At 52.1% G+C, this 65,884-nt stretch overlaps 24 protein-coding genes across 24 annotated transcripts; 9 read left to right on the forward strand and 15 right to left on the reverse strand.

Annotated features, from left to right (window-relative positions):
* Nucleotides 1-4,312: 4,312 nt before the first annotated feature.
* Nucleotides 4,313-5,334, reverse strand: AYO21_08294 (hypothetical protein; the record flags this gene model as incomplete). The annotated part of the gene is made up of 3 exons (XM_022658239.1): nucleotides 4,313-4,376; nucleotides 4,438-4,931; nucleotides 4,981-5,334. The coding sequence occupies 3 exons, from the start codon at nucleotides 5,332-5,334 to the stop codon at nucleotides 4,313-4,315; spliced, it is 912 nt and encodes a 303-aa protein (XP_022509392.1).
* Nucleotides 5,335-5,778: 444 nt separating this feature from the next.
* Nucleotides 5,779-6,779, forward strand: AYO21_08295 (hypothetical protein; the record flags this gene model as incomplete). Its single annotated transcript, XM_022658240.1, has 2 exons — nucleotides 5,779-6,517; nucleotides 6,580-6,779. The coding sequence occupies 2 exons, from the start codon at nucleotides 5,779-5,781 to the stop codon at nucleotides 6,777-6,779; spliced, it is 939 nt and encodes a 312-aa protein (XP_022509393.1).
* An 870-nt stretch (nucleotides 6,780-7,649) lies between these two features.
* AYO21_08296 (hypothetical protein) lies at nucleotides 7,650-8,556 on the forward strand (the record flags this gene model as incomplete). Its single annotated transcript, XM_022658241.1, has 2 exons — nucleotides 7,650-7,863; nucleotides 7,943-8,556. The coding sequence occupies 2 exons, from the start codon at nucleotides 7,650-7,652 to the stop codon at nucleotides 8,554-8,556; spliced, it is 828 nt and encodes a 275-aa protein (XP_022509394.1).
* Nucleotides 8,557-11,046: 2,490 nt separating this feature from the next.
* AYO21_08297 (hypothetical protein) lies at nucleotides 11,047-12,420 on the reverse strand (the record flags this gene model as incomplete). Its single annotated transcript, XM_022658242.1, has 1 exon — nucleotides 11,047-12,420. The coding sequence occupies one exon, from the start codon at nucleotides 12,418-12,420 to the stop codon at nucleotides 11,047-11,049; it is 1,374 nt and encodes a 457-aa protein (XP_022509395.1).
* An 870-nt stretch (nucleotides 12,421-13,290) lies between these two features.
* AYO21_08298 (hypothetical protein) lies at nucleotides 13,291-15,307 on the reverse strand (the record flags this gene model as incomplete). Its single annotated transcript, XM_022658243.1, has 2 exons — nucleotides 13,291-15,189; nucleotides 15,239-15,307. The coding sequence occupies 2 exons, from the start codon at nucleotides 15,305-15,307 to the stop codon at nucleotides 13,291-13,293; spliced, it is 1,968 nt and encodes a 655-aa protein (XP_022509396.1).
* Nucleotides 15,308-16,463: 1,156 nt separating this feature from the next.
* AYO21_08299 (hypothetical protein) lies at nucleotides 16,464-17,726 on the reverse strand (the record flags this gene model as incomplete). The annotated part of the gene is made up of 1 exon (XM_022658244.1): nucleotides 16,464-17,726. One exon carries the CDS (start codon nucleotides 17,724-17,726, stop codon nucleotides 16,464-16,466), a length of 1,263 nt encoding a protein of 420 aa, XP_022509397.1.
* A 1,689-nt stretch (nucleotides 17,727-19,415) lies between these two features.
* AYO21_08300 (hypothetical protein) lies at nucleotides 19,416-20,366 on the forward strand (the record flags this gene model as incomplete). The annotated part of the gene is made up of 1 exon (XM_022658245.1): nucleotides 19,416-20,366. The coding sequence occupies one exon, from the start codon at nucleotides 19,416-19,418 to the stop codon at nucleotides 20,364-20,366; it is 951 nt and encodes a 316-aa protein (XP_022509398.1).
* Nucleotides 20,367-21,015: 649 nt separating this feature from the next.
* On the reverse strand, nucleotides 21,016-23,919 carry AYO21_08301 (hypothetical protein; the record flags this gene model as incomplete). Its single annotated transcript, XM_022658246.1, has 1 exon — nucleotides 21,016-23,919. The coding sequence occupies one exon, from the start codon at nucleotides 23,917-23,919 to the stop codon at nucleotides 21,016-21,018; it is 2,904 nt and encodes a 967-aa protein (XP_022509399.1).
* A 713-nt stretch (nucleotides 23,920-24,632) lies between these two features.
* On the forward strand, nucleotides 24,633-27,557 carry AYO21_08302 (hypothetical protein; the record flags this gene model as incomplete). Its single annotated transcript, XM_022658247.1, has 1 exon — nucleotides 24,633-27,557. One exon carries the CDS (start codon nucleotides 24,633-24,635, stop codon nucleotides 27,555-27,557), a length of 2,925 nt encoding a protein of 974 aa, XP_022509400.1.
* Nucleotides 27,558-28,237: 680 nt separating this feature from the next.
* Nucleotides 28,238-30,040, reverse strand: AYO21_08303 (hypothetical protein; the record flags this gene model as incomplete). The annotated part of the gene is made up of 1 exon (XM_022658248.1): nucleotides 28,238-30,040. The coding sequence occupies one exon, from the start codon at nucleotides 30,038-30,040 to the stop codon at nucleotides 28,238-28,240; it is 1,803 nt and encodes a 600-aa protein (XP_022509401.1).
* Nucleotides 30,041-30,587: 547 nt separating this feature from the next.
* On the reverse strand, nucleotides 30,588-31,117 carry AYO21_08304 (hypothetical protein; the record flags this gene model as incomplete). Its single annotated transcript, XM_022658249.1, has 2 exons — nucleotides 30,588-31,002; nucleotides 31,083-31,117. The coding sequence occupies 2 exons, from the start codon at nucleotides 31,115-31,117 to the stop codon at nucleotides 30,588-30,590; spliced, it is 450 nt and encodes a 149-aa protein (XP_022509402.1).
* Nucleotides 31,118-31,994: 877 nt separating this feature from the next.
* On the reverse strand, nucleotides 31,995-33,425 carry AYO21_08305 (hypothetical protein; the record flags this gene model as incomplete). Its single annotated transcript, XM_022658250.1, has 3 exons — nucleotides 31,995-33,194; nucleotides 33,250-33,306; nucleotides 33,360-33,425. 3 exons carry the CDS (start codon nucleotides 33,423-33,425, stop codon nucleotides 31,995-31,997), a joined length of 1,323 nt encoding a protein of 440 aa, XP_022509403.1.
* A 589-nt stretch (nucleotides 33,426-34,014) lies between these two features.
* AYO21_08306 (hypothetical protein) lies at nucleotides 34,015-34,626 on the reverse strand (the record flags this gene model as incomplete). Its single annotated transcript, XM_022658251.1, has 1 exon — nucleotides 34,015-34,626. One exon carries the CDS (start codon nucleotides 34,624-34,626, stop codon nucleotides 34,015-34,017), a length of 612 nt encoding a protein of 203 aa, XP_022509404.1.
* Nucleotides 34,627-35,428: 802 nt separating this feature from the next.
* Nucleotides 35,429-37,143, reverse strand: AYO21_08307 (hypothetical protein; the record flags this gene model as incomplete). Its single annotated transcript, XM_022658252.1, has 3 exons — nucleotides 35,429-36,531; nucleotides 36,631-36,913; nucleotides 36,970-37,143. The coding sequence occupies 3 exons, from the start codon at nucleotides 37,141-37,143 to the stop codon at nucleotides 35,429-35,431; spliced, it is 1,560 nt and encodes a 519-aa protein (XP_022509405.1).
* A 2,166-nt stretch (nucleotides 37,144-39,309) lies between these two features.
* Nucleotides 39,310-40,235, reverse strand: AYO21_08308 (hypothetical protein; the record flags this gene model as incomplete). Its single annotated transcript, XM_022658253.1, has 2 exons — nucleotides 39,310-39,983; nucleotides 40,103-40,235. 2 exons carry the CDS (start codon nucleotides 40,233-40,235, stop codon nucleotides 39,310-39,312), a joined length of 807 nt encoding a protein of 268 aa, XP_022509406.1.
* A 2,275-nt stretch (nucleotides 40,236-42,510) lies between these two features.
* Nucleotides 42,511-42,879, reverse strand: AYO21_08309 (hypothetical protein; the record flags this gene model as incomplete). The annotated part of the gene is made up of 1 exon (XM_022658254.1): nucleotides 42,511-42,879. One exon carries the CDS (start codon nucleotides 42,877-42,879, stop codon nucleotides 42,511-42,513), a length of 369 nt encoding a protein of 122 aa, XP_022509407.1.
* Nucleotides 42,880-46,267: 3,388 nt separating this feature from the next.
* On the forward strand, nucleotides 46,268-50,560 carry AYO21_08310 (hypothetical protein; the record flags this gene model as incomplete). Its single annotated transcript, XM_022658255.1, has 1 exon — nucleotides 46,268-50,560. The coding sequence occupies one exon, from the start codon at nucleotides 46,268-46,270 to the stop codon at nucleotides 50,558-50,560; it is 4,293 nt and encodes a 1,430-aa protein (XP_022509408.1).
* A 1,241-nt stretch (nucleotides 50,561-51,801) lies between these two features.
* Nucleotides 51,802-52,879, forward strand: AYO21_08311 (serine/threonine-protein kinase pef1; the record flags this gene model as incomplete). Its single annotated transcript, XM_022658256.1, has 2 exons — nucleotides 51,802-51,843; nucleotides 51,905-52,879. The coding sequence occupies 2 exons, from the start codon at nucleotides 51,802-51,804 to the stop codon at nucleotides 52,877-52,879; spliced, it is 1,017 nt and encodes a 338-aa protein (XP_022509409.1).
* A 684-nt stretch (nucleotides 52,880-53,563) lies between these two features.
* Nucleotides 53,564-54,791, forward strand: AYO21_08312 (hypothetical protein; the record flags this gene model as incomplete). Its single annotated transcript, XM_022658257.1, has 2 exons — nucleotides 53,564-53,775; nucleotides 53,831-54,791. 2 exons carry the CDS (start codon nucleotides 53,564-53,566, stop codon nucleotides 54,789-54,791), a joined length of 1,173 nt encoding a protein of 390 aa, XP_022509410.1.
* Nucleotides 54,792-55,352: 561 nt separating this feature from the next.
* On the forward strand, nucleotides 55,353-57,170 carry AYO21_08313 (hypothetical protein; the record flags this gene model as incomplete). Its single annotated transcript, XM_022658258.1, has 4 exons — nucleotides 55,353-56,862; nucleotides 56,924-56,986; nucleotides 57,034-57,067; nucleotides 57,128-57,170. 4 exons carry the CDS (start codon nucleotides 55,353-55,355, stop codon nucleotides 57,168-57,170), a joined length of 1,650 nt encoding a protein of 549 aa, XP_022509411.1.
* Nucleotides 57,171-61,872: 4,702 nt separating this feature from the next.
* On the reverse strand, nucleotides 61,873-62,556 carry AYO21_08314 (hypothetical protein; the record flags this gene model as incomplete). The annotated part of the gene is made up of 1 exon (XM_022658259.1): nucleotides 61,873-62,556. The coding sequence occupies one exon, from the start codon at nucleotides 62,554-62,556 to the stop codon at nucleotides 61,873-61,875; it is 684 nt and encodes a 227-aa protein (XP_022509412.1).
* A 63-nt stretch (nucleotides 62,557-62,619) lies between these two features.
* Nucleotides 62,620-63,006, reverse strand: AYO21_08315 (hypothetical protein; the record flags this gene model as incomplete). The annotated part of the gene is made up of 1 exon (XM_022658260.1): nucleotides 62,620-63,006. One exon carries the CDS (start codon nucleotides 63,004-63,006, stop codon nucleotides 62,620-62,622), a length of 387 nt encoding a protein of 128 aa, XP_022509413.1.
* A 395-nt stretch (nucleotides 63,007-63,401) lies between these two features.
* AYO21_08316 (ribosomal protein L7/L12) lies at nucleotides 63,402-64,117 on the forward strand (the record flags this gene model as incomplete). Its single annotated transcript, XM_022658261.1, has 2 exons — nucleotides 63,402-63,677; nucleotides 63,782-64,117. The coding sequence occupies 2 exons, from the start codon at nucleotides 63,402-63,404 to the stop codon at nucleotides 64,115-64,117; spliced, it is 612 nt and encodes a 203-aa protein (XP_022509414.1).
* Nucleotides 64,118-64,709: 592 nt separating this feature from the next.
* Nucleotides 64,710-65,817, reverse strand: AYO21_08317 (pyrroline-5-carboxylate reductase; the record flags this gene model as incomplete). The annotated part of the gene is made up of 2 exons (XM_022658262.1): nucleotides 64,710-65,656; nucleotides 65,739-65,817. The coding sequence occupies 2 exons, from the start codon at nucleotides 65,815-65,817 to the stop codon at nucleotides 64,710-64,712; spliced, it is 1,026 nt and encodes a 341-aa protein (XP_022509415.1).
* Between the last annotated feature and the right edge of the window lie 67 nt (nucleotides 65,818-65,884).

A 65,884-nucleotide genomic window follows, 5' to 3' on the forward strand; every position in this document is an offset into this window, starting at 1 on the left:
CAGAATGGGGGGTTGATTCTAATCAATGGACGGATGGATGATCTGCTCAATTGGCTGCCGACTTACCGTAAACTGCCCGGTCTGGTTGTCGTAGCCAACGTGTATCATGTGCAAGGGATTTTCTGGCGCGGAGATTTTGATTGTCCTTGGGGATCCCAGCATATTGTTGACGAAACTAGAAAAGCCACTCTTCTTGCGAAAAGGCCCAGCTGGTTTGGTGTGCCCGTCACCTGAGAAGCGCTTGGGACTGAGCGTGCCATTTTCCGATTTAGGAGGTGTTACTTCCATCATAGCCACCATTCCAGGCCCAAATGTCTGCGAATTCCGTAGCGGGTGAGATCGAAGGTCGGGGCTTGTGTGGGTTTGGGTTAACGGTGGGGGATATGGTGATTGAGCGCCAGCATTCTGATTGTCGTTCATACCGGCGACTTGAAAAGAAGACAAAAGACCCGAGGCGTCAAATGGCGCTCCGATCAAGTCCTTGTGACGGTCATCTGAAGGTTGGGGTGTGAGCGGGAGGTGTTGTGGTGGCTTGTAGCCGCTGACTGACGACGCGAAGAAGTTTGTGGGAGGAACGATGGGAGACGGTGTGCCGCTGCTGTGTTCAAGCGAGGATGTGGAAGAAGCAAACGCGCTGGATTGGGTTCTCTGATGAGAATCGCGGGAAGACAGTGAGGCGTCGTGACTGCGAGGGTATGGGGATGGAGCTGACGGCGCCCGTTGAAGTGCAGCAGACGACTGTTGTTTGCGTAGCGAGCCCTTGGAGGGGAACGCGGAAGGGGGATGATTCTTGGTCAGAGTATTTCGACGTCGCTTGGAAGAGGTGAAAGTGGTCAAGTTGGAGGAGGTCGTGTTATGGACGTTGTCCATGGCTCTCAAGTCAACGTGAAGGTTGGCAGGTGCAAGTTGCAAGTGCAGGTTGCGGATTCGGTGCAGGTGCCACCACCACCACCACTACAATGTGGACTGGACTGTGGACTGCGGACGCAGACTGCAGGACTGCGCACTGGGCAGTTGGAGGAAACCAAGAAAAGCGGGCAGCAGAGTGCCAGGTGGGTGCCAGATGGGCGCCAGATGGCTAGCCCCGAGCCACTAAGGGTGCTAAAGGTTTAACTGAAAGCCAGCGGGAGCGGCAGATGCCAGCCAGATGGGGAATTGAACTGCTGTAGAGCGCTCAGCTTAGCTTTCGAGCCCGACCTTCTGACGCCAGGCTTTCTGGCCTTCAGGCTTCAAAAGTTCTCAGTCGCAGGGCTTTTTGGTGCAGGGCGCGAGGTTCCAGGCTTCATCCAAGGCTTCGAGGGGCCTCTAGTTCTGTTAGTTCCTGTGAATCAGGGCGAAGAAGCAGGCAAAGCACCAATGAGTGACGCAGGCGTGTGATATTTCTCGCCTTTCTCTTTCTCTTTTTCCGAACAGGGACAAGCGACAGGCGCGCAGCAGCCAGTCACCAAATACCAGTCACAGGAGACCAAGATTGTCACAGCAGCAGCAGCCCCTTTGGAGGCAAGGAGGGCCGTTGGCTTGCAGGGTTGGGGCCAAGGCGTGAATGGGCATAGCACAGAGGACGGTGCACAGGAAGAAAGATCTGAAGAAGGAACAAACACACGGGGGTTGACGCAGCTTTGAGTCTGTAGGGAATCTTGCTGTGTGTTCCCTGCTCGATGATATCCACCCACACGCACCGCAGCCCAGCGCAGGAAGTCATCGATAGCGGTAAGAAGCGCGCACCACTCACCACCACGTCAAATCATTCAAAGTCAAATCCCACCCAACAGGAACACGCCGCAGAGGTTGTATATTTAGTTACTAGTCCACGCTCTTTGGTTGCTTCATCGCCAACGGTTTGCCCACAGGGACCTTAAATAGATGCTCTCAGCAGCAACGTCCACACGCGTACCTAGTCCCTACCGACGTCCTTTGTTCTCCTGTCGCCTCTATTCGGACTGGCTTGAATGGTCGAGAAGCTAATATGAATATCAACAGCGGTCAGATTTCGGGTCAAACCAGTTTGGTCTTCGTTCTGTCCGGGTTCAAGCCACGCTGCTTCAGCCAGCAAACCTTGGTCACTGTCACAAAAGCATGCATCACAGAATGTCACCTTCGAGTACCCCATCGTGGCCGTCTCGCCCTCCGTGTTCATCCTGGTCAATCTCCATCCCCCACTTTAAGCCCTGCTAGCAATCGATAGAGGTCCTGCACCATATCGATACCACCACTGCGATACCGAGTAGCAATTTCCCGGGCCATTCTTACGCGCAACGCCCGCCCAAACCACACGGGATCTTCCACTGTTCAGATCTCCAGAAGCCTAACCGTGCACTGCCACCTCCACGTGGTCCGCAGGCTACGAAATATTCCCGCCCTCGAGAAACCCAGCGAGTGAACAGTGTCTGATCGACGAAAAAGATTGGCCATTATTGACACAAACGAGGCAACGCGTTAGTCCGGTTAGCCATGCCTCTCGCTCTTTTCGTTTCCCCTCCGAGTGAGCCCTACGAGGATTGGGTGCCAGGAATCCCAGGATACAGCCAGCCCACCAGGGCGGATTGATAAACCCTCCCTTGTGGGGATTACGTTTGCCTCGATTCTTGCTATCCTGAAACAGACCAGACCTGGATTGTCGCAGAATAGCCAGGCCCTGCTTGCTAGGCGTAAGCCACAAAAACATACAAAGGTAGGTAGGTTGGCACTGGGGCAAACCTAACTCGCATGATCATTATGTCAGGGATGCATTGTCCGGAGCTGTTTTACCAGGTGCATCCGCTGCAAGGTTCTACTCAACTGCAAGGGTTTCGCATTTCAAGAAGGGGTCCAATCCAGCCAGTGGGAAATACATACTCGTAGTGAGATAGGTTAGGAGCACCACCCCTGCTCAGTCCTGTACATATCTCAATGACGAGCTGATTTTTGTTGACCCCTAGAGAATTCTTGTCTCGTCGCGCTCCGCGTCAGTTTGTTGTTTGTATCGGGTGCCAGATGAATTCACCCTCGATCGCGTGTTCCATTGGCTTTTTCTGCGGCCGGCCCGCGCCTTAGACGAAAGTCTTTTGTCCTTGTGGCGCGGCGTGCTTGGGCACCGAGCACAAGCACTCTTACTACTACTACTGACTCTGGCACCTGGGCACTGCCTCGTACCTCCCCTCGTACCTAACACTGGTTGGCCAACTTTGCCTACCTAGTAACCACCAAGCAAGGCCAATAATACGTATGTAGAATCGTGACTACGAGTAATATGTACATATTTACATACTCGGTACCTTGGTGGAGAACGAAACCGCAGGGCCACGAAAGAGCTCTACGAATAGGCAATTCGACGTCGGAATCTCGACACGAGCACTTTCCATCCCCATCTTTGAACCTGGTGATGGCCCTGAACTGAGGAACAGGTGCCAGAAGAGGGACTCGAGTACCATGTCACGTGACCAGCCAAATCCGGAATGGGACGTGGCTAAACCATTGTACCGTCGACCCATTCAAAAAGACTATGGGAAGGGACGACTCTTTCGACTCACTCCCTAGGCACCGGGCTTGTTAGGAAGTCCTTCGTAGTCAATAACCAAGTGTTACGAAGCCTTCAAAACTACCGTTCAGTACCTGCCGAGCCCGACCTCGAATCAGAAGCACCGCGTTGTCTTGAGGCCCGGTGTCAGGAACAGGCCCACGATTCCCTGGCAAGTGCCAAAAAGACCGGAATATCACTGATTATTAGTGAAGATGTGGGCGCTGTCATGGATAAGAGGAATAGCCTTGTCATTCATGACACACTCGTGCTGGAAGAGTGATCAGGCACCAAGCGTCGTTACGAAAATCTCGGGCTGGAAATTTTTCGGCATCAACCCCGTAAATCTTGGGACCAGAACTCCAGAAGAAATGTCCTAGGTGTGCGAATATAGTGACAGCATATAGGTAGAAAGCCTGGTGTAGTGGAAATACTGGTCCAAGGGGACGAGAGAGATGTGGTTAAGAAGGAAGTCGGAAGAAGAGGCGTGGACAGGAGGTGGATCACTGTTTATGATAAGACGAAAAAGGAAGAAGAAATGACAAAGATAATTAGAGAGTGTACAAGTATGCTGAGAAAATACTCTACGAGTTCCAGTCAAATATCCGGGGAAAACACAGCGAGGTTACCCACATACTTCAAATGCCTTGTCACTCAGTCCTCCCAATGTTCTGTGCCCCTCTCGTGACTTTCTCTCTCTATTCCGGCCGAGCCAATAGTTCTCCCTCTATCATTTCATGTCGCTCCTTTTGGACAGCCTATCCTGGATTTAAATAGTATCGCGTATATTTCTCCGCATGGTGTGCCCCTGAGCGATCAACCATAACCTCCTGGGTTCGCAGAATTTGTCCCGATGAACACGACTTGAACGGCTGCAAAACTAGCCACATGTTACTTCGATACCGTCTGAGAGGGCACGTACCCAAAAGGGTCGAACTTACGCTGTCGTGGCCGCAAAGATCTCCACGCGCTTTGCGTTCGTCAAGAGTGCCAGGCAGAAGGCGAAAACGGCGGTGAAGGCGGCCAAGGCTCCCAAACGCGCGCCCATGCTCTGCACAAAGTACAAAACGACGGTGGCTCCAACGGGGAAAAGGCAGGAGATAATGGTCGCGACGACATCGACGGCCGCTTGGATTCCAGACGAGGAATACCACGACATCTCCGATGCGGGGTCCCAGTCGACGGTGGCTTTGTGGTGTTTACCGATGGTTCGATGGTAAAGGGGCACACAGTGGCCTGAGATCCAGTCGCTCAGAGCGTCTGCGAATCCTGCGGGCTCGAGAACGACGAGGTCATGCTCTTTCTCCACGTCCCAGACATGTCTGTCGCTGCTGATGATCGGGCGGTTGCCCATGTGTCGCCGCTCAAACCAGCTTCGGAGGAAGGTGAGGTTGTGCTTTGCTGGTCTACCCAGTTCGCCGAGTGCCTTTTGGTCCTGAAGGCACTGGTCTTGTTAAACATCGATGATCAGTGACTTGGACTACCACTCCTGGGAAGTGGATGCTCTTTGGAGCATGAAGAGGCAGGGTGACGTTAGGCTCACTGTACTTTTCCAGCTTACTCCGGATTTCGAGCATTGTGGTCCATTGCACGTCGTGGCCGGCTCCCAGAGAGGCGCTCAGAAGGGGAAAGTGGTTGCCATAATGTTGACGGAGAGGATCCCGGGATTGGGCGTCTGCCGTCGTTGCGCTTTGCAGCTCTGCCTCAAGCTGCACTAACTCGGCTTGGAGATAGAGGATATTTCTGTAGTTCAGCTCGCGGAATCGGCGGACGATGCCGTATTCTGGATAGTGGCTCATCAGATGCGCGAGCTTATCATAGCCTCGCATGCCAGCCATGTTCTGCCGTCGGTTTCCAAATTTGAAAGTCGAAAACCATGCAAAAGCTACCAGGTCCAAGAGGCACTTGTATAAATGCTCGCTCACCAGAGGTGGGTAACACCAAGCATAGGGATAATTGGTAGCATCACTGCATGGGTGACCAGAGATAGGTGCACTGATGCTCGCGCAATGTTCACCGGTTTTGCTACCGCTCTAGCCGGGCAAAATCGCAGTGGTTATGCTGCACCGACAGGCTCGGAAGCCTGCTGTGTAACGTGTTTGGGCAGCCAACAGTCGCCTCATCAGTCGGATCGCTACGACAACGCAGACACAGTCCAGATGCGGGGCAGTCGGGGCTCTGTCGCGTGATATAGATAAAGGCGATGCGGCGCAAGTCCTTTACTGATCTGCCTACGAGCAGGCAAACCTTCGTTCCAGCCTTATTTTGTAGGCACCGTGAGCATGACTCGGCAAGACAACTCTTATGACGCTCTGGAGCTTGACCGCGACCGCTGGCTCAAGCTAGGATATGTCGCTACTGGCGTTCCCACCAGTGTGTTACACAAGGAGAACCTGGATGCTAAGAAGCATGGAGCACAACGCAGAGGGGCAAACAGCACACCGAGTCTTACCACAGACGATGAGGATGACGAGAGGGTCGACGACAGCTATCCACCTGAAGGAAATGCTCGTGGCCAAAGCAAGCAACAGAGACCGCGCACTAATAAATCGGCCTCCGACAGTCGAGCGCTACCAAGCAGAACAATGACCAACCAGCAACCTCAAAGGCGCATGCTCCTGACCGATGAACCAAAGCTCAAAATGAACCAGATCGAAGCGGAGCTGATTTTTCCAGGAGGGAAAGAATGGAAAGGCGTGTTCCTGCTTGATACCGGAGTCATCGATAACTGGATCAACGAGAAGATCGTATCGGCCAATAACCTCCCCGCGAAATGGGAGAAAAGCAAACCTCGCTGGTACAGCTTCGACAACAGTCCAGTGGCTTCGTTAGGTCTTCTGAAGGGATCAACTGTCTTTGAGAACCACACACAACCATGTGAATTCCAGATTGCACGACAGAACAGTCAATTTGATGTCATCCTCGGCTGCAGGTCGCTGATGGAGCGCGGCTTGGTGATCTGGAAAGGAAAGGATCTCGATGTGCTTGCTCCACTGACGTCGAGGAGCAAGGACAGCAAAGGTTAGTCCCGTTGGAACTCACCGCCGGTCCCAGACCGCATGACTAACAACTGGCCGCAACAGAGGAGAAGGAGGCGCACCGGAAAGACGACCGCGATGTTGAACGACGAGGCAAGCAACTTGATGAACTGGTCAAATGGAGGAATGAAAGGAAGAAGGAAGGGTTGCAGTGGGACAAAGTCAAGAATGAGTGGTATAAGGACGACGGGGGCAACAAAGTCCCTTATGATGGACCCGCATATGTTCTCGACTTGGGATACTAAGGGTTTGTCAAGGGGAGAGGGTTGTTTCTGTCTTTCTTCTGTCGTCTGCATGTTGTATCGAGCTAAGGCGTTTTATGCCTAGGTACGCTTATATTGGTACCTATCACCTATGATGAAGTCAAAAGATTTTCCGGGGTCCGCTAATCTGGGTCTTCGGGTTTGGCCTCTGCGCCTGTGCACGATCGTCAGGTCCGGTTAAATATCGCCCCTAAGAGATTTCACGTGTTTTCTCAACCCTGCTGGTCACCGCGTCCTAATTCACCACTCCATCTTGATATCAGTTCAGACCTTGGTCAAAGGCTCTCGTTCATTCTGTGATCCTGCCATACCACTCGTTCATACTCTGCTTTTGAAGCCGTGTGGATATTCCTGGAACAAACCTTGCGGACCTGGGTACCTGCTTCGAACTTTTGCCACGCTGCTCGCTGCCCAATTTCCGATCCTGCCTAGTTATCAGCACACCCATCGTCACCGCCTTTCATTCACATCGAAATTCACTGCTGGACGACCCAGCCAACATTAGTGTTGCCAGACGAACCGAAACTCTCTGCTGCCCTTCAAAACCCGATCGCCTTCACCGCCGATTGAACCACAAGTCGTTGGTCTCGAGACTATGCCTCCCTTGCGAACCCGACTCACGCTAGAGTTTTGTGGGCATTGACGATGCCGCACTCAACCTCGCAACCGATGCGGGATCAAAGTCAAAAGATGGCGCAGCCTGGAAGGATGCAATCTCGCCCGATGAGCGTTCCGCAGAACAGGGCAAGATTTCAACTTTTGCTTCCGGACAATACCTGGTCGGGTCACGGTCGGCTGGAAGATCATCGTATACCCTATACTTGGATTCGGTTGTCCTTTGTCCGCTCGATCATGAAAACGACTCCAGTTTTGCCCTTGCTCGAGAAGGTCACGGAAACAGTAACACTGTACGCCGGGAACGTCGAACTCAAGGCGATAGGCGAAATGTTAGTGCAAATCAAGCTGGAAAGGACTAAACAGAAGATCAATCAGCGGGTGTATGTCACAGATAATACTCGGTGCCCGGATATGATCGCTGGGGAAGATCTCATGAGCGCCATGAATGGTCAATCCGACTTCCAAGGCGAGTCTGCCCCAGTACTTCCCTCCACTGCCATTGAACTGACCTTTGTCGGCGCTCGCAGGCATCGAACCTCAGGCCAACGGCAGTGCCATAGCCAAGCCTCCGGACGTGCGCAGTTTACTTCCGCCCCGACCTGCTGCAACTGTCGACCTTAGTGGCGAAGACGAGGACTCGAACAACGATGCGGGGTCGCAAACCCAGATATCAGAGGATCGAGGGACAACATCAGACCAAGGAAAGATACCTTTTAGCAACTTTTCTGACGCGTCAGGGGTCCAGACAAAACCCACGGACGCCACATTTCCCAATCAGTTCGGACACTTGACAGCCAAGGCTGCGGAGGAAGGCAGATCGTCTGAGAAACCTGCAACAAACCGGATGTTGCTCGTTGGGAAGGATATACTGCCGTTTCTGTGTTCATTTATTATTTGTGCAGAGATCGTCGCCACTGTTTTTGTTATGTGGCGACGAGAGGGAGAAGGTGCACCCCGCCCGATGATCTTATTTTCATGGCTCCTTTCGCAGTTACTCCAATCACCAAATGACACGGTCCGATTCTTGATCTCGGCGCTCAAGATTGTTGGATTACTGGTTTTATTGGTAGGAGTATGGGCGCGCTTTGAGAATCCACGGTGTGCACAGCCGAGGAGAGACTATATCGATCGGACGCATTGAAAATTGTATATTATACTTATGAATCTTCTGTGGTGCATCGTCGGGCACCCATCTGGCGGAGGTTTTGGCGGTCTTCTGAGCGGGCGTACCGAGTGGGTTAAGAAAGTGTTGGGCATAATGCCTATCGGGCAGAGCACCAGCTTGCCAGAATGGCGAGCAGAAAAGATCGGTCCTTAGTGACCGTCTTCAAAATATGGTGCTTGGTCGTGTTTTGAAGTTTCAGCGGCATTCACGTTGTTTTGTCGTGAAGCAACGCGCCCTACCGTGGGTCTCCCATCGCCTCTGCATGGAAAGTGAGACAGACCCGGTGGTTAGAGTAACCATCTTTGCACATGCCAAACTGGACCGGCCTTGTTATAAGGGTAGATGGGCTGAAGGTTATAACAGGTCTCCGCAGGAAATTGGAAGCAACACCAGAAAGGATAGAATCAAGCCCTTGCTGCAAATCCTTTTGCTTCTGAGAAGAAAAGTAGTTGGGGAAAAGGTGACAGCCATGGGATTTCAGGGCAGCCTGCATGAGTGCCTCACATCGAACACCCTACTGACGCGGCCTATGTGTATCGTGATATTGGAAGACAAAGGCAGAAGTGAAATGCCGGGATCGGACATGTCACTCCATCACGAGTACGGGTCTATTTTTGCAACCTATCCTCGAGAGTTGACTACTAATGTCGCTGGACTCTAACTATCTACATATGCATCCATGACAGAGGCCATCACGGTCATAAAGCCCGACTCGCTCTCGCACGGTCAAGGAGGGAATATGTCGTGGTGCCTTTGGGCCCTCGTGAAACCTGATGGTCTAGTGGAGGGACGACCTTTGGGCCACTGCCCAATGTCGTCAGCATGAGCTGGCCCAAACAGCCCTGAGCCGACGTTGAGCCGGGCGCGGGCTAGCCTGCCACGCCTGAGCAAAAGCGGCGCTAGGTCACGTGATATAGGAGACCCTTAGGCGTCGAGATTCCGGTGGTGAAACAGGAATTTACTTGTTCTTCTTCTCCACACATATATGTCACCCGCTCGTGCCTCGTGCTTGAATATACTCGCACGAACTGCGAGGAGGTATTACCACCAAGTACCGAGTACCTATGTAGTAATAGTGGACTGGCACGGTCATCCCGGTCAGTCAGTTCTCCATTTCCCGGAAATCCCGGAGGACCAGCGTCCTGCTGGGTATGTTATCTACCTACCTACCTACCTAAGGAGGAAAGTACCTAGGTAGGCAGGTAGCCATGTATGTATGAATGCCTCGAATCCCTCGTACGTACATATTTACTCCGTATTCCTACCGACGACGAGAGTAGGGGAGGGAGTAAGTATTTGGTGGCCTTATCCAAGAGGGCCCTTCTGTTTTGGCCCGTGCTTTACTCGGTACTGTAAAAATGATCTGCTTGACCTACATAGGTCCGGACTGATCTTGTTTCATTTACTATTTGCTATGTACATGTATGTACACGAACTATGCCTCATGCCCTATGCCTTATGATTTGCGTGCCGAGTATTGTTTGCTTGCCTCTCGTCCTCCACCTTCCCGCCCCAGCCCTGCGTCAAAAAGCCATGTGTAGGTACTGATCAGGGCCCAACCAACCCCCTAACCCAGCTACGGGCTTGGTACTGGTCATCAGTCAATCAAACCCGGCGGAACTCCGTTTTTTTTTCGAGTTGCTGCAAGGGAAGAGGGATGCCGCGCCAACACCGCGCACCTCCACAATAACACCTCGTACATGCCTTTGGCAACCACGGATCGAAGGATTCATCAAAGGTCAACCCGGTCACGTCGCTGACGGTTGATGACCTTAGAAGAGCCCATCACGATCGAGCGTCGGAAAGATAATGCTTGCGTAACCGAGACATGTCCAAGACATTTCGGGGGTCGTTTTGGCAGTCGAAGAGCTGTGTGGACGACATGATTTTCTTCTCGCAAGAGATGGTTGTTGCTGTTATCCCTCGCGGCAAGCGAAAGTCGTGCCCCGAGTGGCTAGTGACAGATGTTTAAGCCTCTACGGTAGCCGTCGATACCGCGGTATTTGACAACCCAACTCTGATGGCCATAGTACTTGATACAGGCAAGTTGATAAGAAGACGAGAAGACGACACCGTGGCTCCCACGTGGTTGGTGCGTGTACACCTCTGAAGGTAGTATGCGGTACCCAAGACTGTCTGCCAACGGCAGGTCTCGAAATGCACCGCGTGATTGGGTGTTGTTGGTACATTGTATAGACAATTCGCAATGTTGACAGCTTGGTGGTCACGGATTAGTGGAGCTGGCAGCTTGTAAAGCTTGCTGCGTTGGACCTGCCTGGCAACGGAGGACCACCAGAACCCTCTTGAAGCTCATCTGACATGGTCAAACGTGGTCAAACGTGATATTTTGTGCCGAGATCGGGACAAGTGGTTGAAACATGCGGAATGATCATTCACCATCTAATGTAGTAATACAACAAAGGTAGTCAAGAGTGAAGATTGTGAGGTTCGCACCAGTGATTTTCGCTATGAGGCCTTCGGCACCGACGAAGACCGCATTTGTTCAACCCCTGAGACTGCCCGATGCCCAGTCATATGAGCGGAAAGCTGCCTCGCAACATCAGCCTCCGACTTCGAAGAAAGTCCAAGACCTATGGCTGTGACAATGGGCATGCAACCAATTGCAGCCAGAGCAGCAGGGCTACCAGGCATCACAGACTTTGCCTTCGCTGCCGACGACATCATAGCCGCCCTGTGCGCCACTTCAGCACCGCTACCAGCAAGATTAACCTGGGTTCGCTGAGCCAAAATGCGCGCGGCTTGGGTGGGGAACCAGACTCGACTTCCCAACACAATCGTCCAGGTCAACAATGCCAGACTCCCTGCCTGATGTGCGCTTGCTAGCCCAGTGGGTACTAGGTATAATAGCGTGGAAATGCCCAGGATGACCTGCAAGCACGCAAAGCCAACAACACCATGAACACCTTTCTGTGCTGCTCTCGGTAGGATTTTCTGCATTGCTCCTGAACGAGAGAACGCCCATAGCGCCATGACTGCAGTGAAGGTGGTCGTCGCGAGAATCCGGTGGTCAAGCTGAACCAAGCTAGGGTTTTCGAGCAGGTTGCGCCACCAAAGATCACTGTGGTCGGGTGCCCGACAGTAGAACTTGTCCCACAGCTCGCTCTTCGGGGGCGTTAGGCCCAGCCCCATGTAGGGAAATTCGTTGTAGATCAAGCCTGCGTCAAGACCTGCGACCAGGCCTCCGGACATTGCTGTAATGAAGATCAAACCTGCGAGGAGGGACACATAGCGCTTGAAGGGTTTCAACGCCGGGTTTCCCAAGCTTTTGAGCGTCGCACTCGCACCATCGGAGGACATGCGTAAGGTTTTGTTCGTTCGGAGGATGTCAAGACCATTCCAAAGCATTGCCAGGTAGCAGACAAAAGCCGCGCCCAAATGTGCGGTCAATCTGTACTGCGAGACACGTGGATGCGAGCCGGGTGCGAATAGGTCATCTTTCAATCCCGACTTCACCATCCACCAGCCGAGGAAGCCCTGGAACCCAATTAAACCTGCTATGCCGAGTAATCTCGTTGCCATGGAACGGGAGACTTTCTTCCGCGCGACGAAATACGCTGCCGGCAAAACGAAGGAGAGCCCGATGAATCGACCCCAGAGCCGATGGATCCATTCCATCCAGTAAATTGATTTGAATTCTTCAAGCGTCATTCGTGAATTCAGCATGTGAAACTCGGGACTCGAACGATATTTGGCAAATTCCGACTCCCAATCTGCCTCAGACATGGGAGGAAGGGAGCCAGTGACGGGTTTCCATTCTGTGATACTTAGACTGGTTTGAAAACTCGAGTCAGCAGGTTCCTCGCACAAGAACGACTCCATTGCTCGAAAGCCTCAAGAGTTGTAGGAGTTGGTATCACATACCCGGACTCTGTGAGTCTTGTCAATCCTCCAAACACCACGATCCCAAACACACTGGCAGCGCTGCCGAGAAGCCAATAGGCCACAGTGTTTGAGGAAGTATCTGGGAAGAAATTCCTGCTCTTGCTCTCATTTCCGGTCTTTTCCTCATCCTTTCTTCTTTCATTTGGGTCTGTGGCGTTATCGGCAGTGCTCGTGGATCTCGCGTGCGCAGATTCAGAGAATCCTCGAACAATCGCAGGTGCAAAAGATGCGCTCTTGAGGTTGCAGGAAGGGGACTTGGCTTGCGGGAGACTGCAGTTTCGTATTGATGCACCACAGCGCGCGCTCAAGTTCCGGGTCTGGCTGATCCTCGCCGACGATGGTTGTACTGTCGAGGTACACGCGGATTTGGGTTGAAGCTTGCTAAGCTGGGCAGCATGATTACGACCGCTGCATTCGAAGAACCTCTTCGACAAGCCCGGTGCGACTTCACGAAGAGTCTTTGAGAAAGCAGACCCAGGCAGCATGGCGATGCTTTGGGACTGTCTGGCACTCTGTATGGTACAATAGGAAAGTCTGAATTAATATTTGACGTACACCAAAATCAGCATTGAGCATTGACCAATCGGAGACTTCGAAAGACACATTACCTGGGCAAGCAAAGTTGGCAATGTCACTTGATGAGGAGTCTATCATCAGACCACTTCCCCTGCCCCATTGCGAGGCCTGGAAGAAACTAGTTAAGCAAAAATGTGCCATTTTGTGTTACAGGATCTAGCTATTAATCATCGTTACTGTTTCGTCACCGCGAGCAAAGAAGCCGCCTCCATTCTCAGAAGGGTCAACCCCTCAATAATGGTCCAATATGTCATCTACTCCCTGGCTTCCCTGTCTCTGTGGAATTGGCCTCTCCCGTGCACCACTGGGAAAGCCCGGCTGTGATGTAAAAGGGGTGTATGTCCTGGTTGGCTCGGTGACACTACGAATGGTGGCACTGGGAGGAATTGAAGACATTGGGGTCATGGATCGCTCCGCGGAGTAGGGAATATAACCGGCAGAGCTTGAGGGCTGTAATCGAGGCAATGTTGGGCCTCCGGTTGGTGTCACAGTTCTGATCGGACCTCCACCGTTTGGTGCGAAGAATGTTTCTGGGGGTCCTTGATTGGGAGTGTGTGATCGGAATTGAGGTCCTGGCAAGGGTGATTGTCGCCCCCTCTCCTCTGGAATAACAGGGAATGATGGTCCAATGGCACCTCCAGGCGTACGGCGACCCGAGGCGTCAATTTGGTGGTCGAAGGTTGGTCCTGACCATGATGGTGGCTTGCTCGATGGCGTTGAGCTTCTATCGTCTGGGTAGGGGAGAGCGCTGCTATTTTCCAACGGATATCTGGGACGTCCATTGTTGGACATGCTGGTTCCTGGTCGTGGGAGAGAATCCATTTGGTACGCGCCAGGACCATTCCTATCACTCTGTGCTGTACCCGGTCGTGGAAGTGCAGGACTGATAGACCGTTGTGGAGGCTGCGAAAGGTTCGATATGCTACGGTTTGGTGCTGGTCTACCGTACCATGGACTGTTCGTATCGGACGCTGGAGTCTGAACTCGATCAGCCGCAAACCCCATGTCCGCCGCCGAGCTCATCAATGGAGCGTTCGAGGTGTAGCTTGACCACGACGCTGCCGATCCATGAGTAACGGTACGAGTAGGCATCGGAGGACGAGGAGCAATATCGGGTAGGGTTGGAACGGCGTCGTCACTGCCCCTGCTTGTGGCCGGGCGCGAGGAGTATTCTGGGAGGGTTGTCATTGTGGTTTGCCGTGACAGTGGAGGAAGTGAGTCCGAATCGGCGCCTAGGATATTTGGCAAGGTTGGTTGTTTCTTTATATCCGTTCCTTCGCGCGCCGCCCTGGCTTCTGCTCGAGCCCGCAGTGCATTCTCTTTCTTGAGTGCTTTGTCAACCTTGATCTTGACAACCCTCTCCATCCGTCGATTAATCTTGTTACGGCAGTAGCCTGTTAGACCCCCATCCTCAGTTGGAATGTGGTGCCAAAGAAAAACGAGATAGAGAATGACTGAAATGATCAGACCAATGACGGAAATGACCCAGATCACCAAGGTCCACAGCATGCCGAATAGAATAACGGCCTGCAAGTGATTGGAATCGGCCAGAATTCCAACATTGACAAAGAATTGGACAACCGGAGAGTGACCATCGGATGGAGCATGCTCGCCCTCTGGGACCAACTTGAGCCTCAACACTGAATACAGTGTGATGGCGTTGACCACTTGCCGTGGTCCTTCTGCAAAGACAATACGAAGCCAAGCTTCGAAAGAGAAATATGCAAACAGGGCAACGTAGTCGGCTCCTTTTCGACTCTTTGTCAACTCGGCAAAGACCAAGAAACGCTTCCAACCTCTTGCTTTTCCCCATCGCATCGACTGAATTCGGACTGCCAATGGGTCCAAGTAGCTTTTTGCAATTCCGCCTTGTCGCATGACTCTGACTGCACGTATCCATCGGTAGATGAGTAGAACAAACGATAGAATGATACATCCAGCAAATATCCATCGAGAGATGTTGAGTGGAATCTCGGGTTTAATCTGACCAGCCCATCTGTCAAAGGCGAGGAGGTTGATAGCGGTGAATGTATCGACGGCGTAGACAGATATCGAGACAATAAGCATCAAAATAAGGTAGCCGTAGGCAAAAGGAGTCCAGCATGAGGAAGATTTGAAGTCATCAAGGTTCTGTGATGTGTTAGTCCATGCAGGCTTCTCCCACATCGGATATGCGTACAATGTAATCCCATTTCTGCTCAGCGCTCAGATTCCCGAACTTTTCTCGTTCGCCTCCGCAACACCCCATGGTGAATGTGGTATGTGTATTGTGTAAAGATCGTCCAAAGCGCTGCGACCTGGCAGCGGCTTATCAATAGTTCGTGAAAGGGGGCAGCCGAACACGAGTGATTGTATGCCTGTTTCTGAGGCTGTTGTACGTTGCTGTCTCCGACGCGGTGCAGCCGAAGGCCAGGTGTAACAAGAGCCCAGCTCAATTGCCTCAGAGATTGAACCCTTTGTTTTGTAGTGTGTTTATTGCATCGCTGTCGAGTGCGCCCGTTCATCAAAGCAGTGACGGAAACCACCTCGTCTCAATATTCACGGACTGACTTCCGCCGTAGAGGAGGGAGCCGTGTCACGATTGAGCAAAAGAGATGAGAGGCGTCAGGGAGAATTGACCGCCTGCTGATTTTGCTTGTCGTCCGTCAAGGTGGACAAAGCGTACAGCAAGGACGAGACAAGGGGGAAGGCTCGGAATAGCACAAAGAACGAACGTGGGTCGAGCGCGGAACAGGAGAACAATGACACAAAAAGAGCCGAGAAATAAGGACGTGAATTCTGAACGAGAGACTTGATACGACAATGCTAAGGAATGGCTTGAATCAGGAAATCTGAAGTGAAGGGCGGGTCGGTGAATAGGACGAAGAGTTGTTGTAGATGGGGAGAGGGTGCGGCAGACCTACTACCGGAATGCTTAATGGAACAGGAGCTGTTGCAACTTGCAAGCCTCGGTGCCAATGTGAGCCTGGGGCCTTGCTTACCCGCCCTGCTTGGCCTCCAAAACATCAAACTGCGCTAGGCATCTAGGGGCCCTCGATGTGGCTAGCCTCCTGCCAATCCTACGCCCCTGTCCAGCAACCCCAAACACACTCTCCTGACCTGTGAACTCAGCTGATTCGCCCTCCGATTCCCCTGGGCGATCGTTTTCATGCAGGAACCCGTGTGCCCGTTCATTTAGGTGCAGTAGTTCGAGCGTTGGGGTTGCATCATTTTCTAGCTCTGGTTGGCAAACAATCTCCGCAGTTCCTGCTGGAGTTCGTAATGGTACATGTAGGAATGGACTTGGATTCTATATTTAAAACGAAAGATATCCGTCTTACTGACAGATTTCTCCCTTCTACTTCCCCGAGAACAACTGTAGACACAACCTAGGTACTTTCGCTTCAAGGAACCGCCATTCTGCTTTACCGAGTTGCTTTGGTCTCGTGCTTGCCTTTTCCACCCGCCCTGCCGTGGAAGCCCCATGAGATCTGGTTTGCAACGTGGATCTCAACACCAAGATCCTCTGCGAAAGTCCAAACCAGGCCGGGGTTCTTCTGGAAATACCGTCCAACAAAAGCGGCGTCCAGGCCTTGGTCTAGAAGTTCCTGTGCCAGAGTACCCGTTGTGATGGATCCAACAGTTCCAACAAGCAGAGAATCCCCCACTGCTTTCTTCACTGTCAGTGCAAACGGAGCTTGGTATCCCGGTCCGCCGACAATTTTTTGAGCAGGGTGGATGCCGCCTGAGCTGGTATCGAGAAAATCCACGCCCAATTCGGCCAAAATTGGAGCCAGCTTGGCTGTGTCCTCAACTGTCCAGCTCTCTGGGAATTCGTCTTGACCCTTAAGCCAGTCGTCGGCGCTGATCCGGAAGAAGAGAGGCATGTCCTTGGGAATGACGGCCCTTGTTGCCTCAACGAGTTCTCGAGCCAGACGTGTCCGGTTTTCGAAGGATCCGCCATACTGATCGGTTCGCTTGTTGCTGACTGGGCTCAGGAACGAGTGAATGAGATAGCCGTGGGCACCGTGGATCTCAATGACATCAAATCCAACTTGGAGGGATCTCTTGACAGCGTCCACAAATGCGTTCTTGATTCTTTCGATTCCCTCAAGCGTAAGAGCATTGGGATTGGGATAGGTGTCCTGGAAAGCAATGGCGCTCGGGGCAAGCGTATCTGTAGGCCAGCCGCCAGCTTCCTTCTGGGCAGTGTCACCTCGACTCAGCCAAGGAGCAACGGTGCTGGCCTTACGACCTGCGTGGCCCAGCTGGATCCCGATCTTCTGACTCTGACTGTGCGCAAACTCGACGATTCTCTTCAAAGGGCCCATTTGACCATCTTCCCAAAGCCCACTGTCTTCTGGAGTGATTCGACCTTCAGGAGTGACCGATGTTGCTTCGATGAATGTGAGGCCAGGTCCTCGCTGGATCATGCCACCAAGGTGAGTCAAGTGCCAGTCAGTCAGGTAGCCATTCTGAGCGGAATACTGGCACATCGGCGAGAGGAAAATGCGGTTCTGGAAAGTAACTCCACGAATGGTCAGGGGTTGGAAGAGCTTTGGGATTGCACTGCCATCAGACTGAGGATCCTTGGCTGTTCCTGAAGGAGGCGATTGAGCGGGGGTGAAGTAGGAAATCCCCGGGGTTCCCTTGTTGATGATAAGAGGCTTTGCATCGTGAGAATCCATTGTGAGGGAGGATGCGACAGGGGGTAAATTCTATGCTGGCTTGGTGAGTGTGTTGGGATGTTGATGAGACAGGGATGGCTGGTCTTGAACAGGCGTTGTGAATGTGCGAGACTTAAAGGTATGATGGAATGCAAGAAGGAGAACTGATGAACCGTGTGCGTCGATATGGTTTTATATGTCGATGCTGGGGAACTTCAGAGTTCTCTCTACGCCTCTTTGACTCTATCTGAAGTCTAGGAGAGTTTCTTCCACAGGCTCAAGTGAGCTTTGAAATCAAGTGCCGAATCTACCAATCAGCATTGTCCGCAGCCTGAGTAAAGTGGCACCGGCGTCACAATGACATGGACAGATGGCACCATCAAAAGAACATCGTACTTGTTGACCTAGAAGCTTTTACAACTATTCTCGTATTTTTCTCGGACGGGATCGCCAGGGTCTAGAAAAAAGTAACGAGAGAGAGCGCCAAAGGAAGAGTATGGCGGATATCAAGCACTTCACCCACCCTTGGGACCTCTAAAGGGTGCTCCTGTGTAGCCTTGACGTAGCCGATCAGTGTGAGCTTTTCCGAAAACAGGCTCTTTTTGGTGGGCTGCGCAGTACGGAGACACCAGGGTGCTGAATAATGAACATGTACGCTGACTGTGGTCGCAGAGCCAAGTCCACCGGAATCCCCTCTTTATTTGCTTGACGGGGTCCTTGGCACTCGACTTCGACCGTAAGTCAAGACCGAGTATCTCCCTCGCTTTATGTCGTACTTGCACATGGCGCCGTAGTGAGTACGGTGAGTACGAGGTACAATATTGTGCACCTTCCCTCCACACCCTCATCGCACTGACCTTATCCACTTCCGCCGGGACACCTGTCGAGCTGCGAACTACGTCCAGCCCCTCGGGTCAAAACTCTTGGCGGGTAACAGCTCACGTGTGGAAGGCCCGCTCCGCGCCTGCCCAAAAGGACATCCTCAGTCATGGCATTCCACACGTCATACCTCGTACTTCAACCTCACTATCACCCTCTCCCTCGTCTACCTCTCAACTCTCCTTCCAGTCCACTCTCCACGATGTCGATGATCTCCAATACCAATTTTGATTATGCTCACAGTGCTCGGTAGGTCGAATGATCTCGGTAAGCCTTCCTTACCTAGCTCCTCCCCCTCCTCCTCCTAGCTACCATAGGTTGAGGTTCGACGCAAAAACTTCCATATACAGCAGTGGGGTATCCGCCTGGCCTGGTTACTATACCACCGAGCATGATTTCTCGTATCGGGATTGGCTCTCTCACCCGGCCAAGGTTCATGAAGCGCCCCCATAAGCTGAACGCTTCAAACTGGCACGAAAAAGCACTCAAAAAGGGTCTGCCCGACTGCTGATGGGATAGTTTTGGCCCTCCCAAACTCCATTTTGTGGACGTCGATGGTATGATTCAATAGTCTTCCAGGCTCCAGTGAGGCTTGAAAACTCACCGCAAACTCGACCTTATGTAGCATTGTCTTTGTCCGACTCTATAAGCACTAGATGGCAGAAACGGGTATAAAGACGTTGTGGTGCGGCATTGGGTTCTGTCACTTGTCACTCGACAGTTATTCCTGCTGACCTTTTAGTACGCACCGGGCACAACCGCCTTCTGACACCACCGAACAAGTCCTCTCCCACGGAATCATCCTTTTCATCTGCTGCGATACAAACAGTCATGTTATCCCGCGGCTCTCAGGTCTTCAACTCCATTTTCCTCTTGGGATCTCTTGGGAGTTTCTTCGCCCGCGCACAGAACGACTGCAGAGCTCGAAGCTTCGGCTGCTGGCGCATCTCCCACTCCAACCCTCCGGGGTCACAATTTGGTGACTTCCACCTGGCCTTTGATCGGATCCCGGATGGATCCGTCTCGAGTATCTGTGGAAACCTTGCTAAAGGCCTGGGCTCTGACTCCGGTCAAGAGTTTGATAATATTGGGTGCGAAACACTGAGCGTGGCTGGGGCGGAAAATGGCGTGCTCGCCACAGGAAACTCCATGGCCGTCTCCTCACAGGTCGCAGTCGACATCGACGATGCCATCAAAGACTTTATGCCGACCTTCAACAGGGTACTTCAATGTCAATCTACTTCATCTGATGTGCCCTGCCTTGAGCTAGCCGACACCATGCCCGTGGGACAGGAGTCACCAACGGTTGATACCCTGGGTACAGGATTGGTGCTCACAACCATCGGGCAAACATACAACATCCAAGCTGGAGGACAGATCGGCATGATCTTCTACAGCGCTGTTCACTCTGGCGCTCTCGCCACGTTGCAGTTGGACAATGCTCTGACCAACGCGATCGGCAGCATCTCCGCACAGGTCTACTCTCGATTCCAAGATCTTCCAGACTCCAGCTTGATGGTGGCTGACGCCCCGATTGGAGACACCGGCCTGGTAGTCAAAACGGTGGTGGATATCGGCCTCTTCAACTGGAAAGACAAGCGAGGGAAAAACCTTGGCCACAGAATGTCCCAAGCCGAGTGGGACGTGCTTTTTTTCGACCTGTACAGTGATGCAATGTCCTTTTCACAGAATGTCCTTGCCGCTGTATATTCCGCCGAGGCTGTTGGCCATGGCCAGACGCCAGATATCTTTGTCAGCCTCGTGATCGGACTTGAACTCTGATCTAAGCGTGTAGTGTGCGCGACTTCTGACAAGTTCTGGGGAGACAACAGGTAATGGAAAGTTTCATTCTTGGGAAATCAGCGTTGCGGGCGTCTCAGCAATGTAGAGTCGAGATGTTGGAGGATTGAAACGGCTAGCACTTTGCCTTTCTCCTGGCATTGACATCAGATGAGGTGGAGATGTTTGGTTGAGATTATCATATCAGTCTTGATTGCTTCCGGCGCATCTGCTCTCCCACAGGTCCCTAGCTTGAGTGAAGCTTCCAAAGACATACGTCTTCCATGTGGTTGACTCGCAGCGGAAAGTGCGCAATCATAGATGATAGCCCTCCCTCAACTAGACCCGTGGCGAGAAATTCTCTCCCGTGCCCCGCCAGGCCAGGCCTGTGCACAGTTGTTCATGACCGTCTTGCACTTGGTCATATCCATCCCTGTGGACTCATGCACTGCAACGAAGAGATACCATGGAACAGCATACAGAGAGGTGAACCGCGTCTCACGATGTAGTATTGTTTGTGTATTGAATACTTAAGTGGGTGCTAACGTTCCCTCCTTGTCGCCGCTTGTAAGACGCTTCTTTGCTTGTTGAAATCCATAATCATAATCTTGATATAACTCGAATGCTTGAGATGCAAACGCTGGCAGGTGCCTTATATGTTGCCAATGACGACCATATACCTCAATTTTCCGTCTTTACTAGACTTCGTCGTGTCACATCCGCCAATCCCGTCGTCGAGTTGCATCTGGCTGCTCTTCCAGCCCCAACTCTTACTGACATCGAACTTGTCTGGCGCGCTCTCATAAATGCTCAAAAGCCGCCCCCCCTTGCTCGGTGAATAGATCTTAAAGTATGTTCGTATTGTCGGACGTCCATCCATGTAAGGTGGCATAGCAGAAACATTGTATTTCCTGTTCGTCCGCAACAACTCTGCATCCTCCTCATCCGAATCTAACATCAGGCCATCGGCGGGAGAAGAGTCATTGGACAGCTTTCCCCCACTTTCAGGGTTTTGTGAAATCTTCTGGACCGGCTTTGCTGTTCGCCGTCGAAATGTCACCCTTTCGCCTTCCGCCATCGGTGGATTCGGAATATCATATTCTTGTGTCGACTCGGCTGATGCATCCTCCTGCTCTGCTGCTGACCCTCGAACTGGCTCATTGACGTGCCAACTGCGGTTTCTCTGTTCCGTCTTCCGAAGCAGCATCTCCCGCTCCAGCTGTCCGATGCGATCGTCCACCGTCGAAGATATCCACAGTGCAAGTGGATCCTCGCACGGATCTTTATCCTTGGCTCTGTGCAAGTATATGCCCAATTGCTGGACCTTCGAGTTATTGACGCGTTGGATATAGAGGTTCCACAGGCTTCCCGCATACCAAACAGTGTGTGAATAGACCCGTTTCTTCTCTTTCAGTGTCCGGGGACTCGGGAACTCGGCTGAAAATCGAAATGGAGGATAGTAGCTGAAACGTGGCGTTGATGTTGGCGAATAGCCTCTGGACGGAGGTCTGCCGCTGTCGATTACATTGCCACTTGTGAAGTCGAGAGCCCATGCGACATCAGTGGGTTCGAGGCTTGCTGATAACCTGGCTGCATGCGTGCTCCACTCTGCAACGCTCGTAGAGTTAGCAGCTACACAGGCTTCGCGGGTGCCTCCCATCACGCAGGAGACGTCGTTAGTCGGAATCCAGAATTTTCGAGGTTTGCCGTTACCATCCCAGGAGCCAGACTCCATCTCTGCGGGAACTTCGGTTGTGCTGGCTGGCCCATCGTCTCGGGACTTTCCTTTCTGGTCCAATGCTTGTTCAGCCTGTTCTTCCGCTTCATCAAAGTCTTCGGCTACTTCGCTTAGTCCGAGCGTCTCGTCAGTCTCCCGGGCATTGAGGACCTTCTGTCGAAGTTCCATTGACATCCATAAAGCATCACTTATGACCTTCTCCGGCAGTACCGGAACTCCAAGGATGTCTTTCTGCGTCCGAATCTGCTGTAATTGTTCGAAGCGAAGATGAACATAATGGATTCCTTCGTCCAGGAGCACAAGCAGAGGTGCTATTTCTGGCGATGTGTACAGGGCGACCCAGGCCTCGTCCTTTTCGGAAACGTACCGGTTGTGTCCAGTTATTCTGTAAGGCGCATCGAATCTCACGGCAAAAAAACGTAGGCTTGTTGGTTTTGGATAAAGATATCGACCACTCGGAGACACCAGCCCTCCTTCGATGGCCTTAGCCTTCAGGCGGCGATTCAATAGCTTCAAGGCGAGGTACCACCTTTCCCACTCGCCTGGTACGAAGAACGGGTCCCCGCCAACGATCTCGCGGATGATTTCAGCCGGGATTTCGTCCCAGTACTCGTAAGGCATCTCCCAACCCTCTTTGCAAAGCATTGCCTTCGCTGAAGCCAGGATACGATCACCAGCTTTCCCGTAGTAATTGTTGGTCACTAGTTTGATCAAATTGTGAAGGGTAGCTGGCTGCATCTGTCGAAGGATCGAGTCGACACAGGACTCGACCAAGTCAGCCATATCAAGCCAGCATGCCGTAGCGAAGAGCCCAATTGCTTCTTTCTCTTCCTGCACAGGAAATTGTGTACCATAGATTCTCTTGAGTGCAAGCTCAAAAGCGTTTCTACTGATACTTGGGTCGAGATCTTCGCAAGGAATTGTCATCTCTCGCGCCGTACTCTCTGCCCAAGAACCAGAGAATGCCGACGAAAAGTAAGGCACACGATCGAGAAGCAGTTTGTGAAGTCTATAACTCTGACCAAAAGCATGCACAGTGATGTCTGAATGACGACCTTCCTCGAAGCCATGACGGAAGAGATGCCCTGTGAGTGTCGCCGTGTCACCGAGACCTCTGCTGGTACTGGATATGGTTCGGAGGTGGGAGTGGACTCTGGACGTGGGACCAGGACTCGATCCATCGCTTGTTATGAATAAGCGTGCAAGGGTCGTGGAGGTGTTCACAGGGTCAGGGTCGAAACTGCTGGTGACTGCACTTGTTGTGGGGTCATCCACATCTTTCTCAGTATTAAGCAGAGGATGTCGATTGCTGGAGCCAGCGGGCGAGGCGGAAGGCGTGGTGTCTCCTGCCTTTATATTAGTACGCCGACTTCCACCAGCGCTTGTCAAGGCAGCTAGTGAGCCTGAATTGCTCGAGGACACTGCAGCGCTCAAGGACGCTAGCGCCGTGTTCGCAGAGACTGATGCAGTAGGCGGTCCCGATACAAAGATCGATCGAAGAGGAGGCTCGAAGGAGACTTGTGGGGGTGGATCTCCATAGCCTAAGCTAGGTATCTGGCTTGAAGAAGCTATCCTTCGCTGAGGGGGTGGTCTAGAGCTGGAAATCGTATTGGTAGGCTGTTGGAGCGGTGATCTGACTGGTCCCGGCGAGGAAGGCTCGAGATAGCGTGATGGGTGAGAAGGGGACGCTGCAGTGCCCTGTTCACTCCAGACGGCCCTGTCAACCTCTGGTATAGTAGTAGATACATCATACCCTGTGATCAGTCCATCCAGATCGTCTCGTGGTGGACTCCAACCGCTGAACTGTTCTTGATCCATCAGATTGAACTATTGCCAAAGCCTTCGTCAGAGAGGTATGACGTTTTGCACATATTCGTCGAACGAAGTTATAGGAAATCAGCACTGTGCAGCAAGAATCATCTTGCACATGGACTCAGAGAGGAAGGGCAAAGATGGCCAGAGCTGACGTTGTACCGCCCTGACTGAAAGAAGTTGTGATTGAAAACACCAACAACTGCGATCCTCAAGCCCACTGAATGCTCCACCAGCCTCTGAAGGTGTAATGTAGGAATGAGCACTGTCACTTTTCTTCGGGAGTAGTGGTGATCGCAGCAGATTACAAAAGTTGGCAAGTCGTTACAGATGTTGCAAGAAACAGCGGGTTTTAAGATGATCATCAACAGCGTCACCTGGACGGTTGTGCCGCTGTGCAGGAGCCACGCAGCCACGCCGCCACGATCCGCCAGCCGCAAGCCGCCAGCCACAAACCACAAGCCACGTGTGGTCGTCGTCTCGGAAATACCACGGACTTAAAAGTGACAGTATTATTTGGCGACTTCTTCCTTTCCGTAGGAGGACTGAATTGGGTGTTTCTCGACTCACACCAACTACCATCGAGACGTCGTGATGGCAACTTAAGACATTGAACTCGCCGTGCTTGCGACCAGCCTAGACTATTAGTCACCTTTCTTTTCAAGGGCACCGCAGCATGGCCGGCTTTGTATCCGTCACGTCTCCTTCCCCTGTTCATCATGGAAGGGCCAACGATTACAGCCGTGGTGAATAGTGACCACTATCATTTCGCCGGGCGACAACCGCTTACACCTCCTAATGTTCATGACACCCTACCGCTAGTTCATTCCCCAACAGATCGAACGAATGCCCAGAATGGGATGCCGCCGACGCAGGACAACCGTTTATCCGAGGTGGACAATACACTACTGCAAGCGGATGAGGGTCGGAGTAACGGGCATGTGACGCGGAATGGAGTTGAGAATACTACAAAAGGGATCTTGGACAGAGATCACGACCATGTCATGGGAGTGGCTACATCTATAAAAACGATACCAAATGGTTCGACGACAGACCGGGATTGTTCGCTTGCTTCCCCTACAAAAGCAGACCAATCGGTGCTGGGGCATGCTGCGGAAGGCTCAAATGGAATCGAGGTCGAAGAAAATGGACCAAGAGGATACAAATTGTTGCCAGATGACATGCACAACCTACCGACCACGGGGGACTCTCTTCCTACTTGTCCTGGCGATTCACAAATAACAGCACCTGTCTCAAACGATGAGCTGAACCTTTACACAGCCTTCCCCGCAGCCGACAAAGCTCCAGAGTCTCCTCATGATGATGTCTTTATTTCCACTCCGAAGGCAGCAACCGGCACATCTAGGCAATCTGAAACGTCCGAGATAAGACGAAGTCGTAACCTCACCATCGAGACTAGCAACCAACTACTGCAATCTACAGGCAGTCCTTTACTCAGACCTAATCCCCTACAGAGGACTCTATCTACTCCTAGTGCCCTCAAGAGCCCCCTGTCTCCTCAACGGCACGATAGAATTGGCTCACGACCAACTCTTAAGATTCCCGAGACCGGGGCAAAAATTGATGGAACCACCGGGAGAAGGCATTCGTCTTCCGGGCGACCTCTTGCGTCCCCAATGCCGACATCAATTCCATTGCCACCTTTGTCAATTCCAACCTATCTCCAGCTCGAATTATCATCACAGCGACCCTCCCAACTGTATATCCATAGGTCTGCCAACAGCGACTTTCCGTACGAGTCTTCACGAGTCAAGGTCGAGAGACTTATGAACTTTTTGCTGCTTCCTATGTACCTCGAGAGTGTCCTATGGTTCGGCACTCTTGCGTGTCTCGATTCATGGCTCTATACGTTCACGATCCTTCCACTCAGACTCCTCAAATCGTTCTACATTCTGGTCAAATCTTGGTGCATTAACTTCATGAGTGAAGTGCACTTTGTCGCCAGTTTTGTGTACAACGGGACTGGAAGAATGTGGAGAAGACGAAGGAGCAGTCTTGTTCCAACCTCTTCACGTAAAGCCTCAGGTTCTGACGCGGGTGAAGGCAAAGCTGCTCATTCTATTGCAGCACACAATCGCAGGCAAGGGAAGCAGCATCAGAGGACAAAGTCGGTGCCATCGGCGTTGCTTCCTGATGACAAAGCGGACATGCTCAAGGGCCTGCTGATCATTTGCACATGCCTTATTCTTCTGAGGCTTGATGCCAGCCGGATGTACCATTGGATTCGTGGTCAGGCTGCCATCAAGCTATATGTCATCTACAACCTCCTGGAAGTCTGCGATCGGCTGTTCTCTGCAATAGGGCAAGATGTCCTCGAATGTTTGTTCTCCAAGGAGGCGCTCGAACGCAAGCCAGATGGCCACAGCAAAGTTCTACGGCCATTCTGGTTGTTCGTGCTGGCACTCGTTTACACAGTCATTCACTCTACAGCTCTGTTCTATCAAGTCATCACGCTCAACGTGGCTGTCAACTCATACTCGAACGCTCTCATCACGTTATTGTTGTCAAATCAGTTTGTGGAGATCAAATCCACCGTCTTCAAAAAATTTGAGAAGGAGAACCTTTTTCAACTGACTTGTGCTGATGTCGTCGAACGCTTCCAACTTTGGCACATGCTGGTCATTATTGCTTCCCGCAACATCGTGGAGACGGGAGGATTAAGCGCAGGATTGAACGCTTTTGTCAGAGCATCGAGTGCGGTGGCAGCGGCGCCTCCCCTGACTACGAATAGCAGCCTTCCTTTCATCAGCGCTCTTCCGCCGAAATCGGTGAGCTCGACCCTTCCAAAATCGTTCACTCTGTTACCAGCTGCAGTCAATACGATAACATCGTACGCTCCAGCTGTCAGTCAGGTGCTCGGTCCTTTTTTGGCCGTCCTAGGGTCTGAGATGTTGGTAGACTGGCTCAAACATGCTTATATCAACAAGTTTAACAACACCCGTCCTGCCATATACGACCGATTTCTGGATGTTTTGGCCAAGGACTATTACACAAACGCTTTCGGCGACCAGAACCTGACCAAGCGGTTGGGCTTGCCGGTCATCCCTTTGAGCTGTCTCTTGATTCGAGCCACAGTGCAAACATACCAGATGTTCATGGCCGCATGGGTTCCGTCGAGCTCGCCAAGCTCGTCAACAAGCCTGGCCAGCATCCACGAGCATTACTCTGCGGCCCGCTCAAACATGCCCATGACCACGAGCACGGCGATTTCCAAAACCGTCGACGACATTATCAGAGCCATTCCCGCGGCCATCACCAGCTCCAGCGTCGTCACACACATGACCACCATACTGTTATTCCTCCTGTTCTTCCTGATCCTCCTGGCCTGCAAGCTCGTGTTGGGCATGCTCCTCCTCGCCTTTGCGCGGTCCCGCTACCGGTCGATGAAGCTGCGTGAGAAGAACCCGATCTACCACGTCGACGGCGGCCGGCGCGTCGGGGGTTGGGGCGTCGTCGAAGTCGACGACGATAAACGCCGGTGGATCTACGAGGACGATCCGGCCGGGCTCAAGGCGCTGCGCGAGAGGGAGGAAAAGGACAAAAAGAACAAGGAAAGGGGGACCGGGGTCGAGAGCTTCGACAAAGTCAGACGGTACGAGATGGTGGCCAAGAGGATATGGTAATGAAAAGCTAGCTCTGATAAGGTCTCCTCCTAACCGGGTGACTGGCAGTCATTTCACTAGTGAGTCACCAAGTGAGCGGAGGAGGAGGAGGGTCCTAATTAATTGATGGGCCCCAAAGCACAAGCGATGTTCGTGCATACATACATGCATACTACTGTAGGTGGGTAGTCTAAGCCACTGTCTGTCTGTCCGTCCGTCCGTTTGTCTGGCCCTGAATCGGGATTGCAGATTGATGGTATCGGGACACCACAAAAACTTTATCATTCTTCGTCAAGTAAGGAAGAAGGACGACCATTCTTCTACATACATACACACATACTTTGTATGCGCGCGCGCAGGTTTTCTATCTTTTTTTTTTCTCTCTCTTTTCTTGGGCTCTTGTCTTGTCTTCTCGCACGTGCGTGCGTGTATGAGAGTAAGTAAGCAAGTAAGCAAGTGATTTGAGGTGTATCTCTTAGTTTGCGGGCATCAGCATCACCATCAACGCGTACATATACCAGCCACCCCTCGGACACAGTTCAAGATGAAAACCCCTGTGAGGAGGCGGGGCACGAAAGAGGGGGGTTCTCATGAGCTCGTCAAACGCGTCAAACACGACTTCTTAGCAACAGCGCTAATACCAGCACCGGCATCAGCACTTCCAGCACCACCAGCAACAGAAACATTCCAACAGATTCAAGCTAAGGGGCCGGTCTGGTCGCGACGACCTCGTGGACCGCCGCAGTCTCCTTGCCGCCGGCGGGGGTCTTCTCCTCCTTCATAAAGGGGAAGGCCAGGACCTCGCGGATGGTGTAATTGTCGGTGAGGAACATGACGAGCCTGTCGATGCCCATGCCCCAGCCGCCGGTGGGCGGAAGGCCGAACTCGAGCGAGGTGCAAAAGTTCTCGTCGATCATCTGGGCCTCGTCGTCGCCCTGGGCCTTTTGGCGGGCCTGCTCCTCGAAGCGCAGCCGCTGCTCGAACGGGTCGTTCAACTCGGTGTACGCGTTGACAATCTCCTTCTTGCACACAAACGCCTCGAAGCGCTCGCAGATGCCCGGCGACGAGCGGTGGTACTTGGCCAGCGGCGACATGATCTGCGGGTGGCCCATGATGAAGGTCGGGTCGATGCACTTCTCCTCGATGAACTCGCCGACCAGCTTGTCGAGCATGCGCGCATTGGTCTCGGGGGGCGGGCACGTCACGTTGCACTTCTTGAGGACGCGCTTGAGGAATTCGTTGGTCTCGGCCGTGTGGAGTTGGTCGCCCGGCGGAAACTTTTCGCCCGTGGCTTCCTCGAGGGCCGGGATCATGTCGATGCGCTTCCACGGCCGGGACCAGTTGACTTCGTAGACCTCTCCATTCTGTGTGTGGAAGGTCGTTTGGTGGCCTCCAGTGACTTCCTTGACGAGCCCCGAGACGAGTTCCTCGGTGCGGTCCATCACATCGTAGACGTCGGCGTACGCCTCGTAGAATTCGCACGTGGTAAACTCCGGGTTGTGCGTCAGGTCGGCGCCTTCGTTGCGGAATTGCTTCCCCAGCTCATATACTCGGTCGATACCTCCCACGACCAGCATCTTGAGGTACAGCTCCGGTGCGATACGCATAAACATGTCCGTCTGGTACTCGTTGATGTGTGTCTTGAACGGCTTGGCCGTGGCACCCCCAGCAATGGAGTTCATCATAGGCGTTTCCACTTCGACGAACCCATTGGAGTCGAAGTAGCGACGCACGTACGAGACGATCTTGGCACGGGTGAGGAGGATGTTGCGCGACTTCTCATTCATGATGAGGTCGAGGTAGCGCTGGCGGAAGCGGGTTTCGACATCCTGGAGACCGAAATGTTCCGAGGGGATCTGGTGCAGGCAGGGTGTGAGGAGGATGACTTGACGAGCAAACACGGAGAGTTCGCCCTCGTTGGGACGGTTCTTGGGTGACGTCCGTCCGGGGTATCCGATGACGCCGATGATGTCCCCTCTCCGTAAGTGCTCGTGCTGGGCCTCGAAGGAGACGTCGCCGGCGGCTTCTTGGGCCTGACACATTATCTGGACCTTGGTGCCGCCGCTCCTGATGTCGTAGAAGACCAGCTTGGCCCCTGCGGATCGCTTGACGTAGACTCTCCCCGCGACACGTATCTCCACCTCTTTCTTCTGCTCGCCGGGCTTGAGGGAGGCATATTCCTCGACAAACTTGCCCAGGTCCGTGTTGACCAGGAACTTGTGAGGGTACGGGTTGGGGTCCTTGGTCTCCCGCAGCCGGTTGATGCGACCACTTCTGATTTCAAAGTACTGGTTCGGGTTGAGATTGCTCTCGTCGAGTTCTGCCTTCATGGCTTTCTTTTCGACTTGGAGCGGGGCAGCGGCGGCCTTTTCCTTCTTCTTCTCTTCCAGTTGTCTTTGCTTCTGTCTCTTCTTCAACTCGGACTTGGAGACCCTCTCACCGGTGACCTCGTCGAGGTGCAGGTTGGCGGTGTCTTGGGTAACAGACTCGGTTGCGTCTGCCATGATGAAGAGTTCAACGAGGTTTTGGGGGATCAGTGATTGGGGATTTATACCTGTCGAGACGAGCGCAATTGAAATCCTGGATCAAAAGTGTCACAAATAAAACATGCTGAAAAATGACTCACTTAGTGTGGGGTCGTGTGCCTTAATGACTCGTACCGTTGATGATGACGAGGGGCAACGAGAGAGCCAAAGAGGGACAATAATAATAATAATACGCGAATCCCTCCTACGAGAACCGAGTGGTCTTTGACTCTTAGCTTCGTCTCACAAGCACTTAGCCCACAAACAGTCAAGGTTGTGCGTTTGTAATACGAGTATGTACAGGACTTCTAGTATACTTGGTTGTTCTAGGAGCTCCTGTTAGGTGGGAAGAAAGAGAGTCACACTTTAAGCCATCATCAATGCATTGAGCTCAGCGGCTCCTCTCCCCGGAAGACGCAGCCAGCTTCAGCACTGGAAAGACACGCACGACTTGTCTTGCACTTTATATAGTACAGTCCTGAACATCTCCGATGACCCTACCCTCCCCAATACCAACGTGTCTACCTCAAAGCAATTTCAATGCTGTAGACACGCACAAACTCCAGAGTCCACCTTGCATCAACCAAAAGAGACTTCCGGACAACCTGCCCTTGCCATCCTTCTTCGTGCCCTTGACATAGCCGATCGCGTAGACGATCCGAAACGCCAGCCAGGCAGCCCCCAATGCGGCCGTGGCCGTGGGATACTCCAAGCCCGCGAACAACATGTAGGCGATTGTCTGGGGCATGTTCTCGAGCAGATTGGCGTGCGCTCTCTGGGCGCAGTTGAATTTGTACGCGGCTTGGCTCTCTTTGACCTTCTCTGCCGACGCGTAGGCGTTTGGGTAAGGCACGCCAGCCGGCTTGCGCAGGAAGGTCACCGCCATGCCTTGGGCGTAGCAGAGGACTGGGATCGCCCCTAGAGCGATGAGGACGACATAGCTTTTGCGAGGAGAGGTCCTGTCAGCTTGCCCCTCCGAAACCCGCAAAAAAAAAAGCCGAGGGAAGCTCTTTGAACTCACCCGTATCGGTCGGGAACAGTGAGAGTGGCCACCATTTTTGCTTTGCCCTGTTGTTCTTTCAACGCGTCGCAATCAAAACTGTGCCAGGAAAGTCGATTCAATCAACGGGGTTTCAACCGTGTGAAGAATGGCTCACAGGTCTTAAAAAAGATGTCAGCTTGTTCCTATTAATATTAAGGCAACAGTCAAAATCCGACAGGAGCTTCCCTTGTCGGGTATTTGTATCCTTCCGAGGTGAAAGCCGGACCAACATTCATCCGCCAAGGCTCAGAACTTGCCACCTTGTTCGTTTGGTTTCTGGCAACGAGACCGTCTCAGGGACGTCAAATGGGACGGATAGACAGCCATTAATATCTGTCCCGTTCTGATGGGGGTTTTTGACAATCGCGTTCCATAGGCAAAGAAGCCTTACCTACCTAATGTACACAGTAGTAGGTGCTGACGAAGTAGTTCAGGCCCACAGGCTGCCTTGCTGCCCAGACCCACATTGCTCGCGAGCGACTCTGCCGTGGCTCGAGATCTGTGTTTCCATACTTGCAGACGCTTTAGGAGACGAGAGGAGAACAAGCAGAGAGGAGGACAGACGTCAAGAATGTTTATATAACCTTTGGGTACGCCTGATTTGGTTTGACCGGCCGTGACGGCTTCTATTACCTCAGCTTCAGGCGGATTGCGTGACGGGAGAATGAGGACCAATCATGCGGGAGGAGATCAAATGCCTGAACCACTCGTACATTACTCCACGTTTGAAACCCATCATGCTATCATAACGCCCTTTGGCCTGTTGGAGCATTCCTAATAACACAATCTGGTTCTTTTCTCTATGGCCTGCTCCTCCCGCAAAAAAACATCTGCTTCTGCACCGTCCTCTATTCGTCCTGAATGTCCTGCCTGATCAAAATCGAAACGAGACTACATGATGACCTCGTTGGCAACATCACGCTTCAACTCCTTGTATGGCAGGCAGATGCAGTTTTGAACCCGAACTTCATCTCCCACACCACATTCCTTGCCAAGAATAGTGATGCTCTGGACTTTGACCCCGTTCTTGATGATGGTGGTGCTGTGGTTGGTGACTGGCGTGGCCGTGCCCTCCACTCTAGCCCAAGCTCCGACACGACTGTTCCATCCGATGATTGCATAGAGAACACAGGCATCGTGCTTGATTTCGGCCTCGTCGAGGACAATGGCCTCTTTGACACGTGCGCCTGCGCCAATGATGGCCTTGGGACCGATGGAGACATTTGGCCCCAACTTCGCCGTGGGATCTACCTGGGCGGTGGGGTGGATGAAGACTGGAGGTACAATGGTGGCGGATGGGGTGGCAATCTCTTCTGACTGAGACTGGAAAGCTTTCTGCAGGTATAGGGCATTGGCCGGGACTGCAGAACCAGCCGTCTTGATCTGACGCCAGAAATCCTTGGTTTCGTGGACGAAAAAGCGGTTGCTGTCGGCTAGATCAGGTAGAATGTCCTGCTCAAGACGCATGACCTCGTTTTTCTCTCCATCTTCATCGGGGTCGGCCATGAAGGACGAGTCGAGGTTCTCTGAGGAAGGGTATGAGATCATCCGGGGGCGTTCGGTCTTACGCTTGATGGCACTCTTGATGGAAGGGAAGATGGCATCGGTGGCGAAGAGGTATACACCACAGTTGATCAGGTTGGAAATGTGGCTCTCTGGCTTTTCAACGTAGTGAAGGACTCGCTTTGTGTGAGCATCGGAGACAATGCAGCCAAAATTGGTGGCGGCGTCGTTGCTGATCCGAGTGCCAAGAATGACTGCCTCAGCGTCCTTCTCTTCGAAGAGTTTCAACATGGCCTCGAGGGGAAAGGAGCAGCAGACATCCGAATTCAGCACAAAGAATCTGTCGGGCTTGCCCTTCAAGATAGCATCACGGAAGTGGTACAGACCACCAGCAGTGCCGAGGGCCTGGTACTCGCGCAGATACTGAATCTTGAACTGAGGGAATTCTCTCGACGAGTCTTTGATGAAGTCACGAAAGACATTTTCTTCGTAGTAACCAATGAGAATGACCTCTTTGATATCTGGGACTTTGGAGACAGCCTTCAGACAGTGCCAGATGATCGGGTGGCCCGCAACATCGAAGAGAGGCTACAGGTGATTTTCGTCAGTTCACAGTTGAGTCTCAGACTGAACCAGGACCTACCTTTGGGACATCAAGACTCAGTGGTCTGAAACGTGTTCCTCGCGAAGGACCTCCAACCTGTTTTACGTTCAGTCGAGTTTCTTCTGTCAAGTCGAATTCGCTGATCTTACCAAAATCACGGCTTTGGTAACAGCCTGGGCCCCAGTAGGCTTCTGACGAGAGGGGACTCTCAGCATCTTCGGCCGGTGACAGAGAACAGTATGAGATCGAAACCGCAGCAATGAACAGTCCTCTGAACAAGAAGACAAGTGACCAGAAGATATGTCAATGTTCAACGTTTCAATGTCGTTGGTCGTTGGAGTCGAGGGGCAGAATGAACGACAGCTGAGGCCACGGGGTCAGTTTTTTGGCTTTTCACCGCCATGGAGTTGCAGACCTCTGATTGGTCAAGGCCTTTAGGCTCACTAGCCGCGTCTGGCTGCGTCCTTCACTCACTCATTCCACTTTCAACCCCCTGAACACACGCACACACGCTTCTCGATGGTACAATAAAGGCGGTGAAGGTGCTGGAGGCGCATGAGGCGTTGAAGATTGTTCTAGCCCCGTGTCTCTTTTACCTCGGAATGCTTCATGTACGCCAGCCCTCTGGGCACGTGGATCAATTAAAATTCAACCATTTTTTTTTTACTTGGTACAGGCCATAGCCTCGACACTGCAATCCCCCCTTCCATTGTCTTCATCCGAGTACCTCGTACTCGACAAGTACCTGCAATAGCATCGTACAGATCGTTCCCACCCGCCCCAATATGAGTGTCCGTGTCGCCTTCACACACGCTCGTTCTTAATGTCTTCCTCTGTCAACTCTCGGTGGACACCAGTTTGAGCCACACCACCGGTCAAGGCTGCTGTTCCAACCTCCTTCAAAAACCCGAGGCTCGAGGTTTCCTTCTTCCAATACACAATGTACTTGCTCTTGATCTCGATCAGACTCATGCGCGGATCTTTCCATGTCCCGTCGTGGACACCGTCCTTCAAGTCCCCGAACCAAGCGCTGACTGTTGAGCTGTAGAGCTCCTTGATCCTCGGATCGTCGTTGCTGGCTGTCGTCGCTGTGCCACTGATGGAGATCCAGTCCTGGGTCTTGCTGTCTTGGATAGTAATCTGCACCTCCTTGTTCTTGTCCAGGTCTTGGAATTTCTGCGAGTCTTTGTTTGCGAGGTACAGGATATCCGGCCCGGAGCGTTTGGCCACAGCCATCGACCGGCCAACGGGGCCAACTCCCTCGCGGTACGTGTTTAACATGCTCGTCTGTTTACCGTCAATGAGCTCGTAGAGTTCTTTCCACTGGTCGGCTTTAGGAGTCTGATCGTCATATTGTTTTGCAACCGAGGGATCGACCCCAGATTGGACTTCTTTGGGGTCTAGTGCTTCGGGCATCTTGAGTCGTGCTGTTGCGCTGATGTGTCGAACCTGAGGCTGAAGCACAGAAAGGCACCTCAATGCAAAGGAAGGAGGCAGGTATTTCGAGATTTGGGATGTTGAGAGTAACCGGCATGCACTCAAAGCTGGAGGCATTGCAGATGCACAGACGTTCAGGATCACCAGGCATGTTTATTTCAATTGCTTATCCATGAAATCATCATGACTTACCTCAACCATGTCATCGATGTGCTTCTAGTGGTTCTGCAGCCGATGCCGACTCCATTCCGGTCCACCCCTGACCAACGAAACGGGCCTCTCCACGCCGTTTCCCAACCGTCAACGCTGCTTCAACATGCATCATGGTAGTGGGCTTCTGATCGGTTTCTCAGTGGATGGCTGAATCAAGAGGGGGGGAAGTGGTGACGACAGCAAAGCATCAGGCTGAGATCATGAAGTTTGCCAAGTCTCGAGGGTCGGGCTTTCGGGCTAGTCACGATCCGGCTGTTGGGAAACACTTGGGACTCGTACTAGACCAAGAACGATATCAGAGATCCATAGAGAATGAAATGAACAGGAGCATTCAGGTGAAATATGTCGCGGCTCTGGTACTATTTTGGAAGGACAAGGTAATTTTGTGACTACGTGTAACCTATATATGACCTTGAAAACCATTGAAAATGTTTCATTTAACTCAATGCTTTTCTGCAGAAGACCAAATGATAATCACGCGATTTGTATGTATCCAAGCATATACATATCCGGCACCCACTGACTGCCAGGGGGGCCGTCCTCCCCCAGCATTTTTTGAGTGATAGCCTTACCGACCGCCAATCTGCTTCTTTGACACGGGAGGGATCCAGCAGAGTACGACGTTGATGGTGATGGTGACGACGCCGATGATCCAAAACGACTTTCCATAGTCGGTCTTTTCATAGCGAAAGACGATGGCGAAGATGATGCCACCAAGATTTCCCATGGCGCCGGTCATTCCAGACACGACGCCATTTGCGTGAGGACTGACGTGTGGCACTAGAGCAAAGTTGGCTCCGTTGCCCGCTTCCAAGAAGAAAGCCATGCCGGCGATGAGACCGAACATTGTTTTTGTATCGTGGGGATCAAGGATCCCAATCACAATGAGAAACACGCCGGTGATGATCCCAAGAGCATGAATCCAGATCTTCTTCACCCAAACGTTGGGAGAGCGCTTGAAAAGGAGGTCCGCAAAAATCCCTCCACTGGGGCGATAGACGACATTTAGCAAGCCGAACATAGCGGCCCATTGCCCAGATGTGGTCTGCCCAAGCTGCTTGAAGTTTTTCTGGTAATACGTTCCAAGGATCGAGTTGATTGCCAGTTCGCCGCCAAACGAGCAGAAGTAGCAGAGGGCGAGGACAAGGGTCTGAGGAGCGAACATGGCTTTAACAACTTCCTTGGGTGTAGGCTTCACAACAACCTCGCCACGAGCTGTGTCGATCATTTGCTGTTCGGTCATTTGAGCTTCGTGGTCGGCGCATATGGATATTTCCCGCTTGGCACTGGCATCGTAAAATGTCTTCTCCCCTGCTGGCGGATTGACGAAGCGTGATGAAACCGAGGCAGGATTATCTGCAATACTGGCACTAGGTGTCTCAACAATGGTTGCGTGAAGACCATGAGCCGCGAGGTGAATCTCAGCAGCACTGTGGCGCTCGCTCCATTTACCAGTTGGTGTATCCTCGCAGAGCACAAGCAGACCGAAAGCAACGGCCATGATGATAATGCCGGGAGCAACAAAAGTCACCCGCCATGCTATGTGAGGAGTCAAACCACTACCAACGAGAGAGTCGTAGATGGAGGGCATCAGAAAATAGGTCACACCACCACCCGCATTACCCAGGCCAGCTGTGAAGGCATTGGCAGTGCCTACTACATTCTTGTCAACTGCACAATTTGTTAGCCCGTATTCCGATCTGTCTTGAGGCATTCGATGGCTGTTTTGTAGAAGCAGCCAGAGCGGTCGACTAGGAATGTATTACTCACAAAAGCCAGTGCTCCATACTTGACACGGAACGAAGCTTCCACCGAGAATGCCAACGAAGAAACGAACAGCAAAAAGCTGGTTCTTGGTATATGCAGTTCCAGCCAAGAATGTAGGGATCGCGCCAATAGCTAGGCATCCGGTGAATGTCCAGCGAGGACCAAAATGGTCGCAGCATGGGCCTGCGATTATTCGGACGAGCAAAGTCGCAGACAGGGCGATGATGTTAGAATTCGCAACATCGGTCTTGGTCAAATGGAGATCCTTTTGGATGGTATCGTGCAACTATTGCCTGTCAGCTAATGTCACTGGCATGTAGACGATGTTTGCGAGCTGCTTACCAGAGGAGGAAAGGCGTACCATGCGAAGAAGGCAACGAAAAAAGAGAACCAAGAGAAGAAGAATACTCTTCCATACATGTTAATTGGATTGAGGAATGGAATAGCACGGGCCTTGTAGGTGATGGGGTTGACCTCAGGATCCCGAAAGGGTAGTCCGAAGTCAATTCCCATCATACCTGCGATCGTGGCGAACGGCCCAGGATCTGTTTGATTCAAGATTGTCCTGACTTCGTTTTTTCAACGCCGAATCCTGGATGTGAACACATATTGTCCGAAGGAAATAGTCGAGGAAACATGAAATCTTTATGAAAGAGGTGGCTTGAACCCACGTCACTCATGTACTTTGAAACGTGATATGGCGTTTTGTTGTCTTTCTCCGGGGACAAGGTATAGATGCACTTTGAGACCACACATACTCTGAAATAGTATATCCGCGGCAGATCGCTCACAGAGATCGAGTCAATTGGGCAAATTAGGACCCTGGTTCACAAAAGTCACCTCCGAACCAGGCCAGATATTTGCTGATGTCGGAGTTAAATTGACTCCAGTCAATTGATGACGAGCTCCGAGGCGTTGGCCAAGTCCAAAATATGTTCAAATAGATGGACGTATTCAGTACAAGGGTCATCCCACCTTGTCAACTCGCCTCGGAAGTGCTTCTGCTGTTTATCAAAAGGAGTGTTCCTGTCTGCAATGGTTTACGCCTGGTCAAATGTGAGTTTGGTAAAAACCACATCAACGCTTCCGAGGACTGTTCTTTAACTCAAATCCTTCCTGGTGAATGTGGGCAAGGGACATGCCTAACTCCAATGCACAAAGTAGATTGTCAATCCAACCCCACAGATTGATGGACGAGATAAATGGTATTTGTCGATCTTTTGCGGCATGCAATGCGCCCCCTGTTTTGCGCGGAGATGTTATGATGTCTTTCCTTGGGTACGATCCTTGTGGTGCGTCCACGTTCGATAACAAGGGGAGGCTCAGATGCGTCAATCTTGGTACGAGTCTCTTGAGCTGCTGTTCGAAGCGTAAGGCATGAGGTTGTGGTTGGGCGAGGCTTATCTGAAGCATGTGCGCATTGGACCAACTTGGTGGATCCTGCTTATCAGACCAGCAGCTTCCGTTGTACAACTAGCGTCTTCAACGCTCTCTCGACCTTACTACTCGCATGGCATTATGATAAGAGTCCGATAATGTGTGAGTGTCTAGAACATTGCACAGTCTCCGCGGGGATAGCTTGTCAGATAACCGACCTCTAAAGTCAAGATCGCCTGGCGCTGAAGCTTCTCAATACCACATTGAATGGGATGTAGACGAACGTGGCGGCTCCGTGGTTCACCTGCGGAGACTCCCAGTGTTTGCTAGCAGCTTATGAGTCCTCAGGCGCTTTGACTGTATTGTCGCAAGGGATAGGTGTTATTGTTGGAAGTTGTCGAATTCAAAGAGAGAGGAAAATGTGGTTGAGAAAACGCTTGCTTGTCTGGTAACGATAACCAATGAGGGTGGAATGTTGTGGGACGGAAAGAGAACTGAGCGACTAGTCCACTTCGGGGGATTCATTCTTGGCATCGACACATCCTCTTGCCTCTACATACCAGTTTGATGCTTGGATGGATGATCTGAGGGTGTTATATGAGAGATCTATTCGAGCGATTTGATCATCAGTGGCCCTTTACCGGATGCCAGCGTCCTTGAGCAACATCTCGGCCTCAGGTTATATCCTAATTCCAGCCTGTCACGATATCCTATGTCAAATGCACACTAGGACTCCTTGTGCTCTAGGACTTCGCAAATCCGGCGTTCTTGGTAGTCCTTCGGCGGCGGGAGAGGGGATACTACTCAGACAACACCAGGCAACATCATCTCCTCGCGCAGCAACAAGAGTCCAACACAACCTCTCATGACTGCCGAATACTCAGCCGATAGTTTGAACGAGTTATTGGAACAGCGCGTGTTCTGAGGGCCTCATGGGGAAGGGCATCTATTAAGACAACTCGTGTTCTCTTCCGCAGAGGAGACAAATCAACGTGGCATTTTCATTTTCCAAACCCTGCGAAGCAAACTAGTTCTCTTGCCTCGCTCTGATGCAAATACCATTCATATCCTCCAGAAATGGGAGTAGCATAGGACCACGGCGCCGGTGTGCCCTCCACCGAGCCCCTGTGAAGAGACGTCCAGTTTCACCGATCCCTTTCTTTGCGTTACATAACCTATGTATGAATACAATGATGAGAAGCCCTCTAGCTGAGCTGCCTTTGCCCTGAGTTGAGCCACCAGCGTCGACCCCATGTTGACAAAGACAATCAAGAGAACTTCATAACAGTGACAGGAAAGGAAATTTCAAGACGCTGTTGCAAACTTCTTTTTCCTCGCCTCGGCGGCAGCACGGTCCGCATCCGTAGAAAACACGCCTGATTGCTTAGGAATCCCAGAAGGCTTCTCTCCCGGTCTCCGTCGTGAGTTATCCCTTCCACCTCTTCCTCGGAATCTTCCACCACGGCCTCCTCCTCCTCGCCCTCCTCGGCCCCCAAAGCTCTTTCGCAGACCAGGATCGTCCATGGTGCCGCTCTCTTCAGTCCTGCCTCGTTTCCGTGAACCACGCTCGCGCTCTTCAGGTAAGGCTTCGTCCAACTTTCCCACAGCCGTCTGACCGGTTCCGAAGCGTCGCGCGCGTTCCAGAGCTCTCTGAGCCTCACCATCTGCGGTGTCTGCTCCTGTGTCACCATTTGTAGGGGCTGCACTGGTACCGAATCTCTCAGCACGAGCCTTGCGCTTGGCCATCTCAGAGTCAAGGTCTGATTGCGGTAGGTTTAGGGCGTAGGAAGTAGAGTTGGCTAGTGCTGTGTCGGTATTTGCGGACGGAGAGTCTTTCTCATCGACACTTTCAGTTACTGCTGCGGGTTCCGCGACTGCAGGTTCCTCAGATGTAGGTTCTGGCGCTGTGGCCGTGGTGGGTTCTGGCGCTGGGGCAGGCTGCGCGGTGGACGTTTCTGCTGGAGGCGCATTCTCGGTTTCTGCGCGCAAGTCAGTCACAACATGCCAACGGCGCAGCGCCATCGAGCCCAAGGAAGCGCAGAATGGCAGCAGAAGAGAACTGCACCAGCTGGCACCTCCTCGAGTGGTGAACACATACCATTTTCTTGAGCTGCTTTGTCTGCTTCATTCAGCCTGGCAATAAGATCTGCCTTCTTTCCTGAATGTGGCAGGCTCCGCGATTTAAGGATCTCTATCAGCTCAACCACCGTCTTCTTAGAGTAGTCGACCATGATCACGGTGCGGTAAGGAATCTGAAGAGCAGGAGATGCGCCACTGGCGCTGAACAAGGCGCAAGATCAGGTCGCAATGCAGCTAACGGTTGAATGAGTGGGCTTGTAACGGAGCCTCAAGCGATCAATATGAGACGCATCAATCCGAAAATCTGACCTGTAACTGTGTTCACCAGGCGCAGCGCGTTCGCAGGGCGACCAGAGCGACGCACTTGGGCACTCGAGCCATTGACGAATGTGGGTACGGGGCATATCTGGCTGCTTTAATGTTTGTTCGTCCACGTCATTTTCCATTTCCTCCCAACTTCCCCCTTATTCTTAACCCCGGGCAGCCGGCTTAAGTCTACGGACAATCTCATATTGTTTCTGCTCGCAAGGTCTGGGAATCATTTTGGAGTCTACAACATTAAACCGATCTAGAGCAACAGCCACCTAAACGTATTGGACTGCATCTGCCCGTAGTTCACGAGCGGTCAAGGCCGCCGGTCTTGTCAAGATCCTGCAGAGGCTCCCTGCCTGCAAAGTCCCAGGGCAAACTTTGGGCATCCACTGATGTGTCCACGTGTGACAGGGAACTCTGGCCTTGAACAATTACCGCGACCATGGTTACCAAACTCGTCCAAGACCACCTGCAATATGCCGAAGATTGAATGACCCTTTCGAACCATGCTTGACTTAGACGTCAGACTTTATATGCCAGAAGTCCTTGAGGGCAGATCCTCCCTCTATCGTAGGATGGGCAATCAAAATCTCTGTATCCCACAGGGCCGATATAGACTGTCATGCAGAAACGCCTCACTGCTAGGCGATCAAACTCTTCTCTGCCAAACACCACCTCTCATGCTTGTATATGATCAACTAGGCAAAGCATGTTAAATCCACACAACCAGCGATCAGGCGCAACATCTGCACAGTCTCACCCTCTCGCTCATCGGTTTCCTTGACCTGCCTAGGAACACTCAACTTACCGTTCAAGTCTCTGTGAATTAGCATTGTCGTCGACATGCTCCAGTCCATCTGCACATGTTACTTCCAGTCCTCAGGTCAAGGAAGAGGGTAGAACAGCTGATGCCATGACTAAAGCTGGATACTCTTCTCGCACCAATGGCACGCACAATTCTGGTGCTGATTTTGTTACGAGTAGGGCGTTTTGCTGTTAGCTGTGGTTTGCTCGGCCATTACTGAGGCCCTCCTTTTCGTTCTCACCTGAACCAATCCTCTTCCGTTTCTCCGTCATTCCAGCAAGGACCGAGAGATTCTATCAGCAGGCCACGGGACAAGTGCTGGAGATGTATGAATGGCGGGTCTGATGTCCCATGTTTCCCTGGGCCCGCTAGCCAGCAACTCTCAGTTGGTTGGACCACGTCGACCGACTCGTCCCGCAAAGATTCACATGAGAATGAAGTCGTCAACAGTTTTGACAAAACGTCTTTTGATAAGTGGTGGTTTTGACGGGAAAGGATGTTCCATCGAGGATTGGCTGAGGGAATCCTACAGGACGGGGTATTGTTCTGGCTCTAATCTGTCAATTGGAGTGGTGTGCAAGCATGTTGACCCAGACCGAGAATAAACACTCATCTGTCTGTACCCGCGCTGAAAATCTTGAATTGGGTGTAGTAGTACGTTGTCTGACATCCCGTTTTGAGTAAACCTCGTGGCTCTTTACGGATTTGGGTTGGACAAAACGTGCCAATCGTGGTCCGTTTTGGGCAATGAAAGAGAACCGAGCACAAAGACTACGTTTCGCTCTGTGAGAATCTGGCCTCCAACAGAAGCTACCAAGATTATTATTATCAGATCTTAGCCTTGTTTTCAGCCTCAGGTTCAGCTGGCACGGTCCCCGGCGGGCGGGCCCAAGGCTGAAGTCGACCCCAAAACGTCCCGCTATACCAAATCGGGCTGGCAGTGTTGCCAACGCATCAACGCACCAGAATTTTCTCTTTTCCCCTCAAGGGCTGGCTAGGTATCCAAAGTCAGAAGAGATGCTCGACGAAGCTTGACACGGAGAGTGACTGAGGGCCACTCGTTTGGGAATTGGTTTGTTTCATCTTAGCAAAGTATTGACATAATCCACTGCAGCATGGCCGAGTGAGGCATATCTGTGTCTGTCCCAAGCTGACCGAACCTAGACGGCGCACGCACTGATAACCTACGGATGTGTATCAGATGTATACCACTAGCAGTTCTCCGAACTTTGAAACAGCCAGCCACCCAACCTGGCATATCGATGTCTGAAAGGAGGTTCGCTTTATTTGAAGGCCATGATTGGCATGTCCTATTGGGTAGTGCCGTCGCGTGCTTCTACGGCCCGATACCTTTCAAGACTCCCCTTGGACCACACTTCCCCCTTGGTATAGCTGCCGCGATCAAATACGGGGGCTTTATCCGAGAGAAGGATCCATGGTTGCTTCTCAGAAGCCCAGATGTGAGCGTTTGGCGGGAGTAGGTCTGGGTTGTCCAAGGTCCCCACACGAACAATGCGGATGCCCTCCTTTACATTGGCTGTGTTATCGAGGTAAACACTCCATACAGCAATCTTGCATCTTGGGCAACGTGCAATATTCTGCCCAGCGCCACTTTCGCTCGGCACGGTGATCCATTCAGGTTCATTCTTCAGGAGTTTCAGTCGGTCGGTTTCAATCATGGCGTTGAGTGCAAAGGAAGCCCCAGTCTCTCTTTGACACCATCGACAGCTGTGCCGTTTCAGCCGGGGACAACTCGCAAGACGTGATATGTTCTGACACTCACTGGCAACAGTGAACAATCATCGGCTCTGTCTGTAGTGAGTAACGCACTTCCCCACAGTCACAACCTCCTTCGACGGGGAACACAACTCCTTGGGGCGCCATGGCGGGAGTTGGAGGGATTGATGGTTTACCGGGATGTTGAGAGAAAAGCACTGGATTTGATAGGTCTTGATCGGTTCAGGGGCTTTGGATCACACACACTCTCCACTGGGAAGCTACGAAGCTCAAAAATTGGGAAAGGGAAGTCTTTGGCACGCAAAAACCTTACACGAGGTGGCCATGTCTCCAACCCAGCCAAACCCCAACTCCATCCCGCGTATCAGGTGATCGGATACACCTGCTCATAGTTGAGAGTGCAGGGATAATACCGTGTCCACTGGCCTTGATCGGAGATTTTGCACCAACGGAAAGCATGAAAACCTCCACAAGGAACGTGGTGGGCACGCGGGCGGGATTCGCCAGACATTCCTCTGGAGCATATCCTGCCAAACGTCCCGGGTCTCAAGATCAGCCACAAGCAGAGATATTTGCCCATCTCTAGATGATAATTGGTCGCGAGGTAAGAAAAATAGCGGATGCGCGAGGGAGAATCAGGTAAAAAGAAGTCTGGAAAATTCGAGTTCGGAGGATTTTGTAAGCCATCGCTTGACGAGTAGCAGGGCTGATAGAGCGTGCGCCATCCACAACGTTCTAAGGCATGCAGAGCGCTAAAGGAGTTGCTTGCTGCATTGTTGACCTGCAGGAACATGTTAGAGAACTGTGACTCCATGCAGGAGTTGCAGTGATGAACATGCTCTCAAACCATTACCGAATCAGCCACATTGCCACACAAGCCGGATGCGTTTCATGTGGTGTTGGAAGATCAACAGCAGTGTGGTAAAGCCAGGCACGTTGCCGTCATCTTCCGTGGTGGTGACCTTGTCCTTGACCACATTCGTCATGATGAAGATTGAGTCTTGCACAAAGTCGTACGAGTCTGGGTCGATCGTAATGGGGCGCACACGGAAGGTCCAAGGCCTTAGTTGACAGTACGAGGCGTATGTCAGTCTTGTCAATACCTCACCCGACCTGCGTGTTTGAGGCTTTTTTCTTGGGAAGCGCAGATTGTCTTAATCAGAGGCTTGTTTTGGCATAGAAAGGCCGTTCAAGCAAGCCTTCGCAATATCAGAGGACAGGACGAAAACGACGGTGCACTCTCCAGCACGGACGGGGCTCTGGCAGTGGCCCGAGCCTCGGTACAGTGGGGGAGACGGGGCACCTATCCAGAGCGCAGAGAGAGACATGACTTTAGGGCTAATGGGCTATGCAGAAGGCTAGCTGGGCATCTACGGAAGTAGCTCATTCAGCCCGCAGTGTTGCCACCACCCGTAGGAAGGGAAGCCCCAGTGGCCGCCCCAATGACTCGGCTTTGTCCGTAGGTACCTACTGGTACGAGTATGCGTCACCCCCACTTTCGTGGCCGCTCTTCGACTCTCAAACCCCGTCAACTGGTTCTCATCCTTTTCGCAACTTTTGCCCACCGGCCTCTTTGCTGGTTTCAGCAAAGGTACTTTTCCCCTGCTGGATCAGATTTTACTCCATTGTGACAATACGAGGTCGCCAGTCACTTGTGAGCTGCTTCCAAGCAGTCAATTCTCGACCGGCGCAGATCCAAGCGTCGCCACATGATGGACCTCCAGAACTCCCACTTCGCGACCTTGATGACAGCCTGGCATCGGCCTCGCCTGCGGGAACCTTGAATTCTGCCTATGATGCGGCTATCCTCGCACATGCCACCCACATTGGTCGTCATACCAATGCACATGACCTCGTCAAAGCACCACGCACGACATCTAGCGAGTCACGCTTGCGCATGCCTGCTCGTCCATTTGATCGGTACATACGAAGTACACAGTCTCAAGTCGTTTTCCGGGTTTGACTCCTGGGACGGTTTCCCCACGAGGCCTAGAGTGCATTTGATCGTATTTGCCCAGGCATGTCAGCCGCAACCCTGGTCCGGCTTCTCCAAGACTGCGCGGGAGGACCCATGATGGAGACCCGTCCCAGATATAAGACCTATCAGGACCAAAAGATGGCCTTGGACTTGGACAGCCCCAAGGTCTCTTGACGCCTTACAACCAGAACACAGTTGACTCTAGGTGATGGACACGAGTTACCCGCGGTCCAGTTGGTGGGCCACCCCGCCCCGTTGGATAGCTTGGAAGGCCGTGCATGGTGGAAAATCCCTCTGATCATGAAGCAAGCCATCAGCATCAGCCATCTGGAGCGAGCGAGTGTCCCTTTAACGCTGGGCCAGCGTCCTTTCGTTTTGTGCCCCAACTAACTCAATTCGCTTGTGCCGCTTTCTCTGTCGTTACAAGATGCTTGTAAGATCCGCCTGGTCTCATGCTGCCGTTTTCCCTCTCGGGCCGTTTATCATCCCAGAAAAAGGACCTTGTCTCCCATTCCGATTTCCATTCTCTTACCCTTCTCACTGGACTTTTACTTGTATATAGTACACGCGTCCTCTTGTGTGAACGGCACCAGGATCATCGTCTGCCGTATCACGTGCTGCAGTTGTGGCTACTATTTTTTGCCCTCGGCGTGGCCGATCAGACTATACAGGCCTCTGTGGCGTATCCTATCGATCAAGATTTCCCACTTCTATCCTATTCCCGCACGGCCACTCAACAAGACTCTGAGCATTCATCACACTGTCTCGGGTATGAAAGGCTTGTGCGACATATGCTTTGAGTCATTCTGAAAAGAATTATCGACGAAATCCACCTTTGAGTTCCTCCCACTTCGTCTGTATACCTCCAACAAGAAGATCTGCTCTTACGCTGCGCCTAGACACCTGCGAAAACGTGGCGGTTCAATGTCTGATCTTGATAGTTGATGGGAACGGAATGAGTCAACGTGCTCAGCATCATTGTGTGCAATCAGGGAGGCCGGCAAGGAGGTTCCCAATCGATACAGGATATGTCACACAGAAATCCAACGTATGACACCCAATATGGTGTTTCCAGAACCAGAGATGCTACCGTGCCACGAACCACCAGAACACCTAGTTCTCGTCATGGGGGGCGTCATCCCGACTTGACACGATCGGCCACGAACACACGCCCAGCTTCGCGCTCACCTCCTCCAAATGAGTCTCCGGCGAGTCCTAGTGAAAAGCCTCGTCAAAGACCAACAGCCATCCCACGACCAGCAACAAGAAATCCTTCTCAGCGCTCTGTTGCCACTCTCAAGAACACCAGCGCCTCTGTTGGAATGAGCAGGCCGACTACACGATCGGCTTCAATGTCGCAGGAGGTTCCTTTGCTCATGGAGTCGTACCCGGGATCACGATGGGAAGACGACGCCTCTGGTAATAGGAGAGTGGCTTACCCACCAGGTCTCTTGAGTGATGTCCAATCTTCTTTGGATGTTGATCAGGATGCGATCTTTGGCGTAGTGATGCCGAGAGCGAATTCATCTGTTCGCGCAGGCGAACTGCCACCTCGATTAATACCAGAGTTGCAAGCTCTTGCAGCTTCGTCAACAAGACAACAACAAGCCTTCAACAACAAATCTGCAAGCTCCATTAGCAGTCCATCAACTCGATTTTCCAATTCTCCGAGTCCATGGAGTGTGTCCACCACAACGACAACCCCTACATCCTGGTCTTCAGCATCTCCTGGTATTGTGCAGCAAGTTCCCGTGACAGGTCCTGCAAAGCGGTCTCAGACAGTCCCGTTTCCTGCTGCCAAGCGCGAAAAACCTCCCAAGATGCCGGCTCTCCCAGAGTCTCTTCCTCCACCGGTCGCAAGTGAATGGCTGGCAAGTTCCAAGGACTCGGTGAAGTCGTCCGGCAGGAAGAGAACACCCTTGAACACGCCAGCCCCTACCCCACCTCCAAGGTCTTCGTCCGCGAAACATTCACTAAGTAGGAGCAGCAGCAAAAGCGACAAGCAACGTGGGAGACCGGACCAGGAGCCTACACGTTCTTTATCCGATTTAGAACGCAGCCCTTTGGCAGCTCGAGGCTACCTAGACCGGGTAAATGTTGGGCAATCCCTCCAGCACCGCCCGATTGTCCGTGCTCATGCCAATCTCCAGCAGTCTTTACATGACAAACCGCGGAGCGAAAACCACCAAGGTGTAGACATCTTCGGTGATCAGAGAAATCGCGCACCTTCCACACGCCGACATCCAGATGTAACACAACAGAATCTCGAGACTCAATCTCGGCCGACTGAGTTTCCTAGAATACAGGAGATGGCCGCGGCAATGGAAGGTCGTCCAAAGACCCCTCCAAATCCGGACTTAGCATCGCAAAGCTCAACAGGTCGCGCAGGCAAATTCTCTCGCTTCGGACTGTTTGGTCGCCGAACCAAGTCTCCTGCCATCGAAGTTGAAAAATCCCCCCGCAAGCTGCAACGCAGAGGGCCTGCTGCTGGGACAGGCCACGAAGGATACGGAAAATATGGGAGAAGGGGCCGCAAGACATCTGAAGAGAGCAATTCAGCCAGAGGAAGCGAAAGTGAAAGGTCCGTGAGCAGCACTAGAAGGATCCCTCTTTTCTCCTCCAAGGGCAAGGAGAGCCGCAGTAGCAGCCGCCACAATCGAAGCAGCCAATCCGATCTGGACGACTTTGCAGCGAGTCGAATGAAACCCATCCCTATCATCGGTGGCTCTGGCAGTAGTATGAAGAGCATTTCGGGAACTCGACTTGACGCATACGAGAGCTCTTCTGCTCCACCTGCTAATGTTGTGGAGACATGGGGAACCGCATCGCAGTCGCAGACGTCTATTGGTCGACAGTCAGTCGAAGACAGTCCACAGAGAGCTCAGGACCGGCTATCAAGCCAGAATAGTGTTCCTACACTGGCACTGCGACGATCACAACGCTTTGGCAATGATCCAGAGAGCTTCAATCTCCCAACATCAATTCGCACCGAAGGACTTTCGGCGCCATTGTATATCAACAGCCAAGACGACAGTCGTTCTTCCGCTTTTCCAACCTCGACACCTAGCACAACGACTGATCCCAGCCGAGGCGATACCGGGCTCCAAAAATCGAAGGATAAGAAGACTCGGAAGCTTCGGTGGAATATCTTTCGAAAGAGAGGGACCGAACCAGAACCCGTGAGACGTGTCGGCGCAATTTCATCTTCGCCCGAGGAGATGCCAGTCAGCATATCCGCTATTCCTGTCTCTCGGCCTATGCCGTACTATGCCATGATGGATTCTGAGAGTGAAGTCAATCCACCTGAGTATGTTGGAGACTACCTTGCGCAGGTCGTTGATTCACCAGCGGTGAGTCCATTGATCGGCGGTTACGAGGCAGACTTTGCAGAAGATGAACCGCAAACATCCATACATGGGGACGACACCTTTTCCCGAACTGTACAAATGTCGCCCCCACAACCGTTTTCGAGGTCGCCACCGGCAGTGCCGCAGCTGAGCCAGGCTGAGCACGTTTCGATTCAAACAGAAGAGCCGCCACAGAAACAGCCGCGCCTGATCCGAGTTGGAAGGATCCCACCCGTTGTACCGAGGAACGAGAGGCAGCACAAACCGAGTCGCGCCTCCTTTTCTCAGCCATTTGTCAGGGACCCTCCCTCTGAAAGTCCATTCAATCCGTCGGAACCCTTTGACCCCCTGCTGTCTATGCCACTCCAGATCAGTACGGATGTACTACCAAGTAGACCATTCGCTGCAGTGGATGAAGCCACCAAACTTCCTAGTGCACCAGTGTTAGGAGAGACGGAGTTCCTGAGATTCCCGTCGAGGCAACCATCAGAAGTCTCTGCATCCAGCAGCTCTGAGGGAGTTTTAAGTGTGCTTGGACCCCCTCTGATTCCAAGTATACCTGCTGGTGGCATTTCTGGAAGACCTATTGCAGCTCAAGATGTCTATCCAGCTGGCAGCCCCAGCCTCGATGATGTCTGGAATGAATACGACGATTTCATTGACCATGTTATGTCACCTTCTCGAAGCAGAAGAAGTGTAAAGGCTCTGGCACGGCGAGGTAAACCAGGACTGGTGGATCTCGAGTCTCTTCCAAGGCCGACCCCGTTGGACCAACACCCCGAGGACGAACGATCCGATCCTATCTTAGCAGAATTTCCCGTTCCTGGCATGAGAAGACCCGTCTACTCACAGACTCTGGCGACATCAGCTACCCCTCCAGTAGTCTTTCCACCACCAACAATGGCTGAACGCGTCGTAGGGGAGGATATTCGATTGCGCCGGTCCAGAATCGTCTCGGCATTGCATCATTCAAGCGACCCTGTATCACCTTTCTCAATTCGCGATATACTAAGCGAGTACGAAAATCATTCAAGACAAAGCACTAAACTCTCGGAGCGCTTGAGCACATCTACGGCAAATCCCTCCCTCGAGCGTCTGACGGCAACAATCAGTGCACCTGAGCTGGCCCCGGAATCATCTCATCAAGAGAACGTTGCTCGTTTGGACGTTGTTGAACGAGGCAAGGACCCAGCGGCACAGTCAGAGCTGCACTACGCATCGCTCATGGTGTCAAAGTGGTTATCATTTGGACGAGTTCTATTCTCGCCTGCTCATGATGATATCCTGAAATCTCCAGAGCGTCACATCCTTGTCATTGACGGTCTAGGCAACGAAGATTGGTCAATATATTGTGCAGTGACTTATGAAGCGCAAAAGGCATATGTCCACGATCTCAAAGAGAAGGTTACACCCAAAGGAATGAAGACTTCGAAAGCGACCCAGCATGCACCAGACAATCATCGACGAGCCGAAATCCCGAGTTTCTACGAAAAGTTTCCTTTCCCACAGGACTTCTTCTCCGTGGTTGTCCTCCGCTTTCCTCCCGCAATGGCCGAAGCAAAGATGAAGAACATTGTTTCTGAATGCAGGCGGGTATTAGAACCAGGCGGCTATCTGGAGCTAATGCTGCTAGATCTTGACATTGTCAACATGGGCGTGCAGACTCGGAGGGCTGTCCGAGAGCTCAAGTATCGAATGACGACGGCAGATAAACAGATCAGCCTGCGACCAATCATCGACAATGTCCAGAGCGTGTTAGGCTCACGGCGTTTCACAAATATCAGCCGCTGCGTAGTAGGGGTACCTGTCGCAGGGCGTCCTTCAGGATCTTCCGATTCGTCGTCGTCATCGCGCTCAAGTCGAGGCTCGGACGGGTTACCAAAGCGAGGATCCGGTGACACACGTCCGGGAGATGCGTCTCCGCGAATGACATTCGGCCAAGGTCGCAGAGGTGCCAACCTCTCTCTGAACGACCTTCTTTCCGATCGTTCAGACAATGCGGATCTTCGTATCGGAAAGATCGTGTCGAGGACGGCACGAACATGGTGGCAGCATTGTTTTGAAGCCAGCGTCATTAGCGATGGCAACCTCGCCAGAAGCATATTCGCCGACAGAAATGTCCTGGCGGAATGTAAAGGTCGGGGATCGAGCTTCAAGATGCTCATTGCATATGCTCAACGACCGACTGTCGAATCGTCACGTCGGCGAACAATGAGTGAGCCAGTGGTCCCAACGCTGGTCACAGCAGGGGGGAAGACACAGCATCCGCCATCACTCAGCAATCCACGCACAGCATGATTTGGAACGAGCTAGACACCACGTTGATTTATTCCACACTATAGTTGCCCTGGCGGCGTTACGAACGAAGTACAGTGCACGAGACGACTTGCCCACGAAATGACACTGAAAAGAGAGTTGCATATGAATGATTTGTTTCGATGATACCCCTCTCACAGATACCGTCAGCAACTTCACGACTACTTGTTTATTTTTCGACCGATTCGACGACTTGTTCTAAGCGGAGGTCTGCAATCTCATTGCATTCAAAGGATCCAGCGTATAAGAGACGACAACGGCTACAGTGCCGACCAAAGAGTCCGTATTGGCGCGAGCCAGCTGAAATAGATGATGAACGTCCGGGGGGCTAGGCCGCTGGTCGGCGCTGTCTGGACAGAGTTGTAATGTAGACATAATAAGTATGTCATAATCCTACAAATACCCACATGCATGTGAATCAGTGTGCTTGTCTTGTAGTGAACTTGTGCCGTAGCTTGTTTGCTTGTCCGTCGATGACAGGCGTACGAGGCTGAAACAGGGCGGCTGTGTGCATGTCTATACATAGCAAAACGGAAGCGCCGAGGTAATTGAATTCTCGATCTTTTGTGTGGTGTGCGGTGTGCGGTGTGCGCAGTTTTGGCTAGTCACCGGACAGAGGCAAGACCAAGGGGAAACGGGTTTGGCCAGTTACAAATGCCTGGTCTGGACGAAGTAACAGGCGAATGGCGGGGCATGACAGGCGCCCGGATCTTGCAGGGTCTGCGGACACAGAAGAGGTTTTTTTTGCTTTTCCTCTGCAGCAGTAGAGCCAGTTGTCCCCGATGTGTAACCCATAGCCAGGCACCGATATCCCTGGCATACTCCTTCTAGCCGCTCGTGGCAAATGATTTGCGTTTTACTGGAGTTTGGCCTGATGCGTAGAGGCGAGACTGAGGATCGTCGCTGGCGAGAACCAATACCAGTAAAATCCTAAAGGCGCTGCCTCTCATTTTCTGGGCCTGCCCTGGGTTCCCCGTTTCCTTGTCATGTCTTCTCGTTCCACATCTATTCCTCATCGTACTTCAGTCTCTTCGACAGCATCGACACACCATTCCCAAACCCAGTCACAGGCTTCCACTCAGCAGAGAACCCACCAACAACCTCAGAGGCTCACTGCGCAACAGCTCGCCGAACGAGTCATCTCGCCAGCCTCACTTTTGTTCCCTGGCGGTACCCCGCCTTTCAGACGAGTAACCCAACCAGACCGACCACTACACACAGATATGGATCGGAGGCATCCTAGTTCATTCCAACAGCTGGAAAAGGTACGTCGACAAGTCCTGGTTTTCCCAGAAGGAAGTCGCCCTTGCTGACTCAAAACTTCAGCTCGGTGAGGGGACCTACGCCACCGTCTACAAGGGGCGAAACCGACAGACGGGTGAACTCGTTGCCCTCAAAGAAATCCACCTTGACTCCGAAGAAGGCACACCGTCGACTGCGATCCGAGAAATCAGTTTGATGAAGGAGCTCAAGCATGAAAACATTGTCACTCTGCACGATGTCATACACACGGAGAACAAGCTCATGCTGGTCTTCGAATACATGGACAAGGACTTGAAAAAGTATATGGACGCACGAGGGGATAGGGGCCAACTCGACCATGTCACCATCAAGAGATTCATGCAAGATCTACTCCGAGGCACTGCATTCTGTCACGAGAACCGAGTCCTACATCGCGACCTGAAGCCTCAAAACCTGTTGATAAACACGAAAGGCCAACTGAAGCTGGCGGATTTCGGTCTGGCAAGAGCATTTGGAATTCCAGTAAATACCTTTTCCAATGAGGTGGTCACACTGTGGTACAGAGCACCAGACGTGCTTTTGGGGTCGAGGACTTATAACACGAGCATCGACATTTGGTCTGCGGGCTGCATCATGGCCGAGATGTACACTGGCCGACCTTTGTTTCCAGGGACGACGAATGAGGACCAACTACAAAAAATTTTCAGGCTGATGGGCACGCCGTCAGAGCGCACCTGGCCTGGCATCTCCCAGCTCCCCGAGTACAAGAGCAACTTTCCATCTTACGCCACGCAATCGTTGGCAATTCTCTTGCCACAGATTGATCAGTTAGGCCTTGATCTGCTGGGGAAGTTGCTGCAGCTCAGACCAGAGAACAGAATCAGTGCACAAGACGCTCTCAGGCATCCGTGGTTTTCGGATCTGCCAAACTACGCCGGACACGGTAGGACTCATGTTAGCTCAACAATGCAGCAACCCGGACAGCTGGGACATCAGGGCGGAGTTTCTGGAGGGTACGGTGCTCAGCCTGGATTGGTAGGCCCTGGAGGTGCATATTAAACCGTTTGGGGATGAGAGACATATCGTTTGTCTGCATGAGCGAAATGAGAAACGTCGTGACGTTCTCCATGAACCTTTACTACTGAAAGCTGATCAACGTTGGGCGGGACGGTGGAAATGGGCTGAGGGAACACTGTTTGCGACTGTGATACCCTCGTCTCTTTGAGGAAGCATTCTTACAGACATGGAATTGAGGTTCGAGGCATCGGGATAGGTGCAACGCAGGCAGGAATTCCATTACTAGGCGCAGCAATTGGTAATATGAGTCTACGACTTGCAAGTTCTTATTATCTACGAGGTATACCGGATCTCGTGTGTTGATCGTAGGGGTCTCGAGACATTGGTGAATCGTTAAAGCAGCAGCAGCAACACCGGGGCCATTTGCGTGTCGGCGACGGAATCCCAATTTTTGGCTTTTTTGAGGTCCGCTGGATGACACTAGCGCTCCTTTCGGCCTCCCAACATACGAGCACCAGCTAAGCAGAACTCCCATCCACTTCTCTTCATCGGCCGCCCCATTGAATTCGTTGCATCTCTTCTTCTCTCCTTTCACCCATTCAGAGATGCTGTCAAGAGCCTGTCTAAGAGGCTTCGGCCTGCAGTCGCTGCCAAAGAGACAAGCCTACCAGCTTGCTCGACGGAGCGTCACCACTGACGCCGCGAGCTCTCACGCAGAAAAGGACGATGTCCCGGAGGCAAGGCGCACCCTCTCCCTCTTCGGTTTCATTTGTGTCCGAGGAGAAACTGACAGTCCCTCTGCAGGAAGATGATAAACCCTTCCCAGTCAAGCTCTCCGACGAGAGTTTCGAAACCTACAACCTCGATCCTCCCTCGTACACACTTGACACCACGAAAAAGGAGCTGAAACAGATGTACTATGACATGGTGGCAATACGGTGAGTCGGATGTGAGCGGAGAATGCTGCAATACACCTTCTGACACTCGCAATAGTCGTATGGAAATGGCGGCCGATAGACTGTACAAGGAGAAGAAGATTCGAGGATTCTGCCACTTGTCAACCGGTCAGGAAGCCGTTGCTGTGGGTATCGAACACGCAATCACCCGCCAGGATGCTATCATCACGGCCTACCGATGCCACGGCTTTGCGCTCATGCGTGGTGGCACCGTCAAATCCATCATTGGTGAACTCCTTGGGCGACGAGAGGGCATCGCCTACGGGAAAGGAGGTTCGATGCACATGTTCGCTCCAAATTTCTACGGTGGTAATGGCATTGTTGGAGCCCAAGTCCCTGTTGGTGCTGGTATCGCCTTTGCGCACCAGTACACTGGCAGTAAGACCGCTACCATCACTCTGTACGGCGACGGCGCTTCCAACCAGGGTCAAGTCTTTGAGGCTTTCAACATGGCCAAGCTGTGGAACCTTCCCGTTTTGTTTGGCTGCGAGAACAACAAATACGGTATGGGTACCTCGGCCGCTCGATCGTCCGCTTTGACCGAGTACTACAAGCGAGGACAATACATCCCCGGTCTGAAGATCAATGCGATGGACGTTCTCGCCGTCAAGGCCGCCGTTCAGTACGGCAAGGAATACACGGCCAGTGACAAGGGACCATTGGTGTTCGAATATGTCACGTACCGATATGGTGGCCATTCCATGTCAGACCCAGGTACAACCTACCGAACCAGAGAGGAAATTCAACGGATGCGATCAACCAATGACCCCATTGCAGGGCTCAAGCAGAAGATCCTGGACTGGGGAGTGTGCACAGAAGATGAGCTCAAGCAGATTGATAAAAAGGCGCGAGAGGATGTTGATGCAGAGGTTGCCGAGGCCGAAAAGATGCCACCTCCAGACCCGACGGAAAAGATTCTTTTTGAGGATATCTACGTCCGTGGAAGCGAGCCAGCTTACATTCGTGGTCGCACACCCGATGAGACATACTACTACTGATTGACCTATTCGATATCATTTTGGAGGGAAAGGTTGGGGGTCAAAAACGGGTTTTCTGAAGCAGTCGTGTATATTTAGCCTCGTAGTTTAACCCTGGGAAGGACGTTACCACAGATGGTCAGTGGTGCGACCACCGTTTGCTGTGGATCAATGGACTTGTTGCTAATCCGTCCCACGTATATAGATAATTGGTGGTTTCTTGTCCTTTTGCATATGCAGAGGCGTGCCGAGTAGATACCAAGTACGGAGCTTTGCTCGGCAGGAAGTAACGTGCATGATTGCAGGCGAAACTAACTTAGTAAGCAAGCGCAGGTGGAGTCGCTGGAGAGCTCCCAAGGTTGCCAGTTGGAGAGCCAGCCAGAGAACGATGATGCAAACCCGGAGAGCCAGACGGTTGGGCTGGTTAAGTTCGTCTCTGAGGACACACCACTTGCTGGCTTCTCAGCTTCATCTATTCCGTCTTCCCCCCTCTATAGTCCGTGAAGAACCTCACAGGCTCTTGTCATCTGTTTCCAATCCCTCCCTCTTGTACGACCTGCTTCCCTGTCAAAGGACTGAACCATGGCGACCACAGCGAGCGAGTCGTCTCCCTTACTGCCCCAGCATACTTCCCCCAGCGAGTCGCCATCCCGTCCCGCTCTACGCAATCAACGGACTGTCACATTCAACCCTTTGACGTCTGTTAGTACCCAGTCGGGAGCCACCTCCTCCGCCGCTCTCCGACCCATCTCAAGTCCTTCGGCGGCCTTGACCGGTTCCAACCCAGCAGTTCGAGATCAGCCGCCTATGCTGAGTGCTTTCAACTCGAAACTGCGCAGAAGAAATAGCCACGGAGCCCCGCTACCGACCACGCAGCCGTTCACTCCGGCTCCAAGAGCGGGTGCCCAAAGGACTACCAAAACCACAGAGAAGCTAAAGATACTTCCAAATCCGGACATCGGTGACGAAGAACGAGATGAGGAGAGTGGCAGAGATGTATATTCACAGTTCACCCGGATCAAAGACCCTACGGCCAGGAGGGATGCTGCAAGGCTGGGGAAGGCGGATAGGGATCGATTACCTCGAGTCACCGCGTACTGCATGGCCCAGGGATACCGACTTGATGGGATTATGAAATTCATGAAATCGAGGTCAAGGACTAGAGGTGCCAACCCCAAGTTGTTCGACGAGTGTCTCTATAGCCCCTACGACTACGACTATGTGAAGAAGAACAAAGGAGGAGACCGGAGTTCAAGTCCAGTCGAGGAAAGGATCGCGAGAGTCATGGCTTCTCCGAGAATAAGTCCCAGGGAGAGACGGTTCTCGGACAGCGCCGTAGAGGTGGAAGATAACAACAAAATCAGAAGGGATCAACTCATCGACCTACAGGAGGAACTGGGTACCCAGACAGGTATTTCTGCAACGGCAGAAGATACGACGACAGATCTGACCGCCATTTCGAGCCACCTTTCCACCGACCTCCAGTCTGAAAGTGATGCGATGCGCCCGAGGGCGGACTCGGAATTTTCCACCACTGTCCACATACCCGAGATCTTTATCTTTGACTATGGCACTGTCGTCATTTGGGGCATGACGGTACAACAAGAGCAGAGATTTCTCCATGACATGTCCAAGTTCAGTGATGCTCCGTTGCCTACCGAATCTGTTCAAACCGAGAACTTCAATTTCTACTACACGAAGGAATACCAAGCACGGATTTATAACGACTTCATCTCCCTACGAGAGCCACGAAACCATATGATCAAGCTGGCCATTTCACACGCGCTGTCCCAATCCGTCAAGACGAGTCTGTTCGAGGATCTTGTCAGCGAGACTATCGAAACGACCGCACCGCTACCAGCACTTATCGCCCAAACCGGCAGTGTCAACTTGACCAGACGCCAATTGAACATGCAAATCGGGGAACTATTTATCTTACGGATCAACATCCACTTGCAAGGCTCCGTGCTGGACTCTCCTGAGTTGATGTGGTCGGAACCTCATTTGGAACCCGTGTATGCGGCTGTGAGGAGTTACCTGGAAATCGAACAGCGCGTTGGGTTGTTGACAGAGCGTCTGGATGTTATTGCTGGTGAGTTTCTGGTGCAACAGCATTCTTGGTGCTATATGTGAGGATTGCTAATCTGCGGCAGATCTACTTGCGGTCCTGAGAGAACAAGGCAGCAGGCGACATGGAGAAGTGCTGGAATGGATTGGTGAGCATCATTGAGCCGTTGAATGGCCTTTTGCTAACGAGCTACAGTTATCATTCTCATCGCTGCGGAAATCTTGGTCGCGTAAGTCTTCGTTCGAATTGGTGTTTCACAAAAGCAGGACAGCTAACCCATTCCCTGCAGAGCTATCAATATTGTCGTCGATCTCTACGCTGGCATCGATTGAGAGATTCCTCTCTTGCCACGGATCCTTCCATCACGTCTTCCCAGCCTGAATCTTTTACTGCACAATCCCTAATTTCAACTTGACTTCTGTTATCGGCTGGAGAACTGATGATTGTTATGGACGTCTCTACCACTACCGGCGGATGGGGCGGAGACAAGCAGAGTTATATGCTCTCTCCTATCGCCGCCGCGACACACTTTCACCTTTGAAATCACCTGAAATGCAAAAGTCTTAGCTAGCGAGGGCGTTGGAGGAGTTGAAGATCCTCCGTCCACTTTGTGGATCTCCCGAGATCCCAGTCTCCGCAGGCACATGTATGCTTTGATCCCCTCTGAGTGTATGTTTAATAGATGTTGTTAAATCTGTACTGAACAGCTAGTGTGTGCGGCGATTAGTCCGGCGCTGGTGGATAGGGGAGTTACCTACAGACAGAAAGAACTCTTGAAGACCTCGAGAGATTGAGATTATTGAAGGGGAACGAGTTGCCCTTTTTTCCCACGGATCCAATATTGGGCCTTTGCATTTCTCCTTTGCCTTCGCCTTCGCCCTCGCCTTTGCCTTTGCCTTTGGCATTAGCCACTAGCCATTTTTCATATCTGTACGCGCTCTTGTGCCGGTTTCGACACGACATCGACATCGACATGGTATACATGGTACATGAAACATGGCGAAAGCATGGCAAAAGCACTCGATTGGGGAAAATACGATATGTATCACTCACTGGCAGGAACAAAGTGGTGGTGGTGGTAGTGGTGGTGGATGGATGAATGGATGACATCCCAAGCTGATTGATTGACTGGTGTGTATGAGTGCGTCCACAAGGGATTGAAAGACGACATCTCGTATCTATGTACTCGTTCCTCACTCCAGACATATGTCTCGGAGCGTATCCATCCCTGCAGGACCTGGTCAATTCCAATTGAGTTCCCCCCCCTTCACCACCAAACGTGGTTCTCGTGCATGGAAAACCCGCCCGCCAACCCGCCATGCCCGCCGCCGTCTATCTAAATTCCTCCGAGTCCTTCCCAAGGCTCTCCATCCAACGATGACAATGACAACCACATTGACAACCACAATGCCCTGGTCCTAGTCCAACTGGTCTGACTCTGCCTTGACTGTGCCCTGCACATGTCCTGCCCACGCTGAGCTCAGCTCAACTCAAAATCCCCTTGACCCTGTGTCCATATCCCCTGTGCCCACACGGCTCTGCTCCTCCGGCAATGCGCTTTCCCATACCGTGCAGCCCGCGCAGTTGCTCGTTGTCCCTTTTGCACTGTCCGTCTCTCTCTCTCTCTCTCTTCGGAGCCCAATGTTGGGTCTCCACCGTCCTTGTCCTCCAGGCAAAGAGCTTTCCCATACCGTGCGTCCCGCTCAATGCTCCTTTTCTTTGGCTGTGGGCGATCCATGCTGAACCGAAGAGGCCGAGTGACTTGCGCCTCTGATTGTGTTTGCTGATGCTGTCGGTTCTGGATGCAGTTTGTTCCTCCTGCCACTCGAGCTTTCCCATACTTTTGTCGTTGTCGTGGTTGTGGTTGACTTGACTTGACTTGACTTCCCGCTCGGTGATCTTTTTTTTTTGGTGTCGTGCTATCCGTGTTTCTTTCTTTGCGCCCTCTTCCTTGATGTTCCCATACCATCCTTCCCAACACTTTGCAATCCATATATACACTGACTGACAATGCAACACCACTCCAACACGTCCTTCCAAGCCAGGCTTGTTCAGAACCCTTGCTCACTCAAACAACTTTTTGTTGTTTTGCTATCTTTTGTGCTTGTGACAAATGCACTTTGGCCTTTTTTTTTGATAGCATGGCCTGTTTTTTTTTTGTTTTTGAGATCGTGTGCCTTCCTTTTTGGGCATCTTCTCTCTTTTTTTGTTTTTGTTTTTTTTGGTCTCAGGCTTTTGTGACTGCAACCTGGCCATGGTGTTCCCACCTAATCTGCACAGCGTGCAGAAGGGGAAAACCACACCTGCAAGGACTCAAAATCAGTTTCACATCAAGGTTGATTTCACTTCAAATTCACTTACCAAACCCCCACTGTCCAGATGCCACCACTGGTGCTCCCAAATCCATCACTCCGTCTGCCTGATGTGACAAGTTAGTGTTTTGGAAGTGAAGACATGGATGAGAAAATAAACTTACTTGTGTTTCTCTCGTGTGTGGGCGGAGAAGGGGGGGGAAGGGGGGATAAGGAGGAGGAGGAGGAGGAGGAGGAGAAAGTCGTCCTCTCGCGGCGTACGAGGGTTGGAATCGTGTCTCGATCGATCGTGGGTCTCGTGGAGGTTTGTGGAATTGGTCGGTCGGCGTTACCATGACCCGGTACGTGGCAGTGATCAGTGTTCGAGGTCGGTGAGTTCCAGATGGGCTGGACGTGTCCCTGTACTGGTGTCAGTGGCGCTGTGAGCCGCCCTTGCGCGACTTCCTATAGCACGTCAGCAAAACTTTGAGAACAAATGACAGGAAGGGGGGAAACTGTTGCTGGGAATGTAGACAGAGCCCTATTGAGGAGGACTTGTCCTGTGCCTTGCCTTGAGGGGGTCTTGCGCAAGCACAATTGCCCTCAAGGCAAGGGAAGGGAAGGGTGATGGAGAGAGAGAGAGAAGGAAAGGAAAAAGAAAATTCCAGGAGAATTAGAAGAGGAACTTCATTAAGTGATGTTCAAGTTCATGCTCGCCAAGCAGATCAAAGAGGTTGGTAGAGGGTGAGGTAGAGATCTTTCCGCCAAGGAGTCGACGACAATTCACTCACTCTCAGGAGGGAGTGATACTTGAATCTCGGCGGGTTCTGTCCATGAATTTTGGCAGATGCCCTCCAGGAGATGTTGTCTTGGTTCCAGCACTGAAGTTCGTAGAAGTCTGAGAGAGTATGCGGGTCTCTAGCCAACACGCCATGGAACTGTGCCTCGATTGACAGGAGCAAATTAAGGCCTTCCTTGCCAGATTGCAACATTCAGTGATTGTTCGATTCGTTGTGCTCAAGCCATTCCTCATCATCCATGTGTACATGATCCCGCAAAGTCTGCCATAAACCGCCGTTCTGCCTGCTGAAGCGTGATGTGGACTCGTTTGCTTTTGTAATTCTCCTCGATCTCAGGTGTAAAAGACCCAAGTCCAGGAAACGTAGTCCCAGCACCCTGTGTTCCTGTGTATCTGACATCCTTGAACAACCCCGTGTGTCTCTGTTTCCCTGATTTTGACTTTTGGAGATGGTGTCTCTCTTTCTCCTGTGCCGTAAACATGCGCGAGGCTGCAGCCTCGTCACATGACACGTATAAACATCAACATCAACCATGCTTTCAACACATCAACTTCTTCTGCCGCACCTCGCTCAAACTGCCCGATCCTCTTGCCCATTCAATTCAATGAATCCGCCAAGTTCCACTGAGTCCGCCAAGTCCTCATTGAAAGCTACCACACTAAGCCAGAGTCCTGCCAAGAGAGTTGCTCAGATGAACGGGCATAAATATCTGTGGAATCTCTCCTTCAAACGGACTTCCCTTCCTTTCCTCCTCTCCATCACCCAGTCGATCGAGATCAAGATCTGTTGTGCACACAATCTTTGAGCTTCATGTTCAGATGTGTCTTGGCTACACACGCCACTTGTTGAGTCAAGCTTCTGGCCTTACACTCTCCGCCTGTTGTTTTTCTCTCCGAGTTGGTCCTCCTTGCCGCCTGCAGATTTGATGCTTGCTTGAGCTTCAGGACAACCGCCATGTCATCTCCATCGTGAGCTGGTAGTCTTGGAGTTTCCTCCGAACGCTGAAAAGGAGGACACAGCTCATCTCTGATCAACAAACTCTGTGGGTATCAGCGGAGTTACACCAACTCCTGTCCCTGCCGACAAAGGGGTCATTGGTCTGGCATTGTGTCCCGAGTTCCCTACACGACTGGGAATGTGTCTTGTTAGACGGCTATTTCCACCCGTGATCCGACATCTTGGACATTCCGGTGGAGGGTGCGATCTCAGTACGTCAAAGTCCCCAATGGCTTTTTGGGTTGTTCTCGATGATGGCAATCCAGGAATGTTCCACCACAAACAATTCCTTGCCTAGAGGCTTCTCTCACTGTAAGGCATGCTCTGTTCGCCAGCATTGATGGTGCAGACCCATTGAACAATTTGTTGTTCAACCTCAATTTTTGGAACCTCTTCAAGTCTCTTGGGACTTACAGTGTTGCAATTTTTGCTTCACACAAAAAAACTGTCTCTCTGGGACTGGTTTTTTTTTCTTCTCAATTTTTGGAAACTCTTCAAGTCTCTCGGGACTTAACGTGTTGCAATTTTTGCTTCACACAAAAAAAAACCTGTCTCTCTGGGACCGGTTTTTTTTTTTTTCTCAATTTTTGGAAACTCTTCACACCAAAATTCTTGTCTCTCTGGGACTTGAGTTTTTGGCAATTTTTGGAAACTTTTTTTCACTGTTGTCCTCTGGACAGCCCTTCTTTTTCATCGTTTTTGACTTGGCCTTGTGCCAAGGAACGGGGAAGAAGATTGATCATGGTGACACTTATCAGTACCAGTACAACTGTGAGCAGGCAGATTACATGCAGCTGGTTGCGGTCAGAGGTGATTGCACTCATACTGACCACCACCATGTCTCATATTCTTCATTGGGCAACTTGCAATGTGCTGGCAAGGGATTCAAAGGTTTCAAGGGCTCATTGTCATCGCAAATTCGACCCATCATGCCGGCCAGAATACCCTCACTTCTTTGCTGACTCCCCTTGCTGTCGTTGCTGCTGTTGCCATTGCATCATCTTCGCTCGTGCGCTTCGACTGCCTCCCAACTTTGGGCCCCTTGACTCTGTTGTGACACCCGTTGATGCCTTTGGCTGATGTGCATGTCTGGCCCTGTTCCTCCTCTCGGCCATTGCATCCATGAAATCCTGCCGGAATTGCTCTGCAAAGCGATCGTCCGTACCACCATCTTCAGCAGCTTCGTCACCAGGCGGCTGGACGCTTGCCAGTCCTAGCGTGTTCGTGTCGTAGAGGTCTATTTTGTTTTCGTGGAGGAATTGTTCCACAAGAGCATCTCGCGCGATGTCTTCGCTGTTTCTTCGCTTTCTAGGCCGCGGCCTCATGGGCTTGCCATCTCGGCCTAGCCGTGGTTTTCGAGGCTTTGGTGGCTTGTCCACTTCTTCGACCGGGGCTTGGCCAGCTTTGACACGTTCAAGCGCAGCTTGCGTGCGGGCTAGGTTAGTATCGTGCACAGAATCTCCGAGGTCGACTTCGGCCAGCTGGCGGGTAGACGTGGGTTTCGTTGTAGATGCTGTCTTGGCCGTCGACCCAGCCTCACCGAACGATGGAGCATCGTGATATACGTCGGTCTCTGGACTTGCCTGCGGCAGAGTTGAAGGGGTGACGAGATTGTGCCGTCTTCTAGCCATTTCGGAATCTATGAACGCAACCCTTATCTTGTCAGCTAACTATGTCTCCAATACTGGGCATCTTTAGGGGGCCACGAACATATGTTGATCGACGTTGACGACCTGCCCTGTGCTTCCGACAAAACGGTTGGTGATGTTTATAGCCTTGTCGACATCCTGATCTGATTTGACAACCTCCATGCCCGTGGTTTCTCTGGACTGTTGCGTGACTTTCGTATTTGAAAATTGAACACCGGATACAACCTTTCGAACGTGTTTCCGTGCACGCAATAGACTCGAAACACCGCCATCGTCTTCATCGTCATCGTCACCCAGACTCTCATTCCCGCCGCGAGACAGCACATCGACCACCTTAGGAGACGCTGCCTCGGGGGATTCCGCGGATGATCCTTGCTGGGGTCGTACAAACTTCCTACGCTTCGTAGCTCTGAAGACTGGAACGTCTTCCATGATTTGATTTCGAAGAGATGAAAGATTAATGGCTTAGGCGATTAGGATGGGATAGTGGCGATTTACTCAAGGTACAGAAGCGCTGTCCTATAGAGGACTCCGATGACAGTGATCCCATGCGGGATATTGACTACCAGCGAAACAGTGACCGCGACTCCCAGTTGGCCACAGTTTTTGTCGTCCAGGAAGAAAGACAGGAATGATGTTCGATGTTGATGGTTGGTTTCCAAGTCTTGGTTAGGTCACGTGCCGCTTGGCACGATCTGGTTGTCAATGCGTGGATGATCGCGAGATAATTTCTCGAGATTCGATACTATCGCCTCGCCTCAATACTCACTCCTCGCACGCTTTCCACGAGTCCTTCTTCTCCCTCTCCCCATTTCTTCTCGTCCACGATGTCGGCGAAACTTCCTTCAGTCGCCCATCGTTGCTGCCAGCTGGCAGCTCGGACGCAAAAACGCAGCCTTTCCTCCCAGTGCCTCCGACTTTCCTCCACCAGCTCCGCAAATCAGCATAGACGAAGGAATAGCTTAGGACCCTCACAATGTTCGCGGAGATGGCAGTCGACGGATGCAGCTGCAACGCCTACAAACCCTAAGATAGCTGGGATTGTGGATCAAATATCACAGTTAACATTGCTGGAGACAGCAGATCTTGTTGCAAGCTTGAAGGTATGTTCAAACATCATTTTTTCCTGTGGCGGCCCACGCGCCCTGTTTCGCAAAGACCCTGATTGTAGTCCTCCTCGAACTTGGGCTAATATGGACAATTCTAGTCACGGCTCAATATTCCTGACATGGCTTTCGCTGCTCCGACCGCTGCTGCTGGCGGTGCTGCTGCAACTCCGGCTGCCGAAGCAGAGGCAGCAGAAGAAGCCGCGCCTGCCCCCGCTGAAAAGACGATGTTCACACTCAAGCTCGATTCCTTCGATGCTGCTGCCAAGCCCAAGGTCATTAAGGAAGTGAAAGGATTGCTCGGTCTGAGTTTAGTGGATTCAAAGAAATTCGTCGAGAGTGCACCCAAAGTGATGAAAGAGGGCGTGCCCAAGGAGGATGCAGAGAAAATTGTCGCGGCCATGAAGGCTCTGGGTGCTGTTGTGTCCATGTCGTAAGGACAAGCAGGTGGCAGCAAGAGCAGATGGAGAGATGGTATTCAGGACACCCATTCTTTCGGTGCCTGTTCGTTTCAGCCCATTCAGAGGTAAAATGGCAGCACGAAACACATGAAAGATGTCTACAGGTGCTGCATGGGAGCCGGAGTTGGAGGATACGCATTCAGTGCGCTACCGGAGTCGATCGAGCATTCTTCTACCCCGGGCTGTCTACGTGGAACCCATATTCTGCTGGAGACGTTTGTAACTATACTGTGGGCTTGCAGGGAGACTTGGACAAGATCCGAAAAATGTACAATTCAAGATTCATGTGCCACTCCAGAAGCCAGATCGTTTCATTCGCCTTGTGAGGTGCAAGGGCTCTGCTGGAGTTGGGCTGTCTGCTCGTCATCTACAGGAATATGTGCCAAACTTTTCGACCCCCGCTCGTCCTGCGCATTGACAGCGTAAAGAGCAGAACACTTTGCCATGTCATGATGCATCAAGTCAACTGTTGTTGTACTTCGCAAAATGTTCATGATTCCGTAGCTTACCCCAAGCTCAGCTGGTATGCCCAAATGATTCTGTCCAAATGTTCCACTGTTGACCTCTTCTATTGCCTCTCAAATCTCGTCCCGTTGACGCCACTAACGCCCTTACCCAGCTGCGCTGCGACGACTGTCGCCTCTCTGACACTTCTCGCCACTGTTCCCCGGACCCTGCCCTCCTCCAACACCAACAACCCACCGATCGTGCAACCTCCGGGGGTAGACACCTTCTCTCTCACCAGCGCAGGATGTTCCCCGGACAGGACCATCCCTGCCGTCCCTCGCATCGTCTGCGCAGCCATAAGTTGAGCCTCTGCACGAGGGAGGCCCATTGCGACGGCGCCATCCGCAAGAGACTCGAGCATCAGTGCGAGGAATGCGGGCCCAGAACCGCACAGGGCGGTGGAAACGTCCATCATTCCTGGTGGAAGGTGCACGACTCGGCCGATCCGCGTGAATATCCACTCAACTATCGACGATAACTCGGTAGGTAAGGGAGGGGTGGAGTTGGCGATGACGGTCATGGACTCGCGCACAATCGCGGCGGTGTTGGGCATGACTCTTACTATCCGGCAGGCGTTGTCGGGGATGCCCTCTGGATATGACTCGCCGTAAAGGACCCGACCGATTTGTTCGACGGGAACACCAGCACAGATTGAGATCAGAAGTTTCCCGGCGAGGGCTTCTTTCACCCCCTCCTCGCGCAGAAGGTCGGCGACCATATATGGCTTACATCCCAGGATAACCACATCGGCGTTCTGCGTCCCCTTGACGTTTTCGTTCTGCAGGACCGTCACACTCGGCCGGTACGATTGGACCGCAACTCTGACGCGCTTCGCCGATTCAGGACGACGCACACAGGCGATGAAGTTTGTCGGTGTACGCTGTGGGGGAGATTCGGTGGTGGGAGTTGCGGTGCCGGAGTCGGGATATGCAGGAGATGGAGCATGTGAGGCAGAGGATTCGGAGAGGGAGGAGAGGATCCCACTGAGGATGGCAATCCCGAGAGTGCCTTGTTACCAACCTTTAGTCAGTAAACATATCTAGCAGAGAAACAGTGGTTGAAGGAGCTTTTTCTCACGCAAAATACTCACCACATCCGAGAATCGTCAGTGTCATTCCCCCGGAAGGGTCACTATTGATGCCATTGGGCACGCGCAGCACACCGGACATGATGCACGAGGTCTTTGATCTGATAATAGGAGATTAATGTCCTCTGAAAGAAAAATATGCCACACAA

The sequence above is a fragment of the Fonsecaea monophora genome (assembly GCF_001642475.1).
Source record: "Fonsecaea monophora strain CBS 269.37 chromosome Unknown Scaff71, whole genome shotgun sequence".
Taxonomy (NCBI): domain Eukaryota; kingdom Fungi; phylum Ascomycota; class Eurotiomycetes; order Chaetothyriales; family Herpotrichiellaceae; genus Fonsecaea; species Fonsecaea monophora.